The sequence below is a fragment of the Suillus subaureus genome (assembly GCF_016647635.1).
Source record: "Suillus subaureus strain MN1 chromosome Unknown BJ212scaffold_32, whole genome shotgun sequence".
In the NCBI taxonomy this organism is placed as follows: domain Eukaryota; kingdom Fungi; phylum Basidiomycota; class Agaricomycetes; order Boletales; family Suillaceae; genus Suillus; species Suillus subaureus.
In genome coordinates, this window is record NW_024538588.1 from 206,515 (window position 1) to 273,383 (window position 66,869).

The 66,869-nt window shown below is 45.2% G+C and overlaps 16 protein-coding genes across 16 annotated transcripts in view; 9 read left to right on the forward strand and 7 right to left on the reverse strand.

Moving 5' to 3' along the window:
* Window positions 1–8,127: 8,127 nt before the first annotated feature.
* On the reverse strand, window positions 8,128–12,947 carry BJ212DRAFT_1448651 (uncharacterized protein; the record flags this gene model as incomplete). Its single annotated transcript, XM_041338572.1, has 14 exons — window positions 8,128–8,524; window positions 8,561–8,607; window positions 9,327–9,488; window positions 9,578–9,720; window positions 9,856–9,982; window positions 10,088–10,264; window positions 10,314–10,363; window positions 10,467–10,596; window positions 10,675–10,804; window positions 10,861–10,960; window positions 12,241–12,384; window positions 12,437–12,638; window positions 12,690–12,824; window positions 12,849–12,947. The coding sequence occupies 14 exons, from the start codon at window positions 12,945–12,947 to the stop codon at window positions 8,128–8,130; spliced, it is 2,043 nt and encodes a 680-aa protein (XP_041189494.1).
* Window positions 12,948–13,899: 952 nt separating this feature from the next.
* BJ212DRAFT_1484177 (uncharacterized protein) lies at window positions 13,900–16,177 on the forward strand (the record flags this gene model as incomplete). The annotated part of the gene is made up of 7 exons (XM_041340744.1): window positions 13,900–14,078; window positions 14,157–14,275; window positions 14,333–14,484; window positions 14,536–14,877; window positions 14,923–15,288; window positions 15,335–15,649; window positions 15,695–16,177. 7 exons carry the CDS (start codon window positions 13,900–13,902, stop codon window positions 16,175–16,177), a joined length of 1,956 nt encoding a protein of 651 aa, XP_041189495.1.
* A 2,863-nt stretch (window positions 16,178–19,040) lies between these two features.
* On the reverse strand, window positions 19,041–21,657 carry BJ212DRAFT_1484178 (uncharacterized protein; the record flags this gene model as incomplete). Its single annotated transcript, XM_041340745.1, has 12 exons — window positions 19,041–19,468; window positions 19,658–19,847; window positions 19,906–19,943; window positions 19,993–20,144; window positions 20,201–20,331; window positions 20,382–20,438; window positions 20,488–20,663; window positions 20,719–20,887; window positions 20,942–21,107; window positions 21,142–21,242; window positions 21,292–21,389; window positions 21,444–21,657. 12 exons carry the CDS (start codon window positions 21,655–21,657, stop codon window positions 19,041–19,043), a joined length of 1,920 nt encoding a protein of 639 aa, XP_041189496.1.
* Window positions 21,658–22,050: 393 nt separating this feature from the next.
* Window positions 22,051–23,540, reverse strand: BJ212DRAFT_1302341 (uncharacterized protein; the record flags this gene model as incomplete). Its single annotated transcript, XM_041333248.1, has 5 exons — window positions 22,051–22,568; window positions 22,625–22,691; window positions 22,751–22,914; window positions 22,967–22,999; window positions 23,084–23,540. The coding sequence occupies 5 exons, from the start codon at window positions 23,538–23,540 to the stop codon at window positions 22,051–22,053; spliced, it is 1,239 nt and encodes a 412-aa protein (XP_041189497.1).
* A 2,847-nt stretch (window positions 23,541–26,387) lies between these two features.
* On the reverse strand, window positions 26,388–29,307 carry BJ212DRAFT_1484180 (uncharacterized protein; the record flags this gene model as incomplete). The annotated part of the gene is made up of 3 exons (XM_041340746.1): window positions 26,388–26,656; window positions 26,708–27,365; window positions 28,948–29,307. The coding sequence occupies 3 exons, from the start codon at window positions 29,305–29,307 to the stop codon at window positions 26,388–26,390; spliced, it is 1,287 nt and encodes a 428-aa protein (XP_041189498.1).
* Window positions 29,308–36,065: 6,758 nt separating this feature from the next.
* Window positions 36,066–36,779, forward strand: BJ212DRAFT_584385 (uncharacterized protein). Its single transcript, XM_041343580.1, has 4 exons — window positions 36,066–36,216; window positions 36,341–36,384; window positions 36,431–36,471; window positions 36,523–36,779. The coding sequence occupies exons 2-4, from the start codon at window positions 36,369–36,371 to the stop codon at window positions 36,736–36,738; spliced, it is 273 nt and encodes a 90-aa protein (XP_041189499.1). The 5' UTR covers window positions 36,066–36,216; window positions 36,341–36,368; the 3' UTR covers window positions 36,739–36,779.
* A 525-nt stretch (window positions 36,780–37,304) lies between these two features.
* On the forward strand, window positions 37,305–40,232 carry BJ212DRAFT_1484182 (alcohol oxidase; the record flags this gene model as incomplete). Its single annotated transcript, XM_041340747.1, has 22 exons — window positions 37,305–37,356; window positions 37,408–37,441; window positions 37,498–37,577; window positions 37,638–37,661; window positions 37,712–37,835; window positions 37,893–37,915; window positions 37,973–37,996; window positions 38,054–38,165; window positions 38,220–38,322; window positions 38,370–38,450; window positions 38,505–38,682; window positions 38,733–38,768; window positions 38,830–38,909; window positions 38,961–39,288; window positions 39,341–39,426; window positions 39,478–39,553; window positions 39,603–39,767; window positions 39,825–39,880; window positions 39,937–39,963; window positions 40,020–40,043; window positions 40,093–40,127; window positions 40,178–40,232. 22 exons carry the CDS (start codon window positions 37,305–37,307, stop codon window positions 40,230–40,232), a joined length of 1,803 nt encoding a protein of 600 aa, XP_041189500.1.
* Window positions 40,021–40,685, reverse strand: BJ212DRAFT_1377674 (uncharacterized protein). Its single transcript, XM_041336527.1, has 2 exons — window positions 40,178–40,685; window positions 40,021–40,127 (listed from the first exon to the last, which is right to left on the reverse strand). Exon 1 carries the CDS (start codon window positions 40,473–40,475, stop codon window positions 40,317–40,319), a length of 159 nt encoding a protein of 52 aa, XP_041189501.1. The 5' UTR covers window positions 40,476–40,685; the 3' UTR covers window positions 40,021–40,127; window positions 40,178–40,316.
* A 633-nt stretch (window positions 40,686–41,318) lies between these two features.
* Window positions 41,319–42,385, forward strand: BJ212DRAFT_1302344 (Alpha/Beta hydrolase protein; the record flags this gene model as incomplete). The annotated part of the gene is made up of 2 exons (XM_041333249.1): window positions 41,319–41,907; window positions 41,961–42,385. The coding sequence occupies 2 exons, from the start codon at window positions 41,319–41,321 to the stop codon at window positions 42,383–42,385; spliced, it is 1,014 nt and encodes a 337-aa protein (XP_041189502.1).
* Window positions 42,386–43,701: 1,316 nt separating this feature from the next.
* Window positions 43,702–45,844, reverse strand: BJ212DRAFT_1377690 (sphingolipid C9-methyltransferase). Its single transcript, XM_041336528.1, has 8 exons — window positions 45,425–45,844; window positions 45,219–45,371; window positions 45,147–45,168; window positions 44,739–45,102; window positions 44,568–44,692; window positions 44,344–44,521; window positions 44,076–44,272; window positions 43,702–44,015 (listed from the first exon to the last, which is right to left on the reverse strand). Exons 1-8 carry the CDS (start codon window positions 45,828–45,830, stop codon window positions 44,003–44,005), a joined length of 1,458 nt encoding a protein of 485 aa, XP_041189503.1. The 5' UTR covers window positions 45,831–45,844; the 3' UTR covers window positions 43,702–44,002.
* Window positions 45,845–45,929: 85 nt separating this feature from the next.
* Window positions 45,930–47,231, forward strand: BJ212DRAFT_584674 (YIF1-domain-containing protein). The gene is made up of 4 exons (XM_041343582.1): window positions 45,930–46,345; window positions 46,397–46,595; window positions 46,644–46,857; window positions 46,907–47,231. Exons 1-4 carry the CDS (start codon window positions 46,052–46,054, stop codon window positions 47,052–47,054), a joined length of 855 nt encoding a protein of 284 aa, XP_041189504.1. The 5' UTR covers window positions 45,930–46,051; the 3' UTR covers window positions 47,055–47,231.
* Window positions 47,232–47,857: 626 nt separating this feature from the next.
* Window positions 47,858–48,043, forward strand: BJ212DRAFT_1278956 (uncharacterized protein; the record flags this gene model as incomplete). Its single annotated transcript, XM_041331459.1, has 1 exon — window positions 47,858–48,043. A coding segment is annotated over one exon (186 nt), but the record flags the coding sequence as incomplete, so codon positions are not given.
* A 66-nt stretch (window positions 48,044–48,109) lies between these two features.
* BJ212DRAFT_1279042 (uncharacterized protein) lies at window positions 48,110–48,265 on the forward strand (the record flags this gene model as incomplete). The annotated part of the gene is made up of 1 exon (XM_041331464.1): window positions 48,110–48,265. A coding segment is annotated over one exon (156 nt), but the record flags the coding sequence as incomplete, so codon positions are not given.
* A 7,362-nt stretch (window positions 48,266–55,627) lies between these two features.
* On the forward strand, window positions 55,628–56,083 carry BJ212DRAFT_1279088 (uncharacterized protein; the record flags this gene model as incomplete). Its single annotated transcript, XM_041331465.1, has 1 exon — window positions 55,628–56,083. A coding segment is annotated over one exon (456 nt), but the record flags the coding sequence as incomplete, so codon positions are not given.
* Window positions 56,084–61,691: 5,608 nt separating this feature from the next.
* BJ212DRAFT_1377736 (Nrap protein) lies at window positions 61,692–65,755 on the reverse strand. The gene is made up of 12 exons (XM_041336529.1): window positions 65,625–65,755; window positions 65,497–65,573; window positions 65,126–65,446; window positions 64,907–65,075; window positions 64,384–64,857; window positions 64,278–64,333; window positions 64,125–64,226; window positions 63,945–64,069; window positions 62,372–63,896; window positions 62,134–62,322; window positions 61,945–62,082; window positions 61,692–61,896 (listed from the first exon to the last, which is right to left on the reverse strand). Exons 1-12 carry the CDS (start codon window positions 65,668–65,670, stop codon window positions 61,780–61,782), a joined length of 3,339 nt encoding a protein of 1,112 aa, XP_041189508.1. The 5' UTR covers window positions 65,671–65,755; the 3' UTR covers window positions 61,692–61,779.
* Window position 65,756: 1 nt separating this feature from the next.
* The window catches only part of BJ212DRAFT_1579452 (uncharacterized protein), a gene marked incomplete at its 3' end in the record, with an annotated part of 1,959 nt that continues 846 nt past the window's right edge, over window positions 65,757–66,869 (forward strand). Inside the window, exons 1-5 of the mRNA XM_041342249.1 lie at window positions 65,757–65,958; window positions 66,012–66,149; window positions 66,201–66,652; window positions 66,711–66,805; window positions 66,853–66,869. The exon at window positions 66,853–66,869 is cut by the window's right edge and continues 846 nt beyond it. Of these exons, the coding sequence (XP_041189509.1) occupies window positions 65,842–65,958; window positions 66,012–66,149; window positions 66,201–66,652; window positions 66,711–66,805; window positions 66,853–66,869 (819 nt within the window). The 5' untranslated portion in view covers window positions 65,757–65,841. The remainder of the gene's footprint in view (window positions 65,959–66,011; window positions 66,150–66,200; window positions 66,653–66,710; window positions 66,806–66,852) is intronic.

Sequence of the window (66,869 nt, forward strand, 5' to 3'; positions counted from 1 at the left end):
ATACCTCCTATCTCCAGACAGCCTTACTATGTCGTCCAAGAAGATCCAAGCTATCACTGACTGGCCAGAACCCTGGAAAGTCAAAGATGTCCAATCTTTCCTCGGATTCGCAAATTTCTATCATCAATTTATCTTCGACTACTCAGATATTGTGGTCCCACTCACCCGGTTAACTCACAAGAATGTCCCCTGGAACTTTTCCGAGGACTGCTGGAAATCCTTTGAAACACTCAAGAAAGCCTTCACTTCTGCTCCGGTGCTGACACACTGGATGCCAGACGTTCCTATAGTTGTGGAAACAGACACCTCTGATTATGCTATCGCCGGAATACTTTCCATTGTATGTCTGGACTCAGAACTTCATCCGGTAGCATTCTACTCCCATATGCTTTCCACTCCAGAACTCAACTATGACACCCATGACAAGGAACTCCTAGCCATTTATGAAGCTTTCTGGACCTGGCAACACTACCTGGAAGGCTCTTCCAAGCCTGTGGATGTTGTCATGGACCACAAAAACCTTGAGTACTTCACAACCACAAAACTCTTTTCCCGCTGTCAGGCTCGATGGTCAGAATTCCTGCATCAGTTCAACCTCATTATCCACTTCTGTCCCAGAAAACTTGGAGCTAAACCAGATTCCCTCACTAGACGTTGGGACGTCTATCCCAAAGAGGGGGATAAGGACTATGCTCAAGTTAACCCTCATAATTTCCATCCGGTATTCACTATGGAACAGCTAGCTTCGTCCCTATGAGCCTCATCCTTAGCAACTCTGGTTCTTAGAGCAGCTGTATTAATGGATATAGAATGACTCCAGACTGACATCCTGACTGCACTCCCTAATGACCCCATCACCTCCATACATCTTCTGGAACCCTCAGATCCAAGATGGACGGTGGATGTTGATGGTCTCCTCCACTGTGACAATCATATATATGTTCTGGAATCCAATGATCTACGACTTCACATACTCTGGAATACTCATGACCACCCCCTATCCAGACATTTTGGTCAAAACTGGATGTTAGAACTCATCTGATGCGAATATACCTGGCCCAGAATATGCACCTATGTCAGGGACTATGTTAGATCCTGTACTACCTGCGCCTGAGCCAAGGTTCCAAGACATAAACCCTATGGATTGCTCAAACAGCTCCCTATTCCGGAAAAGCTGTGGAACTCCATTTCCATGGATTTCATAGAACAACTTCTGGACTCATCTGGCTTTACAGCCATCCTCATCATCATAGATCATCTATCCAAGCAAGCAATATTTGTTCCAACTCATGATACCATTACCTCCCTGGACCTTGCATGCCTATTCCTACTCCATGTATTCTCTAAGCACGGCATCCCGTCCCATGTCACTTCCAATCAAGGTACGGAATTCATGTCCCACTTCTTCTGGTCCCTAGGGAAAGCACTGGATATGGTTCTCCACTTCACATCCGGATATCATCTGGAAGGAGATGGACAGATGGAAAGAGCCAACCAGACCCTGGAACAATACCTCTGGATTTACTGCAACTACCAGCAGGATAATTGGTCAGAATTATTACCCTTGGTGGAATTCACATACAACAATGCTCCAAGTGCTACTACTGGAGTTTCACCCTTCTTTGCCAACAAGGGATACCATCCAAACATTTCTGTCCATCTGGAACACAACCTCTCTTCCACCCGTGCCTGTGATTATGCTATAGATCTCAATGAGCTTCATCAATTCCTCCAAGAAGAAATGTCCCATGCACAGGAGCACTATCAGGGCCCTGCAGATGCTAAGCGGAAACCCGCTCCAGACTTCAAGGTCAGAAATCTAGTCTTTGTCAAAGCACAATATTTCCAGTCCACTAAACCCTCAAAGAAACTCTCGGAAAAGAACTTAGGACCCTTTGAGATCATATCCCATCCCGGATCCCACTCCTTTACCCTACATCTTCTGGAATCCATGAAATCTGTCCACCCCATCTTCCATGTCTCCCAGTTAGAACCCGCAACTCCCAACACCATCCCCAATCGCATCCAAGCACCCCCACCTCCAGTGGAAGTTGATGGAGAGCCTGAGTATGAAATTTCCGAATACCCAAACAAACCCGGTCCCATTTCACTACTTTAAGATACATGCAGATATATGAGTACATTTAGAGGGCAAGAGCAGAAATCCAGAATCAGGCATCAGTCTCCATGTCACCTCCAGATCCGCTGGCCTCATTTCCAGCCTCCTTTTCCACCTCTCCCACTCCCTCATCCTCCTGAGCACTCTCCTCTCCGGATCCGGAATCCTGGGATCCACCTCGGATATACTCCATAAGGGTGTTCTGGAACTCCCTCTGCTGGTCCAGGAATCCAGCCATACCAATACTCATCTGGTCCGCTGCAGCTCTACTCCCTTCTGCCACCTGAATGCTCCTCTCCAGAAGTCTATTAGTCCAGACCAACTCAGCCACAATACTGTTGGCCATGGTGACCCAAGCCTGATCATCATACTCCACATTTGCTTCTTCCGCCCCTATAATAGTAGCCAGATTAGAGATAATGGTCACCTCATCTCCGGAATCTGGATCCAGACTGCGCTGACGTCTCTTCCCCTTGCCTTTGGGAGAAGGAGTCCCCTCCAGATGAGTTCTCTTCTTGTTGGAAGATGCAGATGAGGCCTGATCAAAGTATTTCTGGTTCTCCTCAGGGCCCTTCAGACGTCCATAGCACTTCTCCTTGGTTTTCTGGCAGGCATCACAAGCCTTTATCTGTCTGGATGTCAAAATACCGGATCCGGACGTCCAGAAAATAGACACTTACAGTGGACCTACTACCAGCCTCAACCCAACAGCATTCCCTCCTCTTAGTCATGCAGTTCCTGCATGCCTCCGGATCATATCTCATCTGAGGACAAGCACATTGTCAATTCTGGAACAGTCCAGACCACAGGAAACTCACCTTTTCCGCCCTCCGGGCCTTCTCAGCCCTTTCCTTCTGGATCTCAGCCAACTCCCTCTGCTTCTTCTCCTCATCCTCCTGACATTTCCACTCTTCCACCTTCTGGAGCTCTTCCACCTTCTGGCGCTCTTCTGCTTCATCAGCCAGATGGATGTTGGCCTCCACTTCAGCTAATTCTGCCCTCATCCGGGCCTGACGTAGTTCCAGTTCCTCCCTGGCAGTTTTGGGCTTGTTAGATTGGTTGGAAGAGTTGCCAGACATAGTGAATAAGCTGATGGAAGAATATGGGGGGTAAGAATCAAATAGGACGCTTTGGCAACACTATATCTGTGAAATCTGTCCCCTGGAATCCCCCATTGACTTCTCCATTGTCTCACACTCATTTCTTCCGGACCCTCATTTCTGACCCCTGTGCCTCAAGGGTTCGGCCTAAAGGGGGAGATACTGTCATATGCCATTCTGGACTCTCAACTCTAAACCTGCTTCTCCAGATATCTGGATCTGAGATCCAGATCTCAAATGATCTGATCTATCTTTATCTCCCTTCCAGAATCCAAACCCTATATCAGCGCCCAACTCCATTTAGACTGCCCCTGTCTCTGGACTCTGGTTAACTATGTTTCCATTCTGATTACTGATCCGTTACATACATTTCATTTCTGGTGTTCATTATTTGTGATCCATCCTACTTACTAATAGACTCTGCATATGCTTTGTACATAGCCTTTATATTTGCCGACTGATTCCTATATGATACCTACAGTATATAAACCTCCTGTAACTCTTGGAAATACTCCAGTTCAAATATCATCTTAGTTCCTGCTCATTCCTGTGTCCTCCAGACTCGAGATAAGTCTCTTGTCATATTCCAAGTCTTAGGATTGCATCCTAGACTACATTTCCGACTCTACCTTAAGGGTAGTCCATCCTCTGTTAGTTTCTAGTCCAGACTTCATCCGGATTAGTCTTATCTGCTTGCCCAGGTAACATCCGGATGTTTGTTGGATTTATCTCATGTTTCAGATCTGGACGTCTGTTATCCACCCTAGTCAAATCCCAGAAACTCCGGACGACTGTTCTAGCCCCCGGAAATTAAGGGCACATACTCGGGAAAGGGGCACAGCATATGAGCTGAGGCCAAGCCCTTGTGATCCGACCCCCTTGAGCATGCAACCTTAACATGAGCTGTCATCTCTTCATATAGCAATGCCCTGTACTATAATCCTGAGCATCCTGATTTGTCTATCCCTCAAGCCCATGGCTGTTGAGATGAAATTGGTCTCATGTGAGCCATTGCAGTCAAGGTTCATCATTTTCTTGAATTATTTGACTATCATTCAAGCAACTATATCAGGCACAATCCTTGGCTCAATGAAAGCAACTTTGGAAGAACATCCAGACCCATGCACCTAACCCAAGCCCTGTTGCCTCGCAACTGTTACTTGACATGCTCATCTGATGGTCCTCAACTTATGTAATGCTTGACTGTGCTGAGAAGAAGAGACCTGTATGTATGATAATATAAATGACAAGTCGAAACTAACTATTGTTCTTTAGTATGTTGATACTTTTGTCTATGAGCTTGGCCTTCATAAGGCAAACCTTGTGAAATGAGCCAAAATTGATCAATTGAAGCTGTGTGAGGATGAGTGGGCTCATATTACTTTATTTACATCTCTCCTAGCCATGAGTAGGAAGTTCCCTTCGTAACTTAAGCTGATGATTACTTTAGCATGCCGACAAAGCTCATCAAAGTTTCTCATCTGATAGGGAGGCATCCCTTCACCTTGCTTTGCCAGCTCTCAAGGCCTTACACAAGGCCTGGTTGACATGTTCCAAGAATCTGTTAAGAACCATGCTCAAAGGAGAGAGAGACTGACTCAGAGGGGCTTGGCCTCAGCTCGTACGCTGTGCCCCTTACCCGAGTATGTGCCCTTCATTTCAGAGGAAGTCCAATGATGGTCTGATGAAGTCCAGGGGACTTCTGGAGGCTGGCTACTCTGGTGGAGAGTGTGGGAGGACTTCTGGAGGAGCATGGGAGAGTTCCGGAGGAATGCAGGAAATGCTCAGGAGAGTTCCCGCTGCAAGGTAATACTTCTACAGGAAAACAGGATGGACGGATAGGAGGTCCAGAGGTCCGGAGTACAGAGGACAGGAGGTCCGGAGGTATGGAGGATGGAACATCTGAAGGTACGGAGGGCGGAACGTCCGAAGGACAGGATGCCTGGAGGTATGAGGGACAGGAGGTCTGGAGGTCCGGAAGGAATAGGGGCTACATTGGACTTGATCTGATGTAGAAGCAAACAGAGGTAGACTACCCTAAGGTAGAGTTGGAGGGATGGGAAGTGGACCTAAGTCCGGAAAGAGGGTAAGTGCCAGAAAGGCAAGACTCTAGCCTAGGGAAGCAATCCCTAGACTTGGGACAGAGACATAGGGGGCAAATCCGAAGGTCTGGAATTCTGGCCTAGGGAATCCTTCCCTAGGCCTTACGGAAAAGGACAAGACTCAGATGGACTGAAGTCCAGAAGATGATTGGCAAGTAGAACAGGATCTAAGATGATATTCAGACTGAGGACTCTACTGTAGTTGTACAGGGGTTATATACTAGAGGCTATCTGAGAGGATCAGTAAGCAAAGGAGTAAGGCTATGTACAAGCATGTGGAAACACATTGGTAAGTAAGACGGAACATAAGTAAATGAACTCAGAGATGAAACTAGTACAAGGATCAATCAGCAAGACGGAAAGAGAGATAACCGAGAACCAGAAAGGTGGAGATGCCTAAATGGGGATAGGTGCAGGATCTTGGATAGAGGGTGGGAATAGGTCTGGAGATAGTAACAGTTAATATCTGGAGGTCTGGAGATCTGGGGCTCCGGAAGGCAGGGCAGAAACAGGACTGAGATATGTGAGGTGGTGGATGTAGTCCAGAATCCAAGAGGAGGCAAAGTCTGGGTGTCTTGCTGGATGGAATGTGTGTAGGGTGGACAGGATAGGGGATCCAGGAATGAGTTGGATATGGGGTCCGGAAATAGGTCCGGAAAGCGTGGGAATATGATGGGATCTATGTCTAGCATACAGGATATGACAGAATCCCAAGTATGAGTCATTTTGTCAAACCCTACAAGGAGGTATTGCAAAGATCCACGAGTAATATGACTGAAGTTCAGAGTGTGATGTATACATTATTTCAATGTGTAGGTGATCAGTGGCTTGTAGTAATGTTGATATTCACTGTATTTAGTGCTCAACCCATCCCAGAAGGACTCTCACATCAAACATTTTTGGGGTAAGGCCACACATGCCAAGGCTCTCAAGGAAGCCAAATGAATGGTGGGTCTCCTGTTTCAAGATATTATATATGCTTACATCTACACTAGTTTAGTGAAGAGTATATTAAGTTGTATGGCGAGCATGGTGTTCTGTTATCACCAAAAAAGAAGTCTGGTAAGGTACATGGACTTCTTTGAGAGCTCTCTAGTGATGACGAGAGTGGTGATGATGAACTGGAAGAGTTGGAAGTGGATCCCCAACTGCTGTGGCTAAGAGAGTTCCACCTCTACCTTAACTCACCTACTCTAGTTCCCAATAATATGTCTATCATTCAGTGGTGGGGGGTAAGGTATCATTTTATGTCAACTGAATTGTTGCTGATCTAGCTTAATGTTATAGGTGAATGCTTGTCAGTACCCTGTATGGGCATCCCTTGCCTGTGATCATTTGTCTATCATGGCTACTTTGGTTTTGAGTGAGCGAGCTTTTTCTGCTGCAGCTCTGACTGTCACAAAGTGTTGTAACTGCTTGAAGGGTGATGTTGTGGAGGTGATTCAGGTGCTTCGCATGATGTACCAATGTGATTTGATCTTCTGAGAGGCTCCTACTTTGACTTTAGAGTTAGCATCAGAGGGACTGGATGATGGCAAGGAGGGGGACATTTCAGATGTATCAGATGTTGAGTCTTGAGTCTAATTGTCTGGTAGTGAAATATATGTTTTCACACATTTTTAACTTGTGAGCCCTGGCCCAGGCCCGAGCCAAGCCCAAGCCAGGCCCAAGCCCTCTGTTAAGGTCGTACTCAAAGGGTAACTGGATCTGAAGGGCTTTGGCCTCAGCTCGTGCGCTGTGCCCCTTACCTGAGTATTGCCCCTTATTTCAGGAAGGCAAGACTAGCGCATCTGGAAGGTCGGACAAGTAGCATAATGGATCCAGATGACTTCCAGATGAGGGATAAGTATTGTAAGGCTAATCTGGATGAGTCCAGACTAGAAACTAATGGTAGTGGACTGTCGGGGACAGAGGCAGATATGGATAGACTATAGGAATCAATCCTAAGTCTCAGAGGGTGACAAGAGTAGAGGTACTCAAGTCCGGAGGACAGGAATGAGTAGAACTAAGATGATATTTGAACTGAGGTACTACAGAAAGTTACAGGAGGTTATATACTATAGGTATCTAACAGAATGATCAATCAGCAGAGTCTGAGGCTATGTACAAAGCATGTGGATAGTCTATTGGTAAGTAGAAACAGATCACAAATCATGAAACAGAAATGAAGCATAGGTAGTGGATAAGGGAGCAGGATGGATATACAGATAACCAAAATACCGGAGTTAGGGGGTTACCAAAAAGAGACGAGCACTGGTTGTGGATTTGGATGAGTTGTGAACCGGACCAGACGAGTGGACAGATTGAATGACGAGATGTTGGAGGGGGATAAGATGTGGATCTGAGATGAGATAAGGGTCGGATCTGAGATCCAGACATGCAGATATGACACCCTCCTAAAGGGCCTGGCCTGAGTTTTTTCCAGGCCCAAGCCAGGGCTTTCAGGCCAAGCCAGGCCTGATGCATCACTACTTCTGAGATGGAAAATGAGTGCCATTGTGCAGAGAAATGGAACAACAAACCTTGGAATCCTAACAAGACCACACCCATGCACATCATCTTCTTCTGAGATGGTGAATGAGTGTTATTGTGTAGAGAAATGGAACAACGAACCTCGAAATCGTGATGAGACTGCCACACCCATGTGCATCATCTTCTTCTGAGATGGAAAATGAGTGCCATTGTGCAAATAAATGGAACAATAAACCTCAAAATCATGATGAGACTGCACCCATGTGCATTGTCTTCTTCTAGGATAGTGAATGAGTACCACTGCATGCCAATTTCCAAAGCAAAACAGACTTACCTAAGATGTGATCTTGAATGCATGATGGTCTGCAAATTTGTTTATATAGAATGCACAGAAGGCATCATAAGAGTCATAGTGCTTGAGGTCCTTTGGGATGGCATACATGCCATAGATTGGAATGAGGTGTGCAGCCTGGTAAATGGAATCAACATGTATGATTCCAACTAGTGGGGACTGATCAGTATCATATGAAGGTTTGACAATCCACATGCTGGTGTCCTTGTCAGGTCCATCATTGACCTTCTTGAACCAGTGCACTACAGCACATGGATATGAAACTGCCTTGAATGTAAAAGAGAAAAAGCCCATGATGTGGCCTATGTCCATTCCCCCCATCCCTTCAATAGCTGCATCTGTGTTCACAAACACACAATCATATTGCAGTGCCTCATTTCTCCAAAGGGGACAAGCACATATGTGCTCTCAGCACATGCCACCGATACCACTGCGGTTGCTAGGCGCTGTTAAGGTTGCATGCTCAAGGGGGGTTGGATCACAAGGGCTTGGCCTCAGCTCATATGCTGTGCCCCTTTCCCAAGTATGTGCCCTTAATTTCCAGGGGCTGAACAGTCATCTGGAGTTTCTGGGTTTTGACTAGGGCAGACAACAGACATCCGGGTATGAAACATGAGATAAATCTGGCAGATGTCCAAATGTTGATTGGACAAGGAGGTAAGGCTAATCTGGACGAAGTCTGGACTAGAAACTGATAGAGGATAGACTACCCTAAGGTAGAACCAGAGATGTAGTCTAGGATACAATCCTAAGACTTGGATGATCACAAGAGAACTAACTCAAGTCCAGAGGGCACAGGAATGAGCAGGAACTAAGATGATATTCCAACTGAAGTATTTCTGAGAGTTACAGGAGGTTTATATACTGTAGGTATCATATAGAAATCATTCAGCAAACACAGAGGCTATGTATGAAGCATATGCAAAGTCTATTAGTAAGTAGGACAGATCACCAATAATGAATACTGGAAAAGAAATGTATGTAACGGATCAGTAATCAGAATGGAAACATAGTTAACCAGAGTCCAGAGACAGGGGAAGTCTAAATGGGGTTGGGCACTGATATAAGGTTTGGATTCCAGAAGGGAGATAAAGATAGATCAGATCATTGGAGATCCAGATCTCAGATCTGGATATCCAGAGAAGTGGATTTAGAGTTGAGAGTCCAGAATGGCATATGACAGGCGCATAGAATATCGAAGCTGCAGAATTGAACACTTGAATTTTCCCATTAAATTGAGGGCAGTGTGTGAGCAGGACATCAGATGGAGAACATTCGTTGTCCAGATGTAATTGTTTGAATAAGAATTGGTGGAGGAGGTTGTTGAGATAGGGGATAGAAAGCTCTGCACTTAAATCAGGTACAGTTCATGCATGTTTGCATTCTGTGCAATATTGAAAATTAGTATGAGGTATTATTGTCAAACATAAACTGGCTTACAGTGTGTCTTTGCTAATTGAATGTGGGCCTGGACTAATGTTGGTCCATCAACAATTTCGCCTTCTTTGTTGTCACCCTGGATAGTGATGTTGCAGTCAGGTGATAGCGTGATGGTGTTCTCATTGGGCTCATTGGCTTCAGGCTCATTATTTAAGTGTAAATGCACTAGTATACAGTAGATGCTGAGCAAGCAATACAAACAATGATGCCATACAAACTCACATAGCACTTGAAGAGCTTCAGATAGACAGGTGCCATTCAGCATCCCACAGCTTTTGAAATTGATGTGTGATGCTGCCAGTTTGTCAAGGTGCTGATTTGTTACCAGCATTTGACCAAGGGCATGATAGGGACTTGAGCACCTCCATGGTTCCTTGACAGCTTTGATGTGCTTCATCTCGGTAATCAAGGAACATAGGCCATTGGGTGCACCAAATAGTCAGATAGGGAGGGCATAATGGGAGCAGGAATGTTGGCAGGGGAGAGAGAATGTGAATATGACACCTGTTGACTTGAAAATCTTCCTGTAACAATGGAATTGGTCAAGAGTGTCCTGGATACGAACAAGTGTCAATTCCATGATGATGTTACACCATACGAGATAGCAAAATTCGAGGAACACACAAAATGTGCACACCATGTCTGTTGGGACATAACCTTCAATGGTGGGGAGATAAACCTAAACTGCTGTTAGTCTGAAGGTCACTTGATGCCAATGTTAAACTTACCTTCATAAGCACTTTTGAATTGTCGCTGGTCCATTGTTTGAACCCTCGGCCTTGAGGAAAATGTCAAAGACCTGAGAATGAGGCAATGGCAGCAATTCTTTCATGACATCAGCTTTGAAATGTTGAATTGAGACAAAAGGATGCACCTTCAACCTATATCATCTTGAATTTTCTCTGCTCTTTTCTTGCCATGCATGTGGTGCAGATATTGTCCCACCCACTCGACTAAATGGTCCTTGAACATACCTTTAATCAATTGATGTAGGATGTCCAGTGCAATAAGCTCATGAATATCGTCTCAGGGGAAAAGGGCTAGAAAAAGTTAACTCTCGACTGTAGTTTTACAAGACAGGTGACTTACAACAAGGTCAGTGATGATCCCAAACTCATCCCACAAATCACTAGAAATTACTTCTTCAATAAGTGCTTCTGTATGGTCATGATTGCAATACAACAACTTGGAGTCCAAGTCTTTGCAGTGTGACATGCACCTGTATGTAAAAATGTCAAGTCAGAGCATATATTGAAAATAAATTAAGGAATATACCTTGGACACCAAGAGCACACTATACATGCCAATAAGACCTGCTCCTCATAGTCTGCGATATACAGTCCAAGCCCATAGATAACACACTGATAGTGCCTGTCTGTTAAGAACCATGCTCAAAGGAGAGAGAGATTGACTCAGAGGGGCTTGGCCTCAGCTGGTACACTGTGCCCCTTACCCGAGTATGTGCCCTTCATTTCAGAGGAAGTCCAATGATGGTCTGATGAAGTCCAGAGGACTTCCGGAGGCTGGCTACTCTGGTGGAGAGTGTGGGAGGACTTCCGGAGGAGCGCAGGAAATGTCCGGAGGAGCGCGGGAGAGTTCCGGAGGGATGCAGGAAATGCTCAGGAGAGTTCCCACTGCAAGGTAATACTTCTACAGGAAAACAGGATGGAAGGATAGGAGGTCTGGAGGACAGGAGGACAGGATGTCTGGAGGTCCGGAGTATGGAGGACAGGAGGTCTGGAGGTATGGAGGACAGAACGTCCGAAGGTACAGATACCCGGAGGTATGAGGGACAGGACATCCAGAGGTACAGAGGACAGGAGGTCTGGAGGTCCGGAAGGAATAGGGGCTACATCGGACTTGATCCAATGTAGAAGCAAACAGAGGTAGACTACCCTAAGGTAGAGTCAGAGGGACAGGAAGTGGACCTAAGTCCAGAAAGAGGGTAAGTGCCAGAAAGGCAAGACTCTAGCCTAGGGAAGCAATCCCTAGACTTGGGACAGAGACATAGGGGACAAATCCGAAGGTCCAGAATTCCGGCCTAGGGAATCCTTCCCTAGGCCTTATGGAAAAGGACAAGACTCAGATGGACTGAAGTCCAGAAGATGATTGGCAAGTAGAACAGGATCTAAGATGATATTCAGACTGAGGACTCTACTGTAGTTGTACAGGGGTTATATACTAGAGGCTATCTGAGAGGATCAGTAAGCAAAGGAGTAAGGCTATGTACGAGCATGCAGAAACACATTGGTAAGTAAGACGGAACATAAGTAAATGAACTTGGAGATGAAACTAGTACAAGGATCAATCAGCAAGACAGAAAGAGAGATAACCAAGAACCGGAAAGGCGGAGATGCCTAAATGGGGATAGGTGCAGGATCTCAGATGGAGGGTGGAAATAGGTCCGGAGATAATAACAGTTAATATCCGGAGGTCCGGAGATCTGGGGATCTGGAAGGCAGGGCAGAAACAGGACTGAGATATGTGAGGTGGTGGATGTAGTCCGGAATCTGAGAGGAGGTAAAGTCTGGATGTCTTGCTGGACAGAATGTGTGTAGGGTGGACAGGATAGGGGATCCAGGAATGAGTTGGATATGGGGTCCGGAAATAGGTCCGGAAAGCGTGGGAATATGATGGGATCTATGTCTGGCATACGGGATATGACACTGTCACCAAAACACACAACTTCTGGTTTTGTCATACCTGGCCTGAGGTTCTCAAGAATCTTCAATATTGATGAGTGAAACATTTGCCAGCAATACTTCTGATATTTTGGGCAGGTCACATGCTCCTTGGTAGCTACTCAACTGTAGTTAGCACAGAACAACAATAGTATGAGTATGAGTCTTACTCTTCAGCATAGCTAGGAAACCAATAATGGCAACAGCATCATGATGTGTGTGTCGAACGTTATTATGAATGTTCCCAATTGATGCATACAGCAGATAGTAGTCATTGGCACCAGTTGCAACTGAAATGGTCATTTTGTCGCTTCCAAGAATGACTGGCACAAACATTGAGCCAGCTGTATCTGAGTCTTGAGAAATGATATCCTACCAAACACTGTCAGTGCATTAGCAACACGATAAGGTGAGATAACACACAGCTTGATTCCAAGCCCAGTCACCAGACATGAAATCTTGCCATTGATGTTTGTTGTTGTCGGTTGAGAACTCATGGTAGGGCTGATAGTCCATTTCTGTTGTGTAATCTGGGTTTGCCAACAAGTTGCAAATGACCTTGTGGGGGTCTCAATACCAGACATCATGTGATTCAGTCATCCAGGGTGGTACATCGTGTGCTGGCTTCTCCCCCATGTACTGGACCTTGAAAGATTGCCATTTGACATCACCTACTGGCATGCTATCAATGGTTCATATAAATTGTGGCAGTCTGCAAATGGTGGTTTGTCATTGTGTTTCAAAAGGGTTGTGGCCCAAAGATCTAGCAAGATATTGATATTCCCTGCTGACATTTGGTTATGCATGTACAAAAATTCTGCAGTCTCAAACTTGATGTGATTTCAGTAGGGAGTTGTCATATGCCATTCCATACTCTCAACTCTAAATCCACTTCTCTGGATATCCAGATCTGAGATCCAGATCTCAAATGATCTGATCTATCTTTATCTCCCTTCCAGAATCCAAACCCTATATCAGCGCCCAACTCCATTTAGACTTCCCCTGTCTCCAGACTCCGGTTAACCATGTTTCCCTTTTTATTATTGATCCATTACATACATTTCATTTCTGGTGTTCATTATTTGTGATCCATCCTACTTACTAATAGACTTTGCATATGCTTCGTACATAGCCTTTATGTTTGCTGACTGATTCCTATATGATACCTACAGTATATAAACCTCCTGTAACTCTTGGAAATACTCCAGTTCAAATATCATCTTAGTTCCTGCTCATTCCTGTGTCCTCCAGACTCGAGATAAGTCTCTTGTCATATTCCAAGTCTTAGGATTGCATCCTAGGCTACATTTCCAACTCTACCTTAAAGGTAGTCTATCCTCTGTTAGTTTCTAGTCTGGACTTTGTCCAGATTAGTCTTATCCGCTTGCCCAGGTAACATCCAGACGTCCGTCAGATTTATCTCATGTTTCAGATCTGGACATCCTTTGTCCACCCTAGTCAAATCCCGGAAACTCCAGACAACTGTTCTAGCCCCCAGAAATTAAGGGCACATACTCGGGAAAGGGGCACAGCATATGAGCTGAGGCCAAGCCCTTGTGATCTGATCCCCTTGAGCATGCGACCTTAACAGGCAGGGTGCACAAAGCACTGGAACACTTCCCATCCAACCTTCATGTTAGCTCCCACTGCTAGTCTCTCATACTTGGCTGCCATTGAAGATGAGCCAGGGGAACCAGCTCCCACTGCTAGAGTCTCATACTCAGCTACTGTTGAAGATGAGCCAGATGAACCACACGAAGGTGATAAGACTGATGGCATGGCACATGTATCTGATGGGAAAGACTCAGTGCTGTAAGGCTTCTTCTCTTACCCATCACTGATGTTACTTCTCACTGAATCAACATTATATTTCCTCAATCTTGCCTCTAGTTTCAATACAACCAGTCAGAAATTTGCATTGGGTGGTCGGGTCACCAACTGGGTGTCTGGTGTTGAGCTGGCAAAGGGAAAATCAGAACATCCAAAACTGGCATCGGCATCTGCATCAAGTGTTACTTGAGCACCTCCAACTTCGATTTTCTCACAAGGCACTGCTTCTACCATAGCAACTTCTGATGCACAGGTCCTGACTCAGAAGCCTGCAGTTCCTGCCAAAATTCTAGATGCAGATGATGCCCTCATAGGCAGCTTCACAGATGACATTGATGATACCCTGGAGTGTGAGGCTGCTATTGTGCAAGGCAAGGAAAAATTGAAGGTAATTGAGTGCTATTTGATCATTAGTATTCACTCATTGTTTGTTCTGCAGGTAGCCTCAATATTTGAAGATGACTTGGACTTTGAGGCAAAGGCAACTTCTGTGCAAGTACCATCAAGAGTGTGTGACTTGGCTGATGATTCAGTGGCCTCATTCACTGAGCAGGAACAGTTCTTGCTGGAGCCCAAACCTCCATTCACACAGGTTGACACTCACTGGACCCTCAAGTGCAAAACTGCGGTTGATGACACTTTAGATGATGATGAGGTGTCTGAGTGGTCCATGGATGTTGATGGCCCCACTTTTGAGGACCTGGTCATGATTTCTGATGAAGATTCACAGCCTGAACCTGTGGTGCTAAAGAAGAAGAAGATTCAGTGCACAACATCATCAGTAAGTGTTAAATTTTCAATTGCACTCATTCTGACACTCTCATAGACATCTGTATCCGTTGCTTCTGTTGCTGACAGCAAACCACCTGCTCTCAAGAAGGCCAAGATCAAATCATCCACTAAATGTGCCCACAACACTCCTGCTATCAAACACCCACTGAATGTAGACACTGTGCCAGATTGCATGAAGTCTTGTAGCACCTATCATAATGTCAACTTACCTGCTATGATGCAGGCAGACCAGCACTGGACAAAGAAGTATCTACCTACCATCATGTTGTGGGCTAGGAGTTATGAGGATATCTGGACTATCCCAGATGATGTCCTTCTCCTTCATGCCCAGCTCATTTTTAATGCAGTATACAAGGAACTTAACATCATTATCATTCATGGCGGTGTGATACACTCCCTGGTAAGTCTTTTTTTTGTTGAGCTTGACTGACTGTATTTGTAATTAGACAGCACAGCGTATATCTGAATGGCACAGCAATTTCAGCTCTACAGGCATAGTTATCATCCTGGACTTTTTGACACAAAATTCCGACTGCAATCCCACTGAACTTGCCAAGTCTTTAGTCACAAACTATGCATTCTTGTTTGAAAATCCTGACAAGCCAAATCCCCTCACAGTGAGCTGCTCTCCTTTTGTTTTACAGCTGTTGGGTACTGCACATCTCAATGCTATCAATGGGTATGTGGAGGTTCCCAAACTCAATACACATGGACTCACAATGTGTGGGATGTCAGGTGTTATTTCCCTTTCTGCTGCAGCAGTAGGTTTGATCTTTGGACAGTCTTATTCATGCTGATTATTTCAGATTGAGCGCACCCTCAATATGTTCGCCCAGAAGCATTTGAATGTCAAGGAGGTCTTAGTGGCTGGCTCAGGTAAACTCACTATTAAGCTACCAAAGGTCATCAACAAAATGACTGGGAAGATGACCAACACTCCATTCCTATTTTTAGGGGCTCACTGGACTAAAGCAATGAAGTCGTTCACCAAGTCTCTCTCAAAAAAGCCTGTGGGATACATAGAGACAATGATACAGATGGTGCATGCCTGTACTGCATTGAATGATGTGACAGATACACCCCAGGGCTCATTTGATGAGGAGGACTCTGATGATGATGAGCATGCTATGCTTTGTAATTCTTATCATTCATGTTTCATCTCACTGACATCCACAACCTCAGGATTTGTCTATTTGTTGCATCTGCACAATTTCCACTATCCTACATCTGACAAACTCTGGCTGTCACTACAGGCTGTCATCTTCAAGTTGTTTTGCCATCATTTTTAATCTGCTGCCATTCCATTTGCTCCTGAATGCCCTCTGTTTTCCTATGCTGTCATCTCACTTTTCATATTAACAAGTTTGCTTAATTTTCCACTTATCCTGTAGTATGCCCCATTTTATGAAAGACTTGTGCCACTTTATCTACTTTCTCAAGCAAAGTAAGTGTTGAAAAAGCAAGAATTCAGAGATGGAGTGGGCTTAAATAAGTGGCTCACACTTTTTTGCTCAATGACTTAATACTTCTTTTTGAGTAATTAAGTGACAAATTAAGTATGAAAAGGAACCAGTGGTTTTCCTGATGTATATGTGCAAATTCAACAGCATAAATGTGCAGTTGATGAGGGGAGCTGAAGTATTCCCTGACTCATGGGAGGGTTTTCAATATTCAGGCACCTTTTGCACAATGGGAACTTGTCATATGCCATTCCAGACCCTCAACTCTAAATCCACTTCTCCAGATATTCAGAACTCCAATGATCTGACCTATCTTTATCTCCCTTCCGGAATCCAAACCTTATATCAGTGCCCAACCCCATTTAGACTTCCCCTGTCTCTGGACTCTGGTTAACTATGTTTCCCTTCTGATTACTGATCCATTACATACATTTCATTTCCGGTATTCATTATTGGTGATCTGTCCTACTTACTAATAGACTTTGCATATGCTTCATACATAGCCTTTGTGTTTGCTGACTGATTTCTATATAATACCTACAGTATATAAACCTCCTGTAACTCTTGGAAATACTTCAGTTGGAATATCATCTTAGTTCCTGCTCATTCTTGTGTCCTCTGGACTTGAGTTAGTTCTCTTGTCATCATCCAAGTCTTAGGATTGCATCCTAGACTATATTATATCTCTAGCTCTACCTTAGGGTAGTCTATCCTCTATCAGTTTCTAGTCCAGAATTCATCTGGATTAGCCTTACCTCCTTGTCCAATCAACATTTGGATGTCCACCAGATTTATCTCATGTTTCATACCCAGATGTCTGTTGTCTGCCCTAGTCAAAACCCAGAAACTCCAGATGACTGTTCAGCCCCTGGAAATTAAGGGCACATACTTGGGAAAGGGGCACAACATATGAGCTGAGGCGAAGCCCTTGTGATCCAACCCCCTTGAGCACATGACCTTAACAGAACTTCTGTAAGGTTGCTGATGAGTACAAAGGGGAAATGGATTGAAATGAATGGTTTAGACTTCAAGGCTTTCTGATGTGCTTGGAGAGGGGAATCACTCTATAGATTCTGCTAATGACTTGAGAGTCACAGTACAGGCACTGTATATATATACATCTGCAAACCACAAAGCTCTGTACAGTGCGCAAGCTCTACAGCTTGGTCCCTACTAGCCAGTTCATCACAGTAGCTCCTTACTCTGGATATCTGTACAGACACTCACAGAGCACTCAGAGTGAGAATTGTGCACACATTCACTTTGTACAGTTCACCCAAAGTGTTCAGGTACAATGGTAATATATTGAATCACATGGTATGGGAACATCAGTATACTAGTAGCAAAATGATAGACTCAGAGCAAAATGAATATGTGACTCAACAGAAAAAACAGCTCTGCAACTCAGACACAGGAATGCAAAGACTCAGTTGAGGACAATCTGTAGGTGATTATGTCTGGTCTCCTTGGTGCCATTGAGCTTCAGACTTGTGGCCCTGGGTAAAAATAATCAGTGTCAGAAATTTCAAAGAAAAAAAATGTTCTTGCCATCCTGCTTCAGCCCATTCCTGAAGTTGTGCTACCAACTGGGGACCGTGATATGGATGTTGAAGAATTTTGTTGATCATTCTGAGCATCTGGCAGTATATTGGGCCATATTCCTTGGTGGAGAACTTGGGATAAGATTTGCTGTGACCATTTTTAGCAAGGCCATCAAGGACACAATTGTACTACAAAAATGTCAGTACATAATATCAGTGTTGAGAACCATGCTCAAAGGAGAGAGAGACTGACTCAGAGGGGCTTGGCCTCAGCTCATATGCTGTGCCCCTTACCTGAGTATGTGCCCTTCATTTCATATGAGGTCCAATGATGGTCCAATGAAGTCTGGAGGACTTCTGGAGGCTGGCTACTCTGGTGGAGAGTGCTAGAGGATTTCCAGAGGAGCATGGGAGAGTTCCGGAGGAATGCAGGAAGTACTCAGGAGAGTTCCCACTGTAAGGTAATACTTCTACAGGAAACAGGATGGAAGGATAGGAAGTCCGAAGGTCCAGAGGACAGGAGGACAGGAGGACAGGAGGACAGGAGGACAGGAGGACAGGAGGACAGGAGGACAGGAGGATGGAGGACAGAAGGACAGGAGGATAGGATGTCCAAGGGTCAGGAGGATGGAATGTCTGAAGGACAGGATGCCTGGAGGTATGAGGGACAGGAGGTCCAGAGGTCTGGAAGGAATAGGGGCTACATCGGACTTCATCCAATGTAGAAACAAACAGAGGTAGACTACCCTAAGGTAGAGTTGGAGGGACAGGGATTGGACCTAAGTCTGGAAAGAGGGTAAGTGCCAGAAAGGCAGAGCTCCAGCCTAGGGAATCAATCCCTAGGCCTGATGAGTAGGACAGACTTAGGTGGACCAAAGTCCAAGAGAGGATTGGGCAAGTCTAAGTTGATGGAACAGGATCTAAGATGATATTCAAACTAAGGAAACTACAGGAGTATCTACAGGGGTTATATACTGGAGAATATCTGAGGGGATCAATAAGCAAAGGAGCAGGGCTATGTATGAGCATGTGGAAACACATTAGTAAGTAAGATAGAACATAAGTAAATGAACTCAGAGATGAAGACTCGTACAAGGATCAATCAGCAAGACGGAACAGGAGGTAACTGAAAGCCAGAAAGGCAGAGATGCCTAAATGGGGATAGGCACAGGATATCGGACAGAGGGTGGGAATAGATCCGGAGTTAATATCTGGAGGTCCGGAGATCTGGGGATCCGGAAGATGGGGTGGATATAGGACTGGAATATGATGAGGTGGATATAGTCCAGAATCTGAGACAAGGTGAAGTCCAGATGTCTTGCTGGATGGAGTGCACATAGGGTGGATGGGATAGGGTGGTACAGATCAGGCCAGCAGTGAGGATCCGGAGGTCCAGAGCTCAGGGGTAAATCCGGAGCGTAGTCGATCTTGCTGAGGTGTGGAGTACACAGTGGAAGGGGATCTGGGAATGAGTCAGATATGGGGTGGGGTCTGGATGTAGGCTCGGAAGGCGTGGGAATATGATGGAATGTGGGTCCGGATTGTGGGATATGACAGTCAGGCAGAAGGGAAGAAAGTACTGTGGTGGAAATCAGAGCCAATCATGAGATGGGCAATTGTTTGCAAAATATATCTGGTCTCTTCCATGCAATTTGATATGGCCCCATGTAAAAGAATGTAGCATCATGAAGAGCAATATGAGTGAAGTTCCTTGTTTTACCCTGGTGATATTATTAAATGTATGTTGTTATGGTCAGCACACAATCACTTACCAATGCATCTAATCCAAACCATAAGAACTCAGATCCAGCAAGTAACTGCAAAGCAGCACCTTCAATCCATGTTGCACATTCTTGAGCAGGGACTGATGCAGGGGGGACAAGCAAGTATGCAATAGGCGCCAAGCTTATAGCAGTTTTCTTCAGTTCTGATTGCCACGTTGAAAGATCATTGTATAACTTCAAATCAATTGTATCAGTGAGACATTATGAATTAAGAGAGTGAAACACAACACACCAACTGAGCCATACTACACTTCTGCTCTGGCCAAATTCCTGGATTACAATATAAAACAAATTAACTCATGAAGAAATGAACACTTACCAGCTTCAAATTGCTTTCCTTCCCTGTCCCAAGCAACTAAAGTTGCAATGAGAACTTCAGTTATAGACCCTGCAAGATCATCAACAAAAGTCAGGAATGGGTCCTCAAGTGTGTGTTTCACATGACATTCTCCTTTGGTATGCTTGAGGAAGCTTTTCCAATGTGGCCCGTACCAAGCTAATGAAGTAGGCTTGGGCCCATCATCCACCTGTTTTGTCTGTCTGTTTCTCCTTGGAGCTTGGCACCCTCAGCTACTTGATGAAGCAGCTCGAGAGTTTCAGGGTCAGGAAGTTGAGGCTGGCCATTTTGCTTGTGGTGGCACTCCAATACATCACTAGGCTTTGAGGGATAATAGTGAGCCTCATTCAGAATAGAAACCATTTCCTCACCTCACAATGCTGTACCTGTTGTTGGTGCTGCGCACCTGCTGAGGGATCCAGAAAGCCCTTGAAAGCAAAGAATAAGTGCAATGCTGGTAAATTTATGACAGCATACTTGGGAGTCACTGTTCCATTGTATGGATGAGGAGGACTCAGAGTTGATTGCAGAGCCTTTATCGAGACTCGTCTGAGCAGTCACATCATCTTCATCATGAGAGTACTGAAAATCAAATTCTGGTGTGAGATGACAAGTTACCTGAGGTTGTGAAGGTAATGATTCTTTTGAAAAGCCTGTAAAATGACCAATGAAATACCAGGTGTAATGTAGCACAATGAAGGAAAATACCTGGATGATTATTGCGATGTTGGTGTTGGCTCTCATTGGTATCCTTGTCCTTGTCCTCATCCTCTTCCCTCTCCACATCCTTTTCCTCATCCTCATCATCATCCTCGTCCTCTTCCTTGTCCTCTTCCTCATCCTCATCCTCATCCTTGTCATCATCATTGTCCTTGTCCTCAATGTTGCTGTTCAATAACTTGGATGCTCATAGTACAGATTGAGACCTAACACTGTCATCCTCCTCGAACAGGGCTGGATCCAGGTGTTGCCTCATAAAGGTGGTGTGCGGTGGTGGTACAACATTGGATGAGGTTTGATCACTGGCCATTTTTGCAGTGCACTTTTTGGCAACCTTCATGCCAACAGCAACATAAGGATTATTAGTCTCTTCAAGACTGTGTTCAGTACTAGGGGGCAATGAAACCAAACCTTCCACCAGGTGGCTGCATTGAGAAAATGGGATTCATGTTGTTGATACTCAAGGCAGGACCATTGGTAATCGCAAGTGAACTATAAGGTGGAGGGACAACCTGAATGCAGACATCAACATCAGCAAAAACAGGTAGTGATGCACCTAACCTTAGAATGACCCTTCTGGCCCTTACAAACTGGTCCCAGAGCCTGAGGGTTCACTGGGATATTGGAAGTGAGAGATGTGGAGTCCTTGGGAGGATGGCCTCAAGACTGAGACTCAAGGACTGCGCCAATTTTTTGCATCTGATGGTTCCTACCTCCAGTCCCTGCATTTGGACAGCCAGAACGTTGTGGAGCACTGTCCTCAGCTACTGCTTCAGACAGACCAAGAGAAACAAGTGGCATGCCAGGTGCTTTGGTGAGCTCTGCAGCTTTGCGAGACTTCTTCAGCAAACCTGCCCTGCCAGAAGCATCTGAGCCTTTGTGCTTTGACTTCTTCTTCTTGGGGCTAGCAATAGCATGAGGAGGCATGACTGTGAGTGCACAAGGGATAGAGAAGGTGGTGCAGTCTCAGTCTAACATTCATTGACTTGCAGATGCACCAGCCTTTATAGTACTGTACCAGTGTGTCATATCTCAGAGTAGTTTATCATGTCTTGGCGCTGGATGGGCTAGTAGATGCAAATAATGAGCAATATTACTTCAAAAAACCTCTACACACCCATGTAATAGTCAATGCTGCATGTTAGGAATCTTATGAAGAGTGACTCAACTTAACTGAGCCTGAGAATAGTACTATGCATTCAGCGGATAAAAACGGATACAAGTCATATTAATACAAGTCACAACAACCTAAAATGTACAATTGATATGATACTAGTAATGAGATAGTGTGATGGTTACGTTGAATATCATATATACATGCTAACAGTCTGACTCATCATGAGAATCAGCATCAGACTTCCGATGCTTCAACTCAGGTAATCCTACAGGGAGAGATTGTGAAGCAATGTGTTTCTTGACATGGTCTGTGAGAATAGCTGCAGATTCCCTCAGTGTCTTGACAGTGGATATGAGCTCTTTGTCATCCGGGAGACAGTCAAGGTGAGAGTTTAATAATAAAAGAATGTTGTTGAAGGAAACAGGGTTCTCCATGTTGTCCTTCAATACTGAACACCACTCTTTGGCAAGAGGGATCAAGTCTTTGAAGTAGGGGTGAATTTCATCTATGAGATGGTGTTCCTCCTTTGCAGTTGCAAAAAAGTTACCCTTGAAGGCAGTGCAGGATTTGAGGTCCATGTTGTTCCAGCAATCAGGTATTGAGTTTCTTAATTGATCCTGGTGCACCTGGCCATTGGGACCACAGAATTTGATGCAGATCCAGATGAATATGAAGAAAAGAGACTCAAGGTCATCTGAAAAACTTTGAATGACATGTGATACTGATAATGCCAAAGAGTTCAAGAAAGCTTTTGGTATATATTTTGTTTTTTTCCACTCAGTGCTGCCTGCTGTGCATCTGAGAGCTGAGTGAGAAGCCCATGAGACATGAAAGGGATTGTACCCTGCAGATTGATTGAGCTGATCAGTACTGGACATGTTGTAATTGAGGGAATGTACTTACCATACCACCGATGGCATATTTCAGATCTAGGTTGATGTGCACCATGAACTCCCAGTCGATTAGAAACCCCCTACTACCACCTCCTAACTCATCTGTGATCATTGCATTATTTAAACTGCAGTTGCAATGTAGAACCTTGTGTTCTTCCACCGCCATGCATTGAACTAAAATTAGTTTTGTCAGTCCAGAATTGCAGATGATAATTAAATGTCTTACTGATGACGATGTCCCTGAGCACTTTCACTAACTCTTTAAGAGTTCAAAACATATGAAGGGGGTGTGTGCACAGCTTCAAGACAAGCCAAACATGTGAGTGACTGGTGCCTGTAATACTTAGGCATTGGGGTTGTTTTCGATATCGACTGGTCACATCAGCTTCTCCATTCGACCTTTCAACTATCCACCAATCCACCAGTTCAGGAACTCCAGGGATGCCAGACATGTGCTTTAACATATTGATCTCATTCAGGACCACTTGGTCCTCCCTACCCTGAACCCAGTGGTCCTTGATGATAAATTCTTCATCATCCAAACAGACCAAATAACAAACAGTTCCACGACTAACAAGACCATGACCTGCAAACAGGATCCTTTTAATTGTGTAGATCGTGTCTCTGACAAGGATCTTGCCACACGGTTCAGGTGATCTGGTTGAGTATGGGAATTGGGAAGGATGGGGTGTAGCCAAGTAGATATTCTCAGGTCCCCATGGTGCTTGGGATGTGAGGTTGACAAGGGGAGCACTGGATATTGTAGTGGCTTGCATTAGAGGGGGTGGAGAAGCCTCCATAGATATGTGAGAGCCAGCATGTGACCCTGACTGTTAAGGTCGTGTGCTCAAGGGGGTTGGATCACAAGGGCTTGGCCTCAGCTCATATGCTGTGCCCCTTTCCCAAGTATGTGCCCTTAATTTCCGGGGGCTAGAACAGTTGTCCAGAGTTTCCGGGATTTGACTAGGGCAGATAACGGATGTCCGGATCTAAAATGTGAGATAAATCTGATGGACGTCTGGATATTACTTGGGCAAGTGGATAAGACTAATCCGGACGAAGTCTGGACTAGAAACTAACAGAGGATGGACTACCCTTGGGGTGGGGTTGGGGGTGTAGTCTAGGATGCAATCCTAAGACTCAGAATATGACATGAGACTTATCTCAAGTCCAGAGGACACAGGAATGAGCAGGAACTAAGATGATATTTGAACTGGAGTATTTCTGAGAGTTACAGGAGGTTTATATACTGTAGGTATCATATAGGAATCAGTCAGCAAACATAAAGGCTATGTACGAAGCATATGCAAAGTCTATTAGTAAGTAGGATGGATCACAAATAATGAACACCGGAAATGAAATGTATGTAATGGATCAATAATCAAAAGGGAAACATGGTTAACCGGAGTCCGGAGACAGGGGCAGTCTAAATGGAGTTGGGCACTGATGTAGGGTTTGGATTCCGGAAGGGAGATAAAGATAGATCAGATCATTTGAGATCCGGATCTTGGATCCAGATATCTGGAGAAGTGGATTTAGAGTTGAGAGTCCGGAATGGCACATGACACTGACTTGAGTTCCAAGCTGGGGGACATCAACTCCATGGCAGCACCAGGCAATGCACCCTTGAAATTAGTGTGTGGTGGATTAATGGACTCAGATGTGGCTGCAGTCATTGCATAATTTGTGAGTTGCTGTTCAGCGGGGAGGTTCTTGATTAGGCAGTAACTGTTGGTATGACATTGGGGCAGGGAAATGTATTTTGTGAAGGAGATAGTGGAATCATAGCCAATGCATTCAAGACTACTGAAATGGAGAACAGCGATGATATGGGCAACCATGCTTGGTTGTTGGTAAATATTAAATGCTGGGGACATGACACTGCCAGCATGATCGTACAGAAGGACTCTAAGCTCCCAATACTTGTTGGTAAGTGATAGAACAAGTGCAAAGCGCCTCCAGGGCTGCTCACTCAGCACAAGGTATGCATGAGTATTGGCAGCCTTTACAAGTCACAACCCAGGCTGATATGTGCTATGCATCAGCTCAGCCGATACTCTGATATTACCCCAATTTGAAGTAATCTCATCTGATAGGAGGAGATCAGGTTTCTGCTTCACCTCGCTACCAAGTAATGGCTTGTGCGCATTGGCTGCAGTCCACATGTGTGTTGTAGAGGAGGTGGTGAGTTTGCATTCTGCCTTTGCCAAGCAGACAGCCAAAGCATTGAAAAACAACAAAAAATTTCTTCATGGGTGGGTTTTTTGACTCTGCTGGTCTGCAGCGTATTGTCCTCTGAGTTTGGTTCAGGTTGTTGGGGGTCAGTTGACTCGGATTCTTTGGTGGCAGGAGCATGTATTGGAAGGTCCCAGTTCCACAGCTGCACATTGGTATTGTACAGTGGCACCAGATCATCTGGTGAATTTTTGCTGAATTTGGCCTGAGTACATTCACTGTGATGGAGGATTTGTTTGAGTGGAATTTGGAGTGTGGATAGAGCCAGGAGAGGGATTGTGAAAGACTGAAAGATAGTGGAAAGCATGTGTGCCAGCAGTTGTGATGCATCCAAGCCTTCCTGCATGACTAAATGATTGAGTTCCTCAGCTGTGAATTCATTCATTGTAAGGACATCAGTGACAGCAGGGAGAGAGACCAATGATGACAGTTTTATTCCACAGCCACCTGTCTGGAAAAAGAACTGTGGTGGCATTCGCTCAGTATATTCTAGGGTATAGTATGATAATGGTGGGAGCAACAAGATGGCCTTACCATGCATCACAATGGTCATCAATGTTCATCGAACTAAGAATATAACATATGAGGAAACCAATGATATTCAAGATAAAAATGTCTTTGAGAAGCTACATAGAGAGAGGAAAAAACATGTTCTTGTCCCAAAATTTATTTAGCCAAAATTCCAATGTGTGTTCCATGCTGTTCTTTGAGGTAAGACAGTTGTCCACACTAACCCCAAACTGAGGAACAAGATTAACAGGGGCCTTGATCTGTGTCAGTGGTATAATATCACCCACCAAAGTGCCATTGGAATGTGTCATATGCCATTCTGGACTCTCAACTCTAAATCCACTTCTCCAGATATCTGGATTCAAGATCCGGATCTCAAATGATCTGATCTATCTTTATCTCCCTTCTGGAATCCAAACCCTATATCAGTGCCCAACTCCATTTAGACTGCCCCTGTCTCCGGACTCCGGTTAACCATGTTTCCCTTTTGATTATTGATCCATTACATACATTTCATTTCCGGTGTTCATTATTTGTGATCCATCCTACTTACTAATAGACTCTGCATATGCTTTGTACATAGCCTTTATATTTGCTGACTGATTCCTATATGATACCTACAGTATATAAACCTCCTGTAACTCTCAGAAATACTCCAGTTCAAATATCATCTTAGTTCCTGCTCATTCCTGTGTCCTCTGGACTTGAGATAAGTCTCATGTCATATTCCGAGTCTTAGGATTGCATCCTAGACTACATTTCCGACTCTACCTTAAGGTAGTCCATCCTCTGTTAGTTTCTAGTCCAGACTTCATCCAGATTAGTCTTATCTGCTTGCCCAGGTAACATCTGGATGTCCATTGTCTGCCCTAGTCAAATCCTGGAAACTCCAGACGACTGCTCTAGCCCCCAGAAATCAAGGGCACATACTCAGGAAAGGGGCACAGCGTACGAGCTGAGGCCAAGCCCTTGTGATCCAACCCCCTTGAGCACACAACCTTAACAGAATGCTTTGCCCTTCTGATCAAGTGCATCTGCATAGCAGGATCACAAGCACCTGTAGTACCATCAAAGTGGTACATATAGACAAGGAAATGGTCCTTCCATGACCAATCTGTATTGCTCTTTCCAACTGGACGCATGATAAGTCTAATTTGACTGACTGTGTGACCTGAAAATAACAGTGAGAAAGTATTTAGAATGGCAGAAGGTCATAACGCACCATGAAGGCCATCAGTAGGCCAAAGGTACCCCAACTCATTATTCACAATAACTGAGTCATACCTACCAGAGTTCCAGACATCAGAAGGTGGCACACAATTCAGGGTCTGTGCAGGCTGTATGATGCTACTATCATGGAAATCTGTCTCCTGCAGTTGAAGTTTGAACCAGATTTGAATTTTATCAAATGGCAGTGAAGCAGCAGGTCCAGCCCTCCTGGCTCCCCTGATTGCATGGATATAATCTTGTCCCTGGGTAGCTTCATGATGAAGAAAGTCAACAATGGCTGGCTGTAAGTCAGAAAGGCCAAACTTGATAGCAGCATCATCAACAGAGATGGATCTGATGGATGGGGAATATGTAAGATGAAAGGCCATGCATCCAACGATGAATGTATGCAATGGTACAGGGACTGTCCCTACCTCCTTATGCTGGAGGATCTTCACGATCGCAAAGTAATTGGTGATTGGGCATGAATATCCAGGACATTTGATAATGGCCACAAGTTCAGTGGGGAAGTCATGATTGTCGTCCATGTCAGAATCAAGATCATCATCAGGATCATCATCTGGCAGCTTCGAGCATGGCATACCATCTATGAGGCTTATTCCAAGGTCAAAGTGATGGCACTTGTCAGCCCAGTCGAGATAGCAACAAATCTGGGGATCATAGTTGTTGTTGCTGGATCATGCAGGATCTTTGATTTCTGTGATATGTGCATGCTCTGTTGTGTCCGTGGTCCATTGCATGGCAACACCAGTGTTGTGGATGCTGGGAACTATACTCTGCATAAGCTCCAACTTTGGAATGTACCAATTATTGATGACTTTGTTCTTAGTGCCACAATGAAATCTACCAGCTGTGATTGTGTGTTTATTGGCATGAAACTCATCAAGTGCTCTAGAAATGCACTTGATGTCATCATCATCAATACATGGTGACTGGACAAGATACCAAAACTCCATGAGCACTCGAACAGCTGCAACCATGGTGCTAGGTGCCGTGTCCACACTAACTGCAATTATAAAACACTGGATGTTGCGTTGAGTTTATCCTGTGACCTGTTTGAGCTTGGAGATACCACCTTGAAAATGATGAAATCTGGTGATGGGCTGCAACACAGAAAACCAGAAATCAACTTCCATATCCCCAACTGCAGAAATAAGCCACTTCATGTCATGGTTGTAAAACTCTTCGTGAATGAGATGCAGAAATTCAGGAGTGAGGAAATGAGATGGTTTAGCAAGTATCCAATCCTGCCAGAAAGGTTTAGAGATGCCATTCAAGCAAAATTTCCACACTTTGTGAAAGAAGACCTCAATGTCACTGGGATCCACCCTTGTGTGAATAGCAGCCAGTTGTGCAAGTGTAGTTGATTTTGTGCAAGGTTCATGGCAGAAAGGGTCTCCAAACTGCTTGGACATGGCTGTGGTTACCAGAGATGTTTTCCCACCAACAGTAGCTAACATCATAACCTCCAGAGTATCAATGATGTAGCTTGCAAGGGGCGTAAAACAATAGCAGCTATGTCCAACAGGGTCTGAAAGCATGACCCCTTCACAAGCAGCCTGTTTGAGCAGACACAATGATATCAAGGCATTCATGAGTTAATTGATCCTCCAGTACACCCCAGATGCGTTTATTTTTATGTATGAATTTGAGTACAGGGAGTAGGGCAGTGAGTATGAAGGAATTGGATGAATTCTTGAGTCGTGTGGACATGCTGATATTGGCAAGGCTGATTAGAAGCAGGTGCACAACTCTGTCGCCCATCATCATGGATATATTTATTTTGTCAGATGACAAAATGGTCCCAAGGAGTGTTGTGCCTTTGGGTAGGGCAGACTGTTGAGAAACCAATAAGTACAACAACTCATACAAACAAGAATACATGCCTGCATATTCCATGCATCATCACCTGTCATCCATTCTGAATATATGTAGCACAAGCGCTGTGCAGTACTATAGATCCTGCGAGGTGTGAAGTCCAACCAATCATGAAAGAAAGGATGATTCAGAATGGCTGCAATACAGTCCAGAGGATCATGCCAGTACAGAACAACAGGTGATTTGGTGGGATGACTTGTGGTGAGCACTTGGGACATCCAGTGTGGACCACTGGGCAACATCTCTGCTCTGCCTCATAGTTCCTTGGCTGAGGAAAAAAGATAACAGAAGATCCTTGATCTTGACAAAAGACTTACCATCAGAATTATAATGAAAAAGAAATGATTTGCTTACCATCTCCAGTGACAAAAAACTGTCTATCTTCCCCATGCTCAATCCTGAGTGCAGTAGCCACAATGCAATCTCCCAGTCCTTTCGGCCACTGAACAGGTAATAAGGATTCTTGGCACAGTACACACTGTTCTCATCAGAATTAAATAAGTTGAGGAAGGTGTACCCCTTGCCATATGACTGAGAGGCTTCAGGATACCAGTCAACAAAATCTGAAGCACAAGTCAGTAGTTTTCCCTCCTCATGGACCTGGCCATCACTCTCAGCACTACCTTGAAATGCCTCTGAGTTGTCCAAATCTCCAAATGTGAAGTCCTCAGGCTCAATACTGGGAATATTTGGCTCATTTAGGTCTGCATTCATGGGGTCATCATGATCAATATGAGCAGATACAGACCACAGACATATTAAATCCTGTAGCCAGGTGTTACAAGCTGAGCGAGGCTGGCTCATGTGATGAGCAACAGTAACCTGATCTTTGAAACTGGTCTTGCTGCAGGAAGGACACTGGAAATTAGGCATATCCAAATTGTATCCAAGCAAAGTCTGAGCTGCCAAGTGTGAGATTAGCCCAGTATCAGTAATTAACTTTGTACTCTTTGTTTCTTCACAATGTCAGCCCCACTAATTAGTCTCAATCTCAGCAAGGATATCCCATCACCTTTGCACCTAATCCCTTGCAATTATCTGTGCACACGTCCTGTTCAGCAACATTCAAGCCATGACTTGTGTCATCATAATTCCAGTGGTATTACTGACCTATATGATGTACAGTAAGCAACAAAACTGTTGCAATGTTTGTATGAGATTGATTACTCTGGCTATATCATTACGGGGATGGCAGCTATGAAAATGTAGATGAGAGTGATATTGTAGCCCTACCTCCAGGCCACAATTGTTGTAATACATTGGAGATGCGAAAATGTTTCCTTAAAAGGATATAAGCAATTTACTACATGGTATGCATTGCAATGGTTTTGTTGCTGATACTTTTAAATATCAAAATCCTATCAATAGACATCAGTTATGTTATTTAGTGTGTCTTATAATGTTATGTGACATGCAAAAGGGTCAACATGATATAAACAAAGCCAAATATTGAACTTTCTCAACATTCATCATCATGAAAGCCCTCTCTGCTGACAGAACCAACCAAATCCTTTTTTACCTTGATTTTAACCAATCTACAAGGGAGATCTCACATGCTACTAGTGTACACCATAGTATCATTATCAGAATTCACCCTGAACTTCATTCTGACCTTCAAAAGTCCCCTGGTGGTTGTCCTTCTGTCTTTTCCTCTCTCAATATTCAGCATGCTATTTGGTTAATCAGTACAGACAAGGCTGAAAATGTCACTCAAGTCACAAGAGCACTTCAGGATATCAAGAACCAGCCTATGTCCTCTCAGACAACCCATCATTACTTGAGGAAATCTGGTATGAAGCCTGTAGTGAAGCAAATACACCCTCTCCTATCCAAGTGTCATAGGAGAGTAAGACTATACTTTGCTATCAGTCACCAGCACTGGATGGTGGGTGACTTGAAAAGAGTCATATGGTCATATGAAACCAAAATTAATCATTTGGGGCCAGATGAAAGGAAATAGGCTTGGAAAAGGACAGGAGAGGGCCTGAGTATGAGGCTAGCAGGAGACAAGAGGGTGTATTTGCTTCACTACAGGCTTCATACCAGATTTCCTCAAGTAATGATGGGTTGTCTGAGAGGACATAGGCTGGTTCTTGATATCCTGAAGTGCTCTTGTGACTTGAGTGACATTTTCAGCCTTGTCTGTACTGATTAACCAAATAGCATGCTGAATATTGAGAGAGGAAAAGACAGAAGGACAACCACCAGGGGACTTTTGAAGGTCAGAATGAAGTTCAGGGTGAATTCTGATAATGATACTATGGTGTACACTAGTAGCATGTGAGATCTCCCTTGTAGATTGGTTAAAATCAAGGTAAAAAAGGATTTGGTTGGTTCTGTCAGCAGAGAGGGCTTTCATGATGATGAATGTTGAGAAAGTTCAATATTTGGCTTTGTTTATATCATGTTGACCCTTTTGCATGTCACATAACATTATAAGACACACTAAATAACATAACTGATGTCTATTGATAGGATTTTGATATTTAAAAGTATCAGCAACAAAACCATTGCAATGCATACCATGTAGTAAATTGCTTATATCCTTTTAAGGAAACATTTTCGCATCTCCAATGTATTACAACAATTGTGGCCTGGAGGTAGGGCTACAATATCACTCTCATCTACATTTTCATAGCTGCCATCCCCGTAATGATATAGCCAGAGTAATCAATCTCATACAAACATTGCAACAGTTTTGTTGCTTACTGTAACTGAAGCTATTGGATCGATGGTAAGCCAGCCATATTGTACATATACTCACTCTCACTGACATAGTACTTACAGACAATCAACAATGGCAACAGTCTTGAAGCAAACCTCATCATGGACCTGGCCAGGGTGAGATGGGATGTGTTTAGGGCAGAGAAGATGCTAGCTGATTGTGTAGTGCAAGAGCACAAAATCCTGGTGAATCTTCACAAGTATGTACCAATCCAACATTTTGAAGAAAAAGCTGGACAAGGCAGACATAGGATTAGGCTACATGTGTATCACCTTCAAAAAGCATGGACTTTCTCACTGTGGACCTGCACTATGCAGTTTGCAAGGTAAGTACATTTGCTTGTATTTACCAGCATGGCTCTAATACTGCCCATAATGTCCTACCACAGAACAATCCGGTTGTGATATAACAGTCATCTTAGATTGATGACTCACCAAGTGATTGTTATTTTTTGTGTTAAAGTTGAACTTGTTGAGACTCTCCAAGACCAACATGTGGGCTATGTGCAGTACTGTACATTTTTTAGGCATATATACTAGCATGTTATATCAAACATTGTGTGTAACAAGATGCCAGTGATCATTCCCACAAAAGCCCTTAGTACTTCCAAGCTTGTGAGTGACTTAGTATTACTAGTACTACTGGTTGATTCCAAGTCCCAACAGGAAGTCACTGCAAATTTATCGTGAACATACAGTATACATTCTGTGAGTGCTGTTACTGCTTTGGGTTACTGTGAAATGCTGTCCTATTATGAACGTCTGGGGTTGTGTGTTCTGTGAGCTCTGTTGCCACTTTGGGTGGCTGTGGGAAACTGTCAAAAATTCCCATGTCTGTGGAGAAATTTGTGGTTTGCAGATGTATATATGTTTGAGCCTCAAAGTCATACTAGTCCAGAATGAGTGTAGGTAGCATGTGGTGAAGAAAAGATATCAGTGAAGGAACAGGTATCATGGAATGTGAGCACAAGGTAGGATGATGGTAAGAAATGAAGAGGAATAAATTTTAGAGAGATGTATCCCCATAACTCGGATGTGAAGCGTAAAGCTTGCTCGCATCAATAATTATAAGTCACGTGGGTGCGCTGACGCGACTCTGTCTGAAGTCTTGGTCGGTGCATAAAGAATACTAAACCCTTACACTTTGGCCTTCCTTTTTGTCACTCCTGTCCTGCATATTGAAGTACGTTTGACACCTCCCTGGTTTTGGGCTGATCAATTCAAGGAATCAAGATGATTACAATACACAACGCAATTGGCGATATCTTACTCAGTGGTGTGGTGCGAGTTCTGGACGCCACTCACGACGACTTGTCCGACTTTCAAATCTTCTTCAGAACACCAAATGACTTGTATAGATACCACGACGAAAGTTCAAACAAAAAGCAAATTCTCGCTCTTTCCAGAAGAGTGTTAATCACATCGAGCATCTCCCGCTACACACTACTGTTAGTCGACACATGCACATGCTCCTGAAAAACAATTGAAGTCATGTCGGCTCCTGCATCGGGGTCGGCCACGAGCTTGGCCTGGTATTCTCGAACGCCAAGAATCAGGCGCGGTCCTAATATAAACAACCGCACAAGTTGGAAGATGTCAAGCAATCCAAAGTAAATCTGAGTTCCCAGGGCAGTTGTATCCTGTAGAAATGATAAATAGTGCTCGCATGCAGAAGTAGTGGCAGATTAGCATACCGCTGGCAACATCGAATAAAAATAACCGAGATCGAAGCATGAAACAACAACAGCACTACCGCGTGCAGAACATCAGCGGATCAAGGGACCTACATCGCTTATGAGCTCACCTCGCAAAGTAGACCACGTGAGTTTCCATCAACACCGTGAAGCAATCCCCGATCATTCCTCCCGCTGAATGTTGTCGCAGTTCACGGAAGTGTTTTACAGCAATCCACAATGTGAAAAACAATGCGACAACCTCCCATACAGTGGTGAGTATCCAATTCATGGAATGCAGGAGTAAATAACCGGAGCCAACCGTGCACTGAGAGGTGCCAGAGAGAATCAGCTCCTCTGGTATTCCTTCATGAGCATGACGCACTTAAATCTTTGATTCATAATTAAGCGTACCCCATGAATTATTCCCCGCTGATATCGCAACGGCCACTCCGTCAAAGATGTTGACAGCAAGGAAGGTGGCAATGAGAAATATCAGCACCTTTCTAGATCGCTGATACATAGCCTGTAATCGAGCAATCAGGATGACTTGCATGACATTTCAGTCAACTCGATATCATGGAGTATTGCGCAGCGCACCACCCAACATTGCATATACGACGACACCCATCCAATTCTTTGTGAAGTTCAGAATAAGGCCTGACAATTTCAGTAGTATTAGTGGTCAGCCTCAGAGGCTCCCATACTCAAGACCAGCTCACAGCTGTAGCAGTCATTAAAATTTAACTCACAAGATAGTCGAGAATCCCACTCACCCCTACATGGGAGTGCAGTTCATTAGATAGCCATAAACATCGGTGCGAAATACTCACTGCATCTCCCATTGAGATCGTTGGAACCCAAACTGCATTGCACCAGTCAGAAGAAATAAACACAGAATACACTAGGAGATATACGTACTCAGTATATTGATGCTGATTGTAAGACATGAGGCGGACTGGTTAGCACAATGTCAATTACTTAGTCCTTTTAGACATACACAGCATATGATATTCCAAGATAACGCAGCTAGGATATTTTCCGCGTCAGCACGACCTCGCTAACCACGCATATAACATATAACACAGGCTACATACACTGAGATATAAGACGGTCATAAGGGACCAGCGTTGCTTCTGGCACAAATCAATTTTATTTTCAAGCTGCTCTTCTACAGCGGGAATCTGCTCACCCAGACCAGTTCAACCTATGGGGGCATTAAGTTAGTGAGATTCTTGCTCCGGTCATGATATGAACGTACCTCTTGTCCGAATGTCAGGACTAAAAATATATGAACATGAACTTTTTTTGTTACTAGCTTGCTTACCCCAATCATACATCACCCCAACAGAGCCGGCAACTGCAAAACCATAGTTCAGGTTAGATCAGAAAATCATTAACTGGCCATCCACGAACCTACAAAATAGCTGGAAATACGATAGGAATAAATGGACGGCCACCAACTGGGATTATATGAGACTAGGGTCATAGTATTTCGAGAATGCGTAGGAGTATGAGTGAGCTTGTGAACTTGGTGGATGTTTGACGATGGCGTTTGTGCCGGCAGATACTATGCTATCATCCAGTGGTTGTACGGCCTTAACTAGAAGGACCGGCTATCTTCCTTCGCCTGTAAAGGGCTGTTTAGGGGTGACTAAGCCCAAATGAGCATCAAGGGATGATATTCGTTGCTGTGTTGATTGATTGATGTAATGCAAAATACACCAGATACACCTCCGGAAGACGCTGAACACCAGCCAGTCCATTGCTCATGATTGAATCGGGCGTCGAAGTATCTCCTGAATCCATGAAGCGATACAGATATCATGATCGTCGTAGTAGTTGTCATTGATCTGTCTGAAACTGAACCTCATGAGTGGCTGATGGCGAAGAGATGTAGTCTCCCATGGGCAGATCAGATAGAAGGAACATGAAAGACAACCAACAACGTTCCTTCTTGATTAAAGAACAGACGCATCAAAGAGTATGACGAGCTGCCGCCCTGGTCAAACCTTATGGATATGCTCACTGTTAGCAGTCCAACTAACATGACAGATTTGTACCCTCACGCAACCCCCACGTCAGCTCATGTGTATGGCGCGAATATTGCGTTCTTGGCAGGCGCTTCTCGAGCGATCTATTGTACATCAATCAAATATCATATTGGAATTGTTGGTGATGAGACACAGACTTTCTTCCTTGCATAGCCTATGCAATGAGGTGTTTGCCAGATTATGGACAACGTCAGGTTTTTCTGTCAAGCATCGCCAATTTTATCATGGAGATGACATCTAGATACATATCATGATATCACTGTCACACGTATCCTAGCTTGGAAGGGGGCACTGTTATCACCAACACCTTAGAACATTCTGTGGCTGCCCTTACCTTGGCCGTCCAGGAGGCTTAGCATTTCGATCACTGCGTGTCGGCGGTTGAACTGCACTTGTGGTACGATTGGATCGTGTCGGCCGTGTGTCATGTATCGCGTCTCGCGTCTCATTCCCGTATACATCCTAACTGGGCGAAAGAATGAACACGTACAGAGCCGGCGCGAACGTGAGGCCGAAGTGCACAGTGAACAGGTGGCAATTAGAAAATGATCGTCACTGCAGAAACGACTTTTTAGTTGAACATTGATTCGAGCAGGAATGCTTGGAGATCCCGACGTATTTAAACGTACCTGTTGCTAAGCGGACACAAACACGACTTGCAGAATTTTCGAGATATTTGACGTCCAAAACAGTGGTACGGATTTGTAGTAGCAGCCCTAACAGACCCTATTCAAAGGACTGTCACACACCACGACTAACCAGACCACCTTTAACTTCGCAAGACAGCCTCTTTCCTCACTCAAAACCGCGTCCGTTTTTTTCAATACTGGCCATGCACTAAGTGATGCACACCTCCCAGAGTTGGGTTCCATTACATGATCGATGCGCATAGAGAATGGACAATGGGGAAGCCTGGAGTTTGCGAAGCAATTTCAAAGTGCCTCAAATCGAATGTACACCGGTCTTCGGGTTAGACCTGTGGCGGCGCCGGCCACTGCCTGTAGTGGCTAGTAGCCGATAGATATTTGACTAGATATTGAAAATTTCAAGTTACCCCCGACTCAATAGCCTGTCGGAGTTAGAACTACCCTTTGCTCATCACTCAGAGTCAGTACATGATCAGCCTTGGCAGACTTACCGTATGATGACTCTGTTAATGTTCTTCGAGATTGGTGAGGCGACCGTCAGTTCGAAGTTTCTTACTTTACCATTTACTTTTAGTTCTCACGCCCACCATCACATTTTTTGAGATATTGACACTATCTTGATTTTCATAGCATGCTAATGAGGACCCAGGAGTATCTATCGTGATGGACTGCTCTACATGTTCTGCATCATGAGTGCGAACAGCATTAAGTTATTGATTTTGTGCTGACATCTCTGTAGTGATGTCCGCAACCAATGTGATTGTAATCGCTGTGCTACCTGTGAGTTCTTTCTTTGTTGACCGGATCTCGAAGAACTGAGTAGATCCCTAGTTCTCGTTCAGCGACATGCTATGCACGTTCGTCTGGTCGATCATACATGTAGATGTATATCGTCGAAGCTCATCCCTCCATTTTAGACCTCAGATTGTTACGCACAGCGTTCTTACTTCTCGCATACTATTTAATCTTCCAGTGAACAAGGTGCCAGTCTTCCCACATACAATCGACACCCTCTACGGAAATGACATCTTGTCCACACGAGTTTGATGCGATGTCTGGTGGCAGTGGGACAGCTAGTGGCGCTGACCACAATCAAGTGTAGACTGCTGGTTCTGCAGATAACATGACACTAATGAGCGTTTGTCATTTGAGGTAAATTTTTCACCTTCAGTGCTTCAAATTGCGTATCAGTGGCCATGGACGGGTAATTCAATTTGGCTACTCCATGTGAAATTTCGTCCCTCTTGATCACATGGGTATGATACAAATTGCGACTATTTTGAAATGCACTTACGGTTACAACGACAAGCTCTCCAACGACTCTGTTACATAAACCCGCAGTTCGTCTATTACAGCATTCCCATCTTATAACGATATTCCAAGAACACCAACTGATTCCGCAGTAGCTGATACCAACTTCTCGAAAACAGAAAAGATTTAGGGTCTCCATAGGTAACTTACGAGAGAATGATCGCAGTAAGGTTAAGTCGACATTGACAATGACATGTTACAATTTATGACATCGTGGGGGATTTTTACGTTGCTTCAAGGTGTACAAGGATTCCAAGCCCTATATATGATAGCCCTTACCCCTCTCAGCTCCTGGGTACACGATGGTGTCTGCTGCAGACTTCTCTCAACAGGATTTTGATTATATTATCATTGGTATGTTAAGTTATGCCTTGTGTGCGATTTGTTGATATAACATTTTTACAGGGGGCGGAACAACTGGCCTTGCGTTGGCCTCGATGTACACACTTATCATTCTTCTTCTTTCCCTTCAAATCTAACTTCAGGATGTTATAGCCTCTCAACTAATGCTAGCGTTCGCGTAGGAGTTATTGAGGCAGGTCTGAGGAAGGACGATGAGATGATTCTTGTCCCCGGTAAGTAGTCCAGTGACTTATTGACCTTGTATTGATTTTTCCCGATTTCTCTTGGTAAAGGCATGATCGGCAAGGCAGTTGGAAGTGAGTCTGGAGATGTGCTTTAAAGACAGCGCATCACAGTTCGAGCTTAGATCCCGAATATGACTGGAATTTCGTCACAAAACCCCAACCATTTGCTCAGAATCGGGAGATGCCAATCCCTAGAGGCAAAATTCTTGGTGGTTCATCAGCATTGAATTATATGGCTTACTGTCGGTGCGTGCATGCATACTACGTGCTCGTACGATCAGACACTAACTTTCACCTTCATAGCGGTTCCGAGCTTGAGCATAATGGTGAGTATAAAGGGCCGTGTAACTCAGTTGATTACTTCCATGCTCACGTGCCGAAAGACTGGGAGAAACTCGGCATCAAAGGTCAGTAGTACATCGTTCAGTATGGAACAGGACACATTACCGATCTCACTCGTTCAGGATGGAATTGGAATACTATCAGTGATGCAATTAAATCCGCCGAAGCTTGGAGCCCTCCAACTCACCACGCCAAGGCGCACAACGCAGATAATGTTGCAAAAAATCATGGCAGGTAGGACTAGCACTGTGGATGCAAATTTGTGTGGACGCTTCATTCCCGGGCCAGGTACGGCTATGTCAAGACAACTGCATACAGTTACTATTATGATCTCGTTCTGCCATTTTTCGAGACCATGAATAAGTTGGGTGTGGTCACGAACCAATCTGAAGTACGTTTGAATATTGACAAAGTGAACGTAATTGAAGTTGTTATCAGGCCTCCGGAGACATTATAGGTATTTGGACATACACAGCGTCCATTGATCCTCAAACAAATACACGCTGTTACAGTACAAATGTGAGTGGGCAGAAAAGGCATTTTGAAATATTTGACGATGGATTATTCTTCCAGGCGTATTATGATCGGGTTTCTAACCGATCAAACATCGTTGTACTCACTGGTGCTCAAGCCTCTAAAGTGATTTTCAGACAAACCTCCAGCAGTGACTTGCAAGCTACAGCAGTTGAATATTATAAAGGGGGGCGGACTTACAAAGTCCCTGTGCATCGGGAAGTGATCATATCGACTGGTAAGTGTCTATTGTGATGGTTGAAATGTTAACTCAAATGATGGGGTAAGGCACTCTGCAAACCCCCCAGCTTCTAGAACTTTCAGGTGCGACGCTCAAGCTATAGTATCAAATGATCTGCTTAGTTTTCAATTTCTGCGCTACCAGGGATCGGGAATCCAGACCTCTTGCGTAGACTGAATATTCCCGTAAAAATCGACTTACCTGGCGTTGGCGAAAACTTTCAGGTCGGTGCCACCTCCAGTTGAGAAGCGAATAGAGCCTGATACCTGCCTTAGGACCACCCTAGGGTATCCATGGGTGCCGAGCTGAAAGGCTCGCACGAGACCGCGGATGACCTCAATTCAGAAACCTTTGCTCAACATAGCCTAGAACAATATCGTCTTTCCAGAACAGGGATGCTCAGTAGCACACTGTCTACCCTGGTATTCATTCCATCGTCATCTTTCATCCCACCAGACAAGATGCGGGGTATACTGTCAGCCCTGGACAAGGCCCTGAAATTACCCCAAATCCAAAACTCGCCCTGGAAAAAATGGTACGACGTCCAACGTGCCTGGCTGGAGAATGATGGTATTGCTCAGTTAGAGGTGGTTTTGTTCCCTTGTGCGTCTTTTGTCTGTCACGTATGGCATGGATGTGTGTTGATCACCCACAGCTTATACCCACGCTGCGTGCACAAACGAAAAAGCTAAACATTACACGATATCGGTCTTCCTGCAACATGCTTGGAGTCGAGGACATGTCTGTCTGTTTGTCTTCAAATTGCCACTTAAACTCATGCTTCCACCACAGGTGCATGCGACTTCTTCGTCTGTGTTGGATTCACCAGAGATTGACCCGGCAACGCTCGATTCTCTGGGGAACATTGGTAAATGAATCATTATTCCCCGCAGACAGACCATTGAATCTTCTTCGAGATATGATGATGCTTTTGGAGGCTATAAAATATGCTTTCAAGGTCATGGAGACAGGGGCTCTGGGTGACTTGACTGCGGAAATCATTGAACCTAAACCTTCTTGGTCAGATGAACAATTGATGGATTACATCCGCTCAGATATTGTCAGCGGATTCCATCCTATAGGTAGGTTGCTTAACTTGACAACTGCAAACTTTTCTTATCCAAGTTAACCTTCGAAAGGGACGGCCTCGATGCTCCCTCGGTCCGCCAATGGCGTCGTTGATAACGAACTGAAGGTCAGATTTATCCTTAGTATAATTGTCTGCGAGATGAACTCACGGATTTTCTACAGGTGTATGGGACAACCAACCTGAGAGTGGTGTGTATATATCTCTTGACAAACTGAGCGCAGCTTCATTAATATGCACTTCACAGGCGGACGCCAGCATCTTCCCAATCGTAAGACTGAAAATTGTTGCCTTGGGTATACTAATACGGGTAATCTTAGCACCTGGGAACTCATCCTCAAGCCACACTTTATGGGTAAGCCATCAATGACGATCTTGCGACTTGCTCTGAGAAGATCTTTCTAGGCTGGCTCACAAAGCCGCGGAAATTATTCAAACCAGCGAAAAGGCCAAACTTTGATATCCTCGATGAAAAGTATTGTCCTTGGACGACTGTTTACACAAGTATTATTGCATAGATGTCTCAAGCACCGATAGTTCCTGTTCATGTCTCAATCAAGTCGATTACACAGTAACCCTTCACAGGCACATATTGCTTAGCGATCATCTTGATCACTTCTTGAGCGACCATGCCGCCAAGGAAAGCTGCAGTGTTGGGCAGCTCGGAAAAATGTGCTTGAGCAGTAATAGTGACATGAGTCATAACTTTAAACCAAGATATAACCCTACTCACATCTCAGCAGTGGCATTGCCAACCTCATCAGGAAGCCCAGTAGACTGTCCGACGATGGACTCTGCCAATAGTGACATTTAATCCAAACTTGCCAAGGCCAAGTCCATGAACCGTGACGCTGTAGACGTCTCATCCAGGCTGATACATGTATGCACGTCAAAGATGACCCGCGTCCGAACGTATCACGGAGGGACACTGTAAGTTGTTGGTAAGGAGTCATATCGCAATCATGGAAGCTGTCCACGGCAGACGAAAAATAAGAGTCGGGTAAGAGACAAAGGTTGAACAGTACACATGACAACTACACTGCAACATTATCACTGACGACGCCCGAGGTGTCACTGAGTCGACATTCTGGGCATGAGGGAAGAGCGAGTGAGCGAAAAAGGTGTGAGTCGAACGAATAACTTGTCCGTGGATTCCTAAAATGTCATTCAGGAATGTAAGAGACTCAGCATGACTGCAGGGATGAGCAAGCGTGTGAAAGGGGAGTTGGGGGCTTGACGTGTACTAGTAAGCACAGTACTGTTACGATGGTAAAGCTGAGCACACGATCGAAGCGAGCACCGATGTCAAACGGATCATGCTCATGATCCTGACACGCATCCCTGGGACCCTACACATCATCATCGTCCGTTTCCCTCGCTGTAGCTGAATACGCTGCGCCGCATTGATAGCAGGTTAGCAACCCCATCTGTCTGAATCAGTAATCAGCCAAGTTGACATCCGGTAGCAGTACCTAGGCCTGCATATAGAACCCCGCATAAAATGCCTACGCACGAATGATAGATCACAAATACATTAATCTCAGAAATGTCCTCACCACTGACTCGACTCACCTGGACCCCTGCGCAAGCAGCAGCTCTTCATGGTATCCGCACCGCAATGGGTGCTTTCAAACCTACGTTTGGACAAGCCCAATCACTTGCTGAGCGCGCACAGGTGCCCAGCGAAGGAATCCCGGAAGGAATTCACATCTCTTGTGAATTAGCTCCCCCTTCCCCTCAGATCCCTGTATCCATTCACTCAACCTCGATCCAACCGGGTCAGGTTCCCATCTTCTTTTATAATGATGCGCCTTCCGAGTCCTTTGCTGATGTGAAGAAAGATGACAAAGTCATTCTTCATATGCATGGAGGCGGCAACGTCTCCGGGCATCCAACGGAACAGAGGTTTATATCATTCTTCTCTCGCATACTTTATGCACTCGGGAAGAAATTTGGAGCACAAGGATCCGCTGCACCCATTATCGCAGCTCCTTCCTATAGACTCGCGACAGTCGCCGAGAACCTCTTTCCAGCGGCGTTACAAGATCTATTCTCTGCATACCATCACCTGATCTTAAAAGGCTTTACCGCCGAGAATATCACTATCACAGGCGATAGTGCAGGTGGAAACTTGGGTGCGTAATGATTGATCAAGTTCTTCTCCCATTCGTATCTCACTTTCGTCCAGCTCTTGTCCTCACGTACATTATTTCACAATCCACTCTCCCAATGCCAGGACGCGTCGCACTCTTCTCCCCAGACGCAGACCTCACTTACGCCTCTTCCACCTCCGTACCTCACGATATCATCGCTCTATCAACCTACCAAGCCTGTTCTTCCCAATATCTAGGCAATTTCCCTGCTAGCGACCCTCTAGCATCAGGCATCCTAATTCCATTCACTGCAAGCTGGCCGAAGACATTGGTGTTGACCGGCACAGCTGATAATGTTGCTGAGAGCTCGCGGAGAATCGTGAGTGGTATTCAAGAGGCGGGTGGAATAGCTGAGCTTGTGGAGTATGCGGATTTGACCCATGGGTGGTGGATGTTTCCTCATGTCTTTCCGCAGTCGGATGATGGGTTGGAGAGGCTTGCAGTTTTTGTACACAATTGAATGGATTGTAGATAATTGTGTCTTCTGCTGCAAAGTAATCTATCGTGGTCATGTATGGTCTAGGGCACTTTCAGATTTCTGCCATTATACTACTAGCAGCACCAAAGTTAGTCGAAGTCTGCCTCAACAGAACAGCATCACACGTCCACAAAATCCAAAGGCGCATCCATATCTGTGCATCTACAGACGTCCCAATACAATAGCGCACTCATACCAGAGTACGAACATCACCACACAACACTAAGGCCCAAATCACAGATCCCCAACGTGCCCATGCACGCCCCTCGCAGAACCCTGTCGTGAATTAACGACAGGTACAGACACAGCGTGCGGAGATTTCTGGGGTACCGGCGCAGGAGCTTTGCGAGACGCAGCCAGACGGCGTAAGCTTGATCGGGGTCCCAACAGTTGCAGTGCAGCGCTGTCCATCGCCATCACATTTCCATCCGTATACGCTTGTACTTGTGAAGTCTGGATTTACACCCGTGGTGGGGAAGTAGACGCTGTGAAATCAAGTCCGCGGGGGTCCACGTAAACGTGCATGCTCCATCGACTCAGCACCAAAGTGCGAGGCCCCACGGGACGTCCAACCGCCATATACCAGACAAGGACGCCGTCGTTGGTAAGGCGCAAAATGAATCCATGGATCCAGGATCGTGGCGCTCACGACGGATGAAAACAAGACAAGCACTGAGATGATTCGAACGTAGATATCCATGAGCATTTGCGATGAATGTGCAAAAAAAATACTTACTATTCGAATTCAATTCGTAGAGTACTTGAGCTGGATGGTTCGAACGTGAACAGTTACAAAGAAAAGGCGCAAAGAAAAAAACTTACAAAAGTTCGATTATCTGCGCTGCTCTAGATGTCAGACGTCCATGTCAACGACCAGATCCCAAATCAATCGACCAGGAATATAACACTCGAAACCAGATCAAAAACATACTAGCATGGTAAACATTGACATGGTATCGAGCGCTGCACTACCGGGATGGGTAATAGGTATCACTTGATTCCGCATCCGGCGAACAGTACAGACCCAGACATTCGACTTCTTTGGAATGAGCGCATGCCACCGCTGCCCAGAATAATGTGAACGAGGCCTACCGGTAGGACGATTGACTCTCGAGATTGATCCTGGACTTGCCAAGGCCAAGTCCATGAACCGTGACACTGTAGACGTTTATCTCTGATACTGCATGCACGCCAAAGATGATATACATGCGCTGGCATGATGCGCACGTATCATGGAACAACACTGATGTTGGTAAAGAGTCATATCGCAGTCGCGGAAACCGTGTAATTATGGGAGACGAAAATAGGCATTAGAGTAAGAGTTGAGTGAGAGCAAAAGGTTGAATTTGACCGCCGTTCGGATCGCAAACAGATAAATTTTAAGCAATACTGGCACCTCGATCACAACGCCGTTCATCTCATGTATGCGCCCATCTAAGCAGTACTGTGTAGGGCGGCATTCACAAAGGAGGGAACGGCAGAAGCGCATCATGCTGGGGCTCCAAATAAGTCAGTATATTCTACGACCAAGACATTAATTCAAGCGAGTGGTATATAGCGCATCGCGCATCGTCCGTCGGTATATGTATACGTAGTTTTTCACTCCACCAAGCTTCCCACGCACGCGTCAGTCCAGTTCAATAAAGCATAACCGACCCAGAAAAAAACTCACCTAATCTCTGCATCCCTCCCATCGCGCACCTGCAAACTCCAATGATTCTCAACGCCCAGAACCCGGTGGTAGGCATTGAGGTTCTTGTGTAAGGTAAGTTGGAAGACGCTGGCACTACCTTGACGGGAGATGATGGTGCTGTAGGCGAGGAAGAAGACCCAGATTCGGTACCAGCGTTCGCCGTATTTGTCTACGACCTAGAACGCGTCAGGTCAGTATCACGTAAGTGGGAGGATGAGTAGGACGAGAGGGGAGATGACGGACGCACCTCCTTGCGGTTGCTAACCCAGTTCAAATACCACCTCCAGATAGTAGCACTATAATGCACACCCAAGACATCGATATTCTTCACTTCAAACCCGGCGGCTTCGACTTGGTTGATAACCCAGCCGAGAGAGCAAGAAGCGTCTGCACCGGGGAAGATGTATTTATTCATGAAAAGACCCCTGCGCGGCGTCAGCGCATGAGATGTCAGATGACAACGACACCCACCAGATGAGGTCCTCGTATTGCCACGAAGGACGGATACCGGCAACTTGGAGGACGAAGGTGCCATCATCCTCGAGGAGGTCGTACATTTGACGCATGAATGAACCGTAGCGCCTGATTCCGACGTGCTATTGAGAGTTAGACGAGGAGGTGTGAGGAGGAAGCAGTACTTACCTCTGCCATTTCCAGACTGACGATCTTGGTAAAGTGTCCAGGGCCGCCTGGGATATCCCTGTAGTCCATACATAGGATGCGAGCCTTGTCGGGGGTAACGCCGTTGGTCTTGATGCGCTCATTACCAAATTTGGTCTGGTTTTTACCGAGGGTAATACCTGTGACGTCGCATTTATAGTTCTTGGCTGCGTAGGCTGCGAGGGTACCCCAGCCGCAGCCGACGTCAAGGAGACGGTCATCGGGTTTAAGGTTCAGTTTGGAACAGACGAGACGGAGTTTGTTATCTTGGAGTTCTTCAAGGGAGGCATCTTTGTTGGCATCTGTGATGACGCCGGAGGTGTAGATCATGCGTGGGCCGAGGAACCTGTGGTGTGTTAGAGATAATATCGTCGAGTTAAGGATACGTACCATGAGTAAAAGTCATCGCCTCCTGCACGGTTCAAGTAAGTAGAGTGAATATAAACGTCGAAGACAACTTACTGTCGTAATGGTCACGGACCTGTTCTTCGTCTTGGGATTGAGAGTGAACGATGACCTCGGGAAGAAGGTTCGTGAAGACGTATTTGAAAAGTTCAGGTGTCATGACCATTTTTGCCCAATCATGACGTTCCTCCATGATGTCCAACACGTCACCTGTGCACGTTGTGAGGATGAAATCACAGTAGAAATATAAAGATGAAAATTACCGTTAAAGTCAATCTTGCCTTCAAAGTACGCGTCGTGGAAGACCTGCATTGGGATTTTCATGTTGCCGTGGTACTTTTCCTTGAGTTCCGGATCGTGGACAGTGATGTAGTCTTCGAGGTCTTTACCGGGCATAAGAACTTTGACGTTTTTGCGACGACCATAGGTGCTCGCTACGGCCCAATAAGCGACAGTGACAGGGATACCTGTGATGACGAGTATGAAAAGATATGTCTTGAAACCGCCACGGTTTACAAAGGGAAGGATGCGTTTAATGACCCATGGCACGACGAGGACGAGAGCAGCGAGTTGAACATTTGAGAAGTAACCATTGCCTTCTGCTAAACCAAGCAGCGGTGCATTTTTTATAGAAGGGACCTTTGTGATACGAACAGGTGAGAACGTCATCCTCGCCGTTGTTGCTGGTCTAACAAAATGGAGGGAAGCCAGTTTTTATGTTTCAGCGCTTATGATTTGTTTACATTTGTTTGTATCAAGCGCGTATTAGGGCACACTTGTCGTTGTGTCTATATGGAATGCATATACGTTAGCTTCCTCGAGCGCAATCCACCAGGAGTCGGGGATTTGTATCAAGTGTGCGAGTGACACGCTCAGTTCGCACCCCCGCGATGTCCTACTCACCTCCGCCTCTTCAACACCCGGTTCCGACTCACCCAACCTTTATACCAGAACCACCTTCAACGCCAGCCTCACCTCAAGGTTACCAACGTTTTATTAGTTCACCACCACCAGACCAACAATATGCCGCACGCACTCAGTACCATTCTCCGTTTCCACCAATCCCGAATCCTCAACTCCAACACATTCCCGACTTTTGGGACATGAATGACACTACTGCTCAATTCTCGATGCATTTAGGTCAAACAGCTGTTGCTGTGGGGCAAGACTATGTCCACAAAAATGTATGTGCCCTGAATTTCTCTTTACTCTACTTGCTCACCACATATGATTAGTTTGCCGGTATGGTATCAGTCAATGTCCTAAAACACCACTTCAATGTCTCCAACTCGTATGTAATATACAAACTCCGGCTCATCATATTCCCTTGGCGCCACAAACCTTGGACACGAAAAATCCGTCGTACAGATGCTGGTCACACAGAATGGCAGCCTCCTCGTGATGATATCAATAGTACAGACCTCTACATACCTCGTGTGTATTTTTTTCTATTCATCCACCCCCCTCTCATTTGTTGTGTAGTCATGGCACTCGTCACCTACATCCTCGTAGCAGCGTTGCAAACAGGTCTTCAAGAACGATTCCACCCCGAAATCCTCGGCGCAAGCGCAACACGCGCTCTCCTCGTCGTCCTACTCGACTTTCTATTTGTCCAATGTGGCTGCTACCTTCTCAATGTCCAAGGCACGGGTCACGCAGTAGATTTGATTGCTTATGGTGGGTACAAGTTTATCGGGTAAGTCCGCTCCTTGCACCCTTTACACTTTGTTGCTAACTCAAGCCAGCGTCATCGTCACACTCTTCGCAGGTCTCCTTAATCTAGGCCAAACTATACACGCCCTTGTATTTGTCTATGCATTTGCCGCAAATGCCTTATTCATAGTATGTCTCGTCCCTGTAATATACATGTTGGTCACTACTTACACTGTGTAGCTTCGTTCCCTTCGCTTAGTGGTCCTTCCGGACTCGCCCGCCAACGTAGGCACTGTCAACCCCGCATCTAGAAAACGCCGCATCACGTTCTTATTCCTGGAGGCTGTTTTGCAGGTGATCTATATGGGTATTTTGGTAAGGGTTTGAGTACTTTCTGGGAGGATCCTCCGTTTGTAAGTATAGCTACGATCTCAAAATATCAGTCTGCCTCGTTGCCCTCCTGCTCTGCACTACTCCTGTACGGTGCGCTCCTCCTGCGCGTCCCGTTGACAATTGAATACTTCGGGCTGCTCGGCGCCTCGTGCTATTTACTCTACCTTACATTTTGTCGCAGATCATTCGACGCCACCTCAATGTTCAACATCAATGACAATCGTCCCTTGCCACTTGGTTGTCTTCCTCGACTCTGCTGCTCTAGCCTTCAAGACATCATGGCCCCATGCACAGGTACCCGTGCTGCTCAACCTGGCACGTCATCTGGGCTGGGTATCCACTTTTTCAACCCGCGGAAATTCAGAAACACGCGGAAAACCAGGTGCTTGTTGAAGTGTCAGGTCAGAAGACTAAACAGCGCCACTTGTTCGCAAAGATGGCAAGTCTACTTGCCAGTCCAGCGAAGCCTGAAGAAACTTCACCCGTCCTGGTAGAGCCAGAGGACACTGGTTCTCGAGGAAGATGCTAATGAGGTTTGGGAAGACGCCCTTGAACCTCACGACAATTGTTCTCCCCAACCTGCCTCACAATCCACACCGAGTCATCGTACCCAACCTGATCTCACGTCTACTCGCTTGTATGACAACTAGAAAATTGTTATTCCTACCCTGGTCGAGGTCCAACTAGACTACACTGCGCGGACGCTAGGGACGCCTCTCGAACGAACACTAATTTTTTTGTATTCGTGCAGCTCGCACACATGCGCACAAAAATGGACATCTCTTACCTGTCTTTTTTTTGACCGTAAGTACTCGGTCGCATACATGGAATCTTGAACTTGAGTCAGCTAATTTCTTTCAGATTTCATCTCCATCGACGCGATAAGCTGTAGATGTGCTAACTTAGCGCAAACACTTATTTTCCACGACTTATTCCCTACTGCTCCCTCCCAGCCCCGAATGGTCATATCAGTCCAGCTGCTCGCCTTCTATTGCTCTCTTTTTGAGCGCTCACGCGACGCCGTCAACGCACTTGCATCCGACGAGCATACCAAATAACGAACGCAAAGGTATGTGTAGGTCGACTTCAAATACTTGTTCAGCTACCAGGGTGAAATTATTCAAGAATCTTGCCAACGGGTTCTAGGTCACACCATCCAGTGGTTCGTGCGGTTCTGCTACGGGCCTAGCCGGGCCGGCGAGGCGAAGACACTGCCAGTACTTGCAAAAATGACTTGGGGCAACGTACTATGACTATCAATGTTTCGAACATCAAAAAGTCGGGCATTCCCCTCTGCATCACTTCCAGCTTGGAGGTCAGTACGTTCAATGTCCAAATGCCAAACTGTATGGGGGAGAAAGTCGGGGATCGGCGAGAGGATAGCCTTTATTATTTCTTTTTACTATCATCCCCGTTGTAAGCGTTGCTACGGTACATATTTACTAGTATATTGTGAATGCTTACTTCGGAAAGTCTGTCTAGAGGTGACCCAACTCGGCACGTAAGCGACAGAAAAGAGGTTTGACAGATTCTGGACGGGTACACTTCTTTGGGTCAAAGTTGGGTTTCTAAGCCGCGGAGGAACGATGCGACATAGATTTAGTCTATGCAAAGTAGCTCTAGACTGACCACTCTTTTCGTACCTTGCTGCAGTCCACCGCCTCCTAGGGTAGGATGCTTTTAACATGGGGAGGGGCTAGTGAGCCCATTGACAGCGGTTTCGAGCCTGCGAAAGCCCCCGTCAGGGGGCTGCCGCTACCCCTACTGCTTGTACTTCTAGTTCTACTTAGAAAGTCTCTCCTTCTGAAGCCTTTGTTAATGGAAGTAAATAAATCGTGCGACACGGCGGTCCATGCACCATCTATGGCCTATTGATGGAGAAGTTTTACAAATTTGGGGTAATCCTTATTGCAAACGAACGAGCCTTGAGAGTCTAAGCTTAAGCCTGATGCCCCGAGACGACAAAGAAAGGGACCAGACTACGAACCTTTCGACTCGTCTTCGGGATTTCATGATCGAGTCCGTATAGAGCGTGTGCATAGATTGCGGGAATTTGGCGAGCTGCGGCCCGCCTCTATGACGACATGCGCGGGTAAATCAGAAAGTGGTCAACGAGAAAGAAAAACCACGCAGCGTGACATAATGGGTGACTTCCCATAGGCAAAAATAATGTAGAATAGAATATAATTTCACGTATTAGGAAGGTGTGCCGCGATGCCGGGTGACATCTCGTCACCATTTGAAATCCATTAAGGGTCTACCCCCCCAATAAACCTTAAATCTGTAGGGGGGGTACCCCCCCCTGCAGATTATTCTAACGAGAATAAACTCAAACTTGCCTTTTCAGGACCACTCACACCAGCGATATCCGCTGACATAATCTACCCTCTGTCATCCAGCACCTTTCAAACTTCGATACTACCGCTTCAGCACCGTTCGATACTTCATGAATCCCTCGTATATGTCAGCAAATTACTGGGTGCTTGTACAGAGTTGTACAAGTTTGTACAAACTTGTATAGGCTCACAGAACTTGCATACTTACTGTTACGACGAACTAGGATGGGCGCGACGACAGGTACTCAATAAGACACGCCTGAAGCCGGATTGTATCCTCACAAATGTAAGGTTCTTAAGACAAGTCAGAGAGAGTGTCTCTGGCTTGAATATCGGTTATCAGACGACTTAGGATTGGAGGTCCTAAGCGAAGGATAGTTCAGGTAAGACCTAGTAGATTAAAGTGAAGTCTAACTAAGTACAGGACCCAGCTTATATAGGTGTAGCCTACTTTAGGGTAGGTACGTATTTGTCATCTAGACGAGTCATAGATAAGGACCGAGTCAGAGATAAGGGATGAGTCATAGATAAGGGATGAGTCATAGATAAGGGATGAGTCAGCTAGCGACGGCATGCGGCAGTTGTGCTGTAATACGGTTACAGTAAGTTAATAGGCACTCTATAGGACTGTTGGCCGCTTTGTGATGAGCCAAACATCTGAGCCTCACACTAGCGCTCGGCGCTTGCCAAGGGACAACGGTATGGCATCAGCCATGTTGCGCAGAGTGAGGAGGAGTATGTGCAGGCAAATGAAAGGTACCGTGATACCGTTGTTGGGATGAGTGCAAAATCTGTTGCAGACTAATTTGATGCATCATAGAATTAAGGTAGTGTAATACAAGGCCAAGGGCACCTCCGACATCAAGAGATCGTCGTTCGACACAGGGATTAGCATATTGACTGATGTCGTCATGAGGAATGGGTGCATGGTACCAATGTTTCACAAAGCCAGAGGTGAGTATGAAGGTGAATGTCTCCACATCAAAGCCCATAGTCGTAATGAAGGCTCAATCATTCTGGCTCACAAATAGTGCTTGCCATGGGGTATTCATCTGTGGATTTGGAAGGAGCTGTGCATGGCAAATGTATTGTCCCAGTACAGTAGCTGCAACAATGAGTGCAGATTCTTCATCGTCAATTACTTCTGTTTCTATCTCATTTTGCAACGCTTGATATTGATATAAAATATCATGCATGATATTCCGTTGATCTATGGTTTGGTTTTTCATACAGAATATCTGATTGCATAACTTGGAAAATGTTTTTCAAAGTCTGGTATATGATAATCCAGATTATTTTGCCTATGGGAAGTCACCCAATTACATAAAGAGTGGTAAGATTGGCCATTACAGCTACCTTCAGATTGATACTATCATTCCGGGTAATCTGCAACATGCATGTAATAGGGGAGTTCACAGTTGTGTTGGTGAGGTGTTTTTCGCTGAATTTGTCACTTTGTTGTTCACCTCTGTTTGTCACCTCAGTGACCAATGGTTTAGAAATCCCAACTTCGGCATGCTCCATCTGAGTCTGAATTCTGCTCAATCTCCAATTGGACTGCTCCGTTCTAGTTGAGCACTGCAGTGATGCACTTCAAGGTTATGGCACCCATCCGCACTCAATTAGGGCGCGGGAAGCACGCTGATTCTCCACCACTTTCGCCCAGCAAACTCCTGGCTGCAAAACTGCTTGTTGCCAAGACCAAGAAGGCTGCTCGGAGGCCCAAAGTCAACCTTGACTTGGGTGATGCAGTGTCCATCAAGAAAGCTGCTGCCAGTTCCAACTGAAGAGTCGTCAAGTAAGTGCACAAAATTTCAGTTATATTTAGCTGAATTTTGCAGCTGGTCTGACCCAAACATGTCTGCTCTGACAGACAAGCTGCTTACAGTTATATCCAAGCATGTGACTTACAAAGTTGCCTTCAGGTTTGATAAAGGTGATGCAGGATCTGTGAATTCCAGTGGTAAGAAGGTGAAGGAGCACACTGAACGTATTGTGGAGAAAGTACTCTTGCTTGATACTCTCAGTAATGAAGATCTGACAAGCAGATAGAAGGATATTGAGATCTCAAAACTCAGTAAATCCATATATCAGCGAATCAGATAGTAAGTTGTTTCACACGAAAATAATTGATTCAGAATGCTAATCATCATGCAGCCTCAAGGAATCCTACTCGAAACACTACCAGGAACTTGGTCAAACTGGCCAGGGTCTGCTCACAACAGACCATCATTGTACGCTTTGTAGGGTGACTGGCACCAATTTTCCAGTGGATAGGCAGAATCTGCCCAAACCCACTCACTATCATCTAGTAGGATTGAGTGCTCTTGAGGAAGCCGTGTTTCTGCCCATGCTGTTGCATCATGTTGACTTCCAGGCATACCAACACCATAGTTAATGATGTGCAAGTCAGGTGTTGAAATGAGCTTATTTATTTGGTTAATATGAGTCAGTTGTACTAGTGGTTGACTTACCTGCACATTCATTGAATAATTACTTTTCCTGTTGAACCAGGTATTGCCATAAAACCCAGGGTGCTGGTATAGTGGAACTAAAGTCCCATCCACCATCAACCAGCCATGTCACCAAGCTGGGCAAGATGCCTCTTCCACCCACTCCTTAGCTCACTCGATTGTGTTTGCATCAGGCCAGTGAACCACAGCCTTTCAGAAGTGATCCTGACACACTGCAATCATGATGTGGTTGGTATACAACCTCACTGTACCATATCCAATGCCAGCCCACAGTGCAACCTTTGTTACAGTGGCAGCATTGCCATAATGGCCAAAGCAAAACAGGGCAACTGCAAGTTGTCGATCAATAGGATCCTGTGCATTCTGTGAATTATTCTGAAAAATTGGATCATCCTGAATAGCAGCTAGGAGTGCATTGAAAGACTTGGGAGACATTCAGACATATGAGCAGAAGATTTCAGGGTGATTGAGTTTCCAATCAGTGAGGAGGAGAGTAAGATCTTGTCCACTTTTATTGATATTGATCTGATCTGTCAGATATCTTTGGGAGTATAGGTCACTGGCTAGCTGCAGGAATACCTGACCAGTGGCATTTGTGATCTCAAGGTTTTCATCAGTGTCAGATGATAATGAGTGATCAGAGTTAGATCCATTGGATGAGCCATACAGCTCATGATTGATTGTAGACTGAGTTTGGGTGATAAGATTTAAGACATAAGCATCATATACAGCCTGAATAGCTTGTCTTCATGGTGTGCTGCAAGGCATGGTGAAGTGGTACAGTAAATCCAACTTGATCTTGCTGTTATTGCAGCCACTGCATGGATTACATAATGTATGTTACTGTGTCAGCAGACTCAGCATCCCTTTCAAGTGATGCAACAAATTTGCTGACCAGTGCGCGAACAATGGGGTTATCACAGTCAACCAATGTTTTTCAGTGTTTTTCAGACTTCAAAACTTTTATGAAAAACAGGCGAAAAATGCCTTGCCAACACAACTGTGAACTCCCCTAATATGCAAAATGTTCAAAACACCTCAACGCACTGCTCAACTCACTTCAAAAAAATTCATGCATATGTAGACTACTTATATATGATGTACTGTCCAAGTAGAATGAAAATTTCTCGCATGTTGCAGCTGTGAGGGATGAAATAGTGGTAATTTGTAACCATGCAGGAACATAAATTATCCAGATCCCATAGATCCTGCAGGTATATTCCTGAAGTTATACCTGGAGCACAACAATCACCTTGTCAGGATTACAGAACACAATTTTGATAAAGCTCATCCTGTCATTTTAAGATGCTATAGAGGAAGAATTGATGACATGTATGAAAACATGACAGTAGATAGGAGAGTGTGTAACAAATTCAATCTCCTCTATGGCACACTCGGCAAGTGCACGAAGTCTTGCATTGTTGTCTCCACTTGCATCATTCTCACATCCTTGTTACAATGGCACCAAACCGCAGGCATACTACCAGTCAGAAGAAAGCTGAAGAAGATGTGATTTGCAAAGCCAACTTCACTGCTGCTATTCAGGCTATCAGAGAGGAGAAGACCAAGAACCTCTGAACAGCAGCTGCAGAGTTTAAAGTCCCATACCATACTCTTCATCAGCAGGCACAGAACCTCACTAAACCTCATTTGAAAGCCCACAAAACAGCCAACTACTTACTGAAGGGCAGGAAGCAACAATATGTGACTAGGCCAAGTACCTGGCTATGACAGGTCACCCTCTCTCCAAGTGCAACCTTCATGCAAAGGTGTCAGAGCTTAGCGAGAAGTTAAAGGCAAAGAAGAAGCTCACTGGAAAAGATAAGGGGCCATCAAAAACCTGGGTCAAAGATTTTCTTGCTTGCCATTCAGAACTCAAGCTAGGATGCCTGACAGGCATCGATCCGAAGTGGATGCAAATGTTTAACTATACAACTGTCAATCACCACTTCAAACTCCTGGACAACTTCTTGAAATCTGAGAACATCCCCTGGGATAATGTGTATAACATGGATGAGAAGGGGATTCAACTTGGAGGGGGAAGGAAATGTGATAACATGAAGTACCTGTTTTCACGGACAGCAAAAGCCCGAGTCAAGGCAAAGAGTGACCAGCTTGAGCTGGTAACAGTGATCGAGTGTGTGTGTGCGGACGGCACTAGTTTGAAGCCCAGCTTCGTATTTTCTGGGTCACAAATATACCCTGAGTACTTTGAAGAAGATGGCATCATGTGAGTCTCTGCTCAATCATAGGTAGAAAAAGCTCACTCAATTCTGATATCAGAGTTGTGACATCTGAAAATGGCTGGATGAGTGACTTCATTGGCACTGAGTGGTTTGTGAAGAGTTTCGTGCTGCAAGCCAAGGAATGGAACTCATCTGGTCAACCAATCATCCTAATATACAATGGACACCACTCACATGAGACAATTAAACTTCACCAAGCAGCAGAAGAACATGGTATTCACCTTTTTGCCTCCCCCCCCACACAACACATCACTTGCAATCTCTCGATGTGGGTGTTTTCAGTCCCTTGCAGAAACAATGGCAGAGATGCAGTGAGGTCATAATGGAAGAGACCAGGGAGGGGATCAAGAAGCACGATGTGATTCAAGAGTACATGAAGGTGAGAGATATCACATTTAAAGAGGAGATGATCCTACAGGCCTGGAAAAAGAGTGAAATTAGACCGATAAACCCAGGAATATTTACAGAAGAGGATTACGCACCAAGTTATGAGTCATCCACCCAGCTGCACCTCCCCACCACCTTTCCTGTCAATCCAAGCTCTGATCCCCCTTGGCTGCCCTCCGAATCCAATCCCCTTTCCGAATCCAATCCAGCATATGAGCCACCACATGAGAACTTGTCCAACTCTGACAGTTCAGAATCAGACTCAGAGTCATCATCTGCCAAGTCAGACAATGACTCAGGCAATCATACTCATGGCTTCAGTGAAATGACAGATCAAGAGACAACCCTGCAACAATATTCATCATTATCAGTGCCTGAAGCTGGTCCCTCACGTTTTGCTGGCTCACTCAACTATACTCCAACACCTTCCAACAGCACAGCAACTGGTACCAGCACACACCCACCTCAACACCACACTCAATCAGTATCACTTCAGACATCATTGTCATGAAGTGCAACACCTGCACTGATCGAGCAACCAAAAACAATGGCAGAGTGTCTCCAAGACACTGAAGAAGAGGTTGAATGGCTGTGTCAAGAGAATGAATTATTGATGTATCAAAAAGATGTGGCAGAGACTCACTGCTATTTTTCAGGTCAGATGGCTGAGCACTACAAGGAACGGTTAAACAAGAAGCTCAAAGACAAATCTTGCAAGGGATCAGGCAAGAAACAAATGAAGCTGTATTCAAGGGTACTGACATCAGAGGAAGGCCACATAGAGCTGAGGGGGCTGGAGGCTGAACAGGCTGAGCATGAACGTCAAGAGGAGGCGAGCGAAGGTCACAGAGGAGCAGGGAAAACATGATTGGCAAGCAGAGCAGGAGTGGTCCCAAGTTGCATTTACAGGCACAATCAAGACAAAAAAATTGGACAAGCTATGTGACATAGCTGCAGCCTTGTGATTACTGGAGACTGGACTCAAGGCAGAGCTGCTCCAGCAAATTGTGCAGTTCTTTGATGGCCAACCAGAACTCAAGAGAAACCAGCGGTACAAGGGTTTATTTAATGCCCCCTGTTCTCGCAGGCAACATGTTGAAACCGGCAATAACACTACTGAGTCAGTACTGCAAGACACACCGAGTCATCAAAATTCGATGCACGCACCATTTGGCAGCTATCAACCGCAGCCTATCCCTCAACCCTCGATGTCACACATGGATCTTCCCCCACCCAGCAGGTATGCGCCCCCATATTATCCCATGCACCATTCGGCACCTCCACCTATTCTCCACTTTGCGCCAGCAGCTGGTAGTAGAGCGGATTTTCAAGTTGGTGCTGAGGTACAAATGTATGATGTTGCACATGGTCAACCTTATTCAGGACCCTATCACCAGTACACTCACAATAATTACATGAATCATGATACTTGATGATAATATACAGTGGCTCAAAAAACTGTCCGCATGTTTTTGCATTTTTTACTATTTACAATATTGTGTGAGAATACATAAAGACCTCAGTGACATGCTAATACCATATTATAGTGCTGCTTCAGGGCTTTGGATTGAGCACCACATCGTGAGAATCAGAGGAGATATGGTGGAGATACAAGGCTTACAAAATCATGACTCATGCAGACAGTTTTTTGAGCACATATTAAAACTATATAAATCATCATTCATGACACCATAACAATCATGCCACCATTAAATAAATTATAAAGTGGTGTCATTATGTCATTTTAAAACCATATCTAACTATACAAACCAAAAATTTCCATATGTCATGGTTATATTCACTATGAAAGCCACCCCCCCTGCTCAAAGGGATAATATCCTCTCTCTTTCCTATTCTGGCCTCTCTGCTTGTCAAATTTCCTCTAGAACTGGAGTATCCAAGTCCACTGTGGCCAAGTTCATCAAAGAAAGTCACACAGACAAGGAAAACTTCTGTGAAGGGCGTCCATCCAAGCTCACCTCTACTGATAGGAGGGCTATTATTCAACATATCACTACAGGAAAGGCTGATAATGCTGTCCAGGTCACCTATTACATCAATTCCACCATCACATTCCCTGTCTCTTTCACACACTGTGAGAAACATTCTCAAGACAGCTCATCTCAGGTCAGTAACAAGGAAGAAAAGGCTCTCCTCTCTATCACACATATGCAGAGAGGACTAGCACCCTTCTTTTTTCACATATATACCTTGCCATCTGACCCAATCCTATTTATTGTGGTCTTGTGAAGAGACAGGGAATGTGATGGTGGAATTGATGTAATAGGTGACCTGGACAGCATTATCAGCCTTTCCTGTAGTGATATGTTGAATAATAGCCCTCCTATCAGTAGAGGTGAGCTTGGATGGACGCCCTTCACAGAAGTTTTCCTTGTCTGTGTGACTTTCTTTGATGAACTTGGCCACAGTGGACTTGGATACTCCAGTTCTAGAGGAAATTTGACAAGCAGAGAGGCCAGAATAGGAAAGAGAGAGGATATTATCCCTTTGAGCAGGGGGGGTGGCTTTCATAGTGAATATAACCATGACATATGGAAATTTTTGGTTTGTATAGTTAGATATGGTTTTAAAATGACATAATGACACCACTTTATAATTTATTTAATGGTGGCATGATTGTTATGGTGTCATGAATGATGATTTATATAGTTTTAATATGTGCTCAAAAAACTGTCTGCATGAGTCATGATTTTGTAAGCCTTGTATCTCCACCATATTTCCTCTGATTCTCACGATGTGGTGCTCAATCCAAAGCCCTGAAGCAGCACTATAATATGGTATTAGCATGTCACTGAGGTCTTTATGTATTCTCACACAATATTGTAAATAGTAAAAAATGCAAAAACATGCGGACAGTTTTTTGAGCCACTGTATTGCTGTATTCATTATTTATCAGAGCATTAAGTTTCAAGCTTCCAGTTCGATGACTCAACACCAACAGATCGAGAGCACAGTGCGGAGAGTCAAAGTTGACTGTGCCGGTGCTATGCTGAGGTGTGACTTGACGTGACCATATTTTGCAGATTAGCAGTCAGACCCTGAATTTTCTCAGCTTTCATCCAACACCACACCATAAAATCCTAAAAATGAGCAAAAATAAGATCTATATAGAGGCGGTACAAATCTACAACACTCTAAATTCGTGGAAGATAATATGAAGTGATTGACGAGCTACAAAAGATTTGCTGAAAATGTTGCAGATTACCTGGAATGATAGTAGGCCAGAATCCATTTTCGTTCATTCACCACTTTTGTTTACTTGTGGAGCTAGACAAACAAAAGGGTCCCGCCTGTTACGATACTTTGTCAGCAAGATACCCCAGAATGGCACTGAACTGCGCAGCTTTCTCATTCGGCACTGTCTTCAAGTTCGGACACTCTCACCATGGTTGGAAACTGCCGTCATATTCCAGCAGCCATAAAGCAACAATGGGTCACTATGCCTGCCCAAATGTCATCCAAGGCCATAGCACAAGTCACTAACACAAGCCACCAAACTAGAGCGGATCATGTTGAAACCTGCGAGTACTGAGCTCAGCGGGGTGTCAGACGCAGCGTCAAATGAGCAGCATACCGTATCATAGAAGTTGCGCAGTCCAGTGCCATTCTGGGATATTTCGTCCGACGAAGTATCGTAACAGGCGGGACCCTTTTGTTTGTCTAGCTCCACAAGTAAACAAAAGCGGTGAATGAACAAAAATGGATTCTGGCCTATCGATCTGAAGGTAGCTGTAAGGTATGCAAGAAATACGCACCCTTCCAAAGAAAGGAAGGAAAGGAAACATGGGCGGGGACTCCGGACTTGGTCAGGATATCGATGTACACAAGTGTTCGGTCCGGCGCTCAGCAAAATCATTGAACCAAATATGATGTCTCCTCACTCGATATCATGGACCCAGAGTCTCTCAGGTATTTTTTATATGTTTCTATGTATGTGTATGACCCTCATGCAACTAATTAATTTCCCCTACTCGGCTTGTCGGCCAAGCCGGGCCGGAATATCATGCATCACGTCTTGACTCGCAGCAGAGTAGTGTTACTACTGCCATTACTGGTACTGATAAAAATCAGCTTATACGATATAACATACCTATCATGTTGTCTCATTTGACGATGCCGATTCTTTGTTTGTTTCTAACAATTTTGTTTGACAATTCACAGGTCTTTCACTAAGAGGCAGTGCCATCCCGAGCAAGTCTTGTGCTCGGCGGCCTGATCCAGAGGCTGTACTGATGCAAGTGTGGCAATAGAGAATGATCTTGGAAAAGATCACGAGCTACTTGACGACCGTGTCTTCAAATGGCACTGCTTTACATATCTATATAACAGCGTTCGAACATGTGTACGTTTTCAATGATTCTAGTCCACCAAGTTCATTATTCACTGACATCAATCTCTTGAATATGAGCCGAATCTCAGATGATCCCGCTTGGTGGCCACTGATCAACTATGCATTTTCTTACAGTTATCATGTAGGTTCGTTGAAAGGAATTCGGATCATGTTGGCGACGCTCTCACTCAATCAGTGATGATTTCGTAGTTGCATCCTCTGTTGTGGTGGTATACGATTGGGGTGAGTAAGATAATATATACACGAGGGAATTGCTGATGTACTTATCGTATCTTCCAGCACTAATATCTGGAGAAGAAGTAAGTCGATACCATTACCACAACATCCATTCCGCTAAGAACGGTTGTATAGTTCGAGCTGATCTGGGTGAGCAGCATCACATATCAGCACGGATAGTAATGTAAAATTTTCGGAGCAGTCTCAACGCTGGTCCCTCATCACAGTGCTATATCTCGGTGTGCGCACCCTTGACAATTACCGTTGACGAGCTGTGCTGACTTAAAATGTTCTAGGTGCGCTGCCTAGGAATACTATACTGTGGGTATGTTTCCGAGGCTAATAAGTTAGCACTATGCTAAAAAGCCATCTCTCACGAGCAGCACCAGCATTCTGTGTATGTTCTTACATATACTCTGTCCATTGTCCCTGATTGGCGAAATCCAGGGAGTCTCTCATCAGTCTCGATGAAAGATACAGTGGGTCTTCCGCACTGAGCGTTGCCATTCCGGTTCAACTAAATATACTTTTACATAGGGGTGAGTAAGATTGTTCAGCTTGTTGGTTCAACATAATAACCGAAACAGCTGTGAGTTTGTTTGAAGCATCTGCGGGGCTCATCAGTAACTATATTTTACAGGCACTATTGTTTCATACATACAGGACTGGATGCCTATTGTCATATTTTTCATACTGGGCGGTGAGCTCCTCAACTGCAGTAACTCAGACTTGACTAAAATATCATGCAAAGTTGTCATGATCATTCGGTTATACGCCATGTATCAGGGATCCAGAAAGATACTTGTCTTTCTTGTCGCAATTCTTCTGGCTCTCATGATCGCGACCGGAGTGCTCCTCGCGATAGTAGAAAGCTATACTCATTTGGGTAAGCCTTGGTTTTTTGTGATAGATTTAAATGCACACTCATGAGAAGAATCTCAGAGGAGTTTATCCTTTGCGGTACCTATCAGTGCATGTACTACGAGGAAGACATCCCACTTCTGATTGGCTATGATTGGAAGTTCGTCACTGGACTCATATGGGAGGTCATCACATTGTGTCTTGCAGTTTGGATTGTGATCAAACATTTCCGTCGACCGCAACGACAATCGACAGGGTGGACCGTCAGGGACTGTTTCGCCGTGTTAATAAAGACACACGTGCTCTACTTTGCAGCGTGAGCTCGTCATGTGAATGTGATTAACATTGTTCTTGAAGTTCCTTACTGTTAGCTTTGTTTTTGTCTCTTGTTTCGCATTCGGCGGCCTGTCCCCGAATATGTCGGTACGCACAATCTGTGACTGACATCTGGATCTTACCACTCATCATCATTTCTATAGAATATCGCTTCTGCGGGAGTTGATGAGTACGGTGGCTTTTATCAAATTGCTACCATCATGGAACTGTGTGTACTTGGACCACGCCTCATCCTCAGCGTTCGAGCATATCACCTCCAGGTTCTGGCCGGCTCCGACCCGGAAGGAACTGCTATGACTACAATTGCTTTCCAAGAGCCCGAGTGTATACACGAGTCAATTGACAGTGGTGTGTAACAAGGAGGGGTTTTGCAATTACTGCACATATATATATTGTTAAGGGTATAGTGGCGTACGACTGTATGCGCTATCTTGTTATGAGACGAGCGAGAGGGGCGAGGAGTCTATACAACAAGTACAATCTCAGTATCTTGAAAGAACTCTGTTAATGTCTCGTCTACCTATACAACAAGTACACTACGTTATCGTTAGACTTTGTAGCATGCGGGTGACGATATTTAAGGCTTACATCTCAGTATCTTGAAAGAACTGAGATGTTAGGGCGTTTCTACTGACGCTTTTAAGGTGAGTACTGTTATGACTCAGATATAAGAATGAAACACAGAAAATAATGTAGGGCGCGAGCCGACGTCAATACGTCGCTCGCCTCTGTCCATTTCGGCTTGTGCTCGTACCTCTCACTCACTTCCCTTCTCTATCTCGGATCCTTCGGTCTTGGTCCTCTCGGATCTCTCGGAGTCCAACACGCTAGTGAGGAAATGTAGAGGCAATGAGACGCCAGACGGACACTTTCAAAGTGTTATACTCCCCAATGCCAGATAGTACCATGCACCAATTACTATCGTGCTGGATATAGACCCGCATAGAGAAATAACCTACAAAAAACAAATGCAGTGAGCCAGTACACAGTGGCTAAAATAATACTCGTGATTGAGAAACGTTCAGGCATGATGACGGACATGTAGGCCCGGAAGATCTGAGGTTGATGATGTAGCCCTCCGAAATCGGCACTACCACCGGGAAGTCTCACCTCAAATATGGTCAGGTTCAAAGACAAAGGAGCTCCCTTGGAGATTCAGACTGAATTCCAGTTAGTGATCCAATCAGTATCGATGACCTCTCAGACGAGAGCCAGTAAATGAGGCGGACAGCCGATTCGACACAGCATGCCCGCTCTGGTCTCCGGGTTTTGTTCTTGTCGAGCCCGTGAGATTGTAGAATTGTCGCTTTCACTGAATTGCTTGTAGTTTACGTGTGCATACGACTACATGCGTTCATGTACGATAATTTTCTGAACCAAACCTGCTCCTAATCGCCCTATGTCGTCCAGAACTGCCTGTCGATTTAACATGACAAGTTCCTTGTCCTTCGCTTTATCCCCCTATCAAATGTTGGTTTAGATACAGAGGGTTCAATGGGATCGACATACCTTGGGCAATGGCTTACTCGAGAAACCTGCTAGTGCACGGAAGGGACGGGGCGATTCCAGACCCGGAAGCCAGATTGCTCCAATGCGATCACCTCCCAAGGGGTCAGCAAAGAATTTTAGTGTATCAGCGAATGTGGTCTGGACAGGAAGAACTGTCAAGAGAACCCTCCGTTCATATGCGAGACATACCTGCAGATCGGCGAGAAACAGGGGAAGAGGATCAAATCCTGGGCGGGGCGTCGACTCCGTCATGCCCAGATGAGAATCTCTAGTCCAAACACTCGATTCCGCATTGATGTTTTGGTAGTACCTGGGTAGAACTGCAGGGTTTAGTTGGATAACGATATCGTAGTCGTCAGTGGAATGTAAGAAGAGACTCTAAAGGACAACGTCAGCTATTTCATCACATGCAGGTCTGTCAATCAACCTTGATATCTATTTTCGTCTCCGCATTATGGAGTGCTTTGCTGGCCTCCTTAGCAAATGCGCGAAGACGACGAACAACAATTGCATCTGGACCATTTGACGTCCACACTTCAGGTGCCGCTGCTGGGGGATCATCCTTATACAACGGAAGACAAAGTGGCTCCTCCCACTTCCAATCTGTTAAGAATTCTAAAACGAGGGAGAAACCACGTTCTTTACTATGAGGCACAGTAGCGGCGCTCTCTGTCGATTTCTGTTTTCCACCAACGAATGGTAGTGCACAAATGATCTCGACGGCCTCCTCTGAGACATGAGGTTGCAACAGCCAATGTGCAGCAAGCCAGCGCTTGACAAGGCGAACAGTGCCAGAGTATGCGCTGTACTTGTGGCAAAGATTAGCGATGGCACGATGGTGTCGTGGAGCATGGATGAATCGCCGGGTATAGAGTTCCTTGGCGACCTTGGCTTCGCATTGTTCCCGCGCGTTGTATTGTTGGTTGCTGGGGCCAACGAACATCTTGCTAGGGTCAATGATTCGGTCAAGCAAAGTCGCCTCTCGATCGTGCCAAATGAACGCAGAGAATGACCAGCCTTCAGCAGTAAATATTTCAAGCGCTGCGCATCCTTGAAATGGATTTGAGCTATCGTCGATAGCAACTGACGCCTTGAGTCCGGTGTTTGAAGTCATAAGTGACTGGGCGATGATTTCAAAGAAAGCGAGCTTGATTTTCTGAATCGCTTTTAAGTCATCCGGCCACTTAGATGACTTCTCGAATTCGAGAATGATAGGGATAGTTGGGAGAAAACGCAGAGATTCCGGTAATTCTGTTGAAGCCGAGACAGGAATCGGTAGTGGTGCAAATGTTGAGGTATACCGTAGGTATTCAGAAATGGGGTTAACGTTCAGTAGTGCTAGTGGTAGCTGCTCGTCCAGTGTTTTCAGGTTCTTGACGACACCATCGAATGCTGTTAATGCAGCCTTATACCCACCCGTAGCTCGATGTAAACAACGGACATCATCCGGCAATCGGAGTATGCTGTCGAATGGCGTCTGCAACGTTCTGGCATATTTGGCGGAAATGCCAAAATGGAGTTGCAGTAAATGTTGGACGATGGAAACTGGTATATGTGCACGTTCATCAGACGTCGTAACTTCCCAAACCACACTCTCCGTGATACGACCGTCCTTGAATCGACGAAGCTCAGCACGGCTGCCCCATAGATACCGGAATTCTTTCGCAACGTTTGAGTCTTGATCTTCTGCAGAAGGTCCGTGGTCAACAAGACGGAAAGCATGCGCAGGATCATAAATAAGCCCAATGTGGACTGTGAAAGTGCTGGGGCTTTCTGCGGAGGATATGGGACGGCAAGGGGTGACGGGTTGGAGGATGGCTATTGCTTGGGTGCGATTGCCAAGACCTTGGCGCAGGGTGGATGAAATAGAGGCCAGAAGGGCTGCATCAGAAGACCCATATTCGACGAGAGCCGAAGTAGACTGGTTCCGAGAAGCTTGCGACAAATCCACTCTGAAAATGGTTAAGTGTGGAATCCACAAGAATCAAGAAAATACTTGCCTGATCACCGCATCAAAGCGAGAGGAGAGTTTGAACCGATTTTTCAGGAAACACTCAGCAAACGTGTCAGAACATGTACCAGGGTTGCTTAATTGCTCCAGGGTCTCCTTAGCATCGTGACTTAGCTTGACGATTGACAGTCAGCGGCATGTGTTTACAGATGCTGGCAGCGAAGCTCACCAAGTCAAGTGAGGTGAGAGGAACATCAGACAAAAAGTTAATAGTAGATGTTGCATCCACGAATACGGCTGGGTGGTGGGTGATATACTCCTCCGGGGGGCACTAGAAAGAAACATCGATGGGCAAGTTCCACGTCCGTGTACAGAGACGTACCCTATGTCCATTAGTCGTCTTTGTGAACACCGGAGTCTCGCCAAACTTCTGCTTTGCTAAACTCCCTATCAGCTAATCTCATGGATGGGGAGAACGAAGGTTTCACCAAGAAAATCGAGCGCAGCTTTGAACAACTGATAAGAACTCAATCCCTTTCCCAACGGCTTCCTCAGTTTTGCGCTCCCGCTCTCTGTACCAACAAGCTCCTCGCCCGATATCAAATAACGCAGTAGTCCGGCCCAAAACGAGCCTTTTCCCTCGAAGCCTCTCACACATAATTCACCGTCGCCATAACCTCGCTGGTTAGCCCACACTCTTAAAAGGGTGTAGGCATCATGAAAGGCTGGCAGTACATTTTTGAGTCCGTGAGTGGACTTGAGGGCTTCGTTTGCATATGTGGAAAGAAGGATGGCGTTGTTGTAGATTGGAGTAGGGAAAGATGGTGGGGACGAAGAGGAAGGCATGCGGACATTCGAATGTGAGGGAAAGAGCCTTGACGGCGATAATGGACTCAGTGATGAAAGGACAGGGATAACATGAACTTCAGCATGACTTTTGAAAAAATCATGAGATGTACTCCCTTGTAAGGACGTCAGTTATCTTTTTGATATCAAAATGAAGAATTATACCATTCCGTGGCCTAAGAACCAACGAAGTGAGGCGAGGGTCTCCATGCACAGATGAGTAAAAGGTGTCCACGTCGAAAGCGGTTGAAATGGATTGAGCTAAAACAGCGAGGTAATAGGACTTCTTGTGGAAGAAACGCCCATCAAGGTAATCTTTTTCTTGAAAAAGAATCTGCGATGCATCCTTCAGTAGTAACGAAGACGACGAAGCAAACAGCGCACCTCGGGCATCTCCACAGACAGGTCAACACCAAACCGACTGCCATTCTGCTTTTTTACAGTGATTCCGTTTCCCCAACTTCCAACAATACAGATTTCCCTTGGAGGCTCGAATGCGACTTTCCATTTGACATCTCGAGACGGGAGAGGAAACGCAAATGGAACTGCAACGCCTTGTTTGGAAAGAGCTTTTGCAGCTGCCAAAGGATTCAGAGGTTCAATAGAAGGAATAGAGATGCAGTGGGTGTGCAGAGCAAAAAGAAAACGATCGAGCTGTTCTCGACCAGACTCTTTGGGTCGGACATTGGGAAGGAGTGCATCAATCTGAAAAAAGGTGAGCTCAACGAGTTGTCACTAGAATGATCTGGCCAAACCTGAAGCTTGAATGAGCCAGACTGATAGAGATCAGCTGCATCCTTGATATCCCTTAATTCATGGCCAGTAAGAGGTTCTTTGGACACCACATAAGTTCAAACCGCGTTTACTACGAGGTGAAACATACCCTCTCTGCTGTGGCGATTAGCGTCTTCAAATCCAACTTGGGTCATCTCACTGGCATGTATTGGTGATCTTTTGATGATCGTCGCGGTAGAGACCTTGCAAGGCCTGCACCTGTTGTCAGTATGATCGCAATGAAAAAAGCAAGAATCACGTGACCATTTAGTAGGGGTTACAAAACAAGCAAGCTTGCCGCATGCTCCCGCTCTTTCGCTTTTTCTATGGACGGACTACAAGGCCCTCAAATTGAAGCGTTACAACAGCTACAAAGTATCCTTGGTCCACATGACACGGACTTCGTAGTTAGTGTACTTGAAAGTGTCTCATGGGATGTTCAAGTGAGTGTTGACTTATAACTTGCCGTGTTTTGCGGTTGAACGGGGGTCCGCAGAAAGCCACAGACCTCCTGTTCGACAATGATGCCCCTAAAGTTATAGCACCAACACAGACCGCTCCAATAGAACAGTTGGAGCTGGATGACAATGAAGACTCGACATCCACAATCAGACATTCTCACCGTGGTCAGGGTGTACGAATATTCCATTTTCTAGCTGTCTATGGATAATGACACCTCTTGCAGAACCCGCGATCCAATTGGGGTTTTTTATGGTCTCTACTCGCTGTTCCATTACACCTCGTGTCGGGAGTGCTGCGCTTCGTGTTTAGCATCCTCCGCATACCAATACCCTCTCTACCATTCATGACTATAAATTCCTATCATTCTCACCGCCCCACCTCTCCAGACTCACGAAGCATCACCCAGAGGTGGGTGCAACAACTCGAGGAAGAAACAGGTGCATGCTCGTCGAAACGTTCCATGGCGAACGCGGTCACGACAGGATTCGAGGCAGGACCATCAACTACAAGACGTCATACATATCCACCTGCGGCTTCGGATGATAATCAGAAGATTCTACCAGACTTCTTTGATGGCAGTTATGAAGAGGTTCTTGACATTTGCCAGAAAGAAGGACGTATAGCATGTGTTGTCCTCGTGAGCGCTGAACACGATGATGATGCAGATTTTAAGAGGTACGTAATGTTCACCTGTGCATGATGTACGATTTATCATATTGTTCTCTGAGCACAGGTCTACTCTTACCGACGGAGCCTTCGTCAAGATCTTGCTGGATAATGATTTCCTTGTCTGGGGCGGGGACATCCGGGACAAAGCTGCATGGGATGGTATGTACCAGTTAATATAGCTTTTACAATGATAAAGCCTTCTCCAGCCTCGCAAAAATTGCAA

What these genes read in the sequence shown, in the direction of transcription:
- BJ212DRAFT_584385 (XM_041343580.1), top strand. An exon ending in TTGTAATCGCTGTGCTACCT is followed by an intron (nt 36,472 to 36,522) that starts GTGAGTTCTTTC and finishes GTAGATCCCTAG; the next exon opens with TTCTCGTTCAGCGACATGCT.
- BJ212DRAFT_1377674 (XM_041336527.1), bottom strand. Translation starts at nt 40,475, where the DNA reads ATGACTCATGTCACTATTACTGCTCAAGCACATTTTTCCGAGCTGCCC.
- BJ212DRAFT_1377690 (XM_041336528.1), bottom strand. Translation starts at nt 45,830, where the DNA reads ATGACGTTCTCACCTGTTCGTATCACAAAGGTCCCTTCTATAAAAAAT. An exon ending in AGGCAAGATTGACTTTAACG is followed by an intron (nt 45,372 to 45,424) that starts GTAATTTTCATC and finishes CAACGTGCACAG; the next exon opens with GTGACGTGTTGGACATCATG. An exon ending in CAATACGAGGACCTCATCTG is followed by an intron (nt 44,522 to 44,567) that starts GTGGGTGTCGTT and finishes GACGCCGCGCAG; the next exon opens with GGGTCTTTTCATGAATAAAT.
- BJ212DRAFT_584674 (XM_041343582.1), top strand. Translation starts at nt 46,052, where the DNA reads ATGTCCTACTCACCTCCGCCTCTTCAACACCCGGTTCCGACTCACCCA. An exon ending in TACAGACCTCTACATACCTC is followed by an intron (nt 46,596 to 46,643) that starts GTGTGTATTTTT and finishes TTTGTTGTGTAG; the next exon opens with TCATGGCACTCGTCACCTAC. An exon ending in GGTGGGTACAAGTTTATCGG is followed by an intron (nt 46,858 to 46,906) that starts GTAAGTCCGCTC and finishes AACTCAAGCCAG; the next exon opens with CGTCATCGTCACACTCTTCG.
- BJ212DRAFT_1377736 (XM_041336529.1), bottom strand. Translation starts at nt 65,670, where the DNA reads ATGACCCAAGTTGGATTTGAAGACGCTAATCGCCACAGCAGAGAGG. An exon ending in AGACGACTAATGGACATAGG is followed by an intron (nt 64,227 to 64,277) that starts GTACGTCTCTGT and finishes GTTTCTTTCTAG; the next exon opens with TGCCCCCCGGAGGAGTATAT. An exon ending in CGAGTAAGCCATTGCCCAAG is followed by an intron (nt 61,897 to 61,944) that starts GTATGTCGATCC and finishes AACATTTGATAG; the next exon opens with GGGGATAAAGCGAAGGACAA.